The 66,896-nt window shown below is 36.7% G+C and overlaps 1 long non-coding RNA gene across 5 annotated transcripts; it reads left to right on the top strand.

Moving 5' to 3' along the window:
* The first annotated feature begins 594 nt into the window (after positions 1–594).
* On the top strand, positions 595–22,606 carry LOC141350635 (uncharacterized). Of its 5 annotated transcripts, XR_012358773.1 has the most exons (8): positions 595–750; positions 3,462–3,637; positions 3,829–3,991; positions 4,141–4,360; positions 4,746–4,861; positions 8,622–8,766; positions 15,574–15,752; positions 15,844–17,872. It is a non-coding gene; the product is annotated as an uncharacterized lncRNA (long non-coding RNA). The 5 variants fall into 5 exon arrangements; XR_012358774.1 differs by lacking the exons at positions 8,622–8,766; positions 15,574–15,752; positions 15,844–17,872 and adding an exon at positions 20,367–22,606; XR_012358772.1 differs by lacking the exon at positions 8,622–8,766 and having other exon boundaries at positions 15,574–17,872.
* Positions 22,607–66,896: the final 44,290 nt, after the last annotated feature.

Here is a 66,896-nt window from a genome sequence, read left to right on the forward strand (position 1 = left end):
CTCCCAGCGCTCCTCATCCCGCCGGGCAGCAGCTAGATTTCATTTCCTTGTCATGAAGAGGCCCTCGGCGTGCAGTTTTGGCCACGGCTGCGAACGCTCGCCTGCCTTTCTGATGCGGTTTACTCCTCCCCTGTATGTGACAGCGCTGTCGACCGCGTGGCCTCTTTACTCGTCTTCATAAATCACTCAAATCCGGAGACCCACCCTTTGGTCGGCAGTGCCAGCGTGGACAAAAGTTCCCTGTAAAAATAAGTAATGAAACCACGAGCGTCCATCGCTAACCGGAGGCCTGCTGGACGACACTTCTGCGTACGCCGCCGTTCCGCCTCAAACGTCAGCTTTCTGCAAAACCGCTAATGACACTGAATTCTGGTCACAAAAAACGGTCCACATTTTATTGCTTGTTCCTTCAACCCACACGACGAACCGTCAAGGACTCAGCCACTTGCACATTTGACATGAAACAAGATAATCACACATTTTGGTCAACAGGCCGTTCGAGTTAAATGGAAAAACGACTTTAAGGGCCGGCTATAATACTGCAACTGTTCCAGCAGTTTCTTGGAAGTGGTGTAAATTTCTCTGTGAGCCATTTTTTTTCTTTGTCTTTATTTCTGTTTCTCTCTTGTTCCCCAGTGATCCATTATTTGACAGTAAATTTAGGCCTGGAGTTGAGCGGTCTCTCGTGGCTTTTCATGTCCCCTCGCAAAGATTCACGGGACAGGATGCTGGAACTGTCTGGACAAAAAGGTAACAATGTCAGATATGATTTATAGTCCAAATAACAGGCCCAACACATCACCTGTAGTGTAAAACACACCTCTATGCAACTTTTTATATCGTCTTATATACTTTTGTCACATGTTCTGTCGTTACCCCCCCATGTCATCTCATGCTTCAATTCATTATTTATTGACAAATTGCAATTCCCTAAATATAGATTTTATTTTAACAAAGAGCACTAAGAAAGCAATAATTAAGGTATTAGACTTTCACATTCTGTATACACCCAGCAAGCAATTTTGCATTTAAAAGACATCTAATAGTTGTCCAAACACAGCCCAGATGTCTAGGCTTAAACAAGGGAAAAATTGGTCTGTCGGTGAAAATTTATCAAATAAAAAAATAATTGAAACCAAACACCTTGTAATCACTGTTAACTTTGCTTAAATGGTTGATTATTAGACATCTCACAAGCTATTTTGGCAAAAACAACACGTAACCAAATTCAAGTTTATTTTGAGTGCTTGGCAAAGATTAATCGCGATTAATTGCGTACAAAATAAAATAGATTTTTTTTTCATAATATATGAGTGTGCGCTGTGTGTTATTATTATGTATATATAAATACACACACATTCATGTTTGTATTTAAGAAACATTTACATGTGTTTATTTATTTATATTTTTATATATTAAATATTAACAATAAAAATGGATATATAAATAAAAATGTTCTAAAATGTATATGTGTGTGTGTGTGTGTGTGTGTGTGTGTGTGTGTGTGTATAAATATACATAATAATTACACACAGTACAGACACATATATTAGGCAAAAATGCACTTTTATTTTGTATGTGATTAATCGTGATTATTCTTTGCCCAGCACATGACTAGAAGTGGATTATTGATAGCCTGACTATATCGGGTCTATAGTTAACCTAGAGACGGTGAAATGACAGCTATTGCTTGCTGGGCAGTAAGTAAAGGAAAATCCTTTTTATAACGGATGATGAATCCATATTTTTACTGCTTGGGGAGCTTGGCATGGATATTCTGTTACTATCCGTATCATTTGGTGAAATATGAAAGCAACATGTTGGATTTAAATTCCATGCTGTTTTTTTGAAGGCAGATCAATCTTTTACTCCCAGTGTGTTACTGACACTGTCAGAAGGAGGTTTTCTTATCCTGTGCCCTCCCTTAAAATGGTTAGTTCACATAAAAATGCACCATTTTCTCTGCTTTTACGCAGCCCTGCACATGGCATGATTTCTTTTTATTGTGGCCACGAATTAGGAACTTTTCCTATGTTTCACTAATTAGCATTTTGAGATACAGGGGGCTTTATTGGCACCAATATGGAGTAAAACTTGAGCAAAAGTTACCTAAAATGAGGGAACTTAGTAATAAAACATACCCACAATTGACCTAAAATGACAGAACAAATTAATAAAAAAGTGCCCATGATTTACCTAAAATGAGAGAACAAATGAATAAAACCTCATGCTTATGATTGACCTAAAATGAAAGAACGAATTAATGCAAAAAGTTTCCATGATTGACCTCAAATGAGGGAACGAATTACTTAAAATCTGTGCTCATGGTTGACCTAAAATGAAGGAACAAATTAATAATAAAAACGAATAAATAAAAAAGTGCCCGCAATTGACCTAAAATGAGGGAACGAATTAATAAAAAAGTGCCCACGATTTACCTAAAATAAGAGAAAAAATGTATAAAACCCCATGCTCATGATTGACCTAAAATGAGGGAACAAATTACAAAAAATATGTGCTCATGATTGACCTAAAATGAGGGAACAAATTATAAAAAATATGTGCTCATGATTGACCTAAAATGAGGGAACAAATTAATAAAAACTTTCCCCATGATTTCCGTAAAATTAGTAAAATGAGGGAAAGATTTAATGCAAAAAGTTCCCACGATTGACCTAAAATGAGGGAACGAAGTAATAAAAAAAGCGCCCATGATTTATCTTAAATGAAGGAACAAAATTAATAAAATGTACCCATGTTTTAATAAAATTAGAAAACAAATTCCTAATTTGTAGACACACCATATTTTCCCCCAAGGCATGTCTTGGGCTCTGTACTTTTTCAAATCTCTATGATGATCTTTTTCTTTTGTAAAAAGCGTTTTTTTTTTTTGTCCAAGTCACTGTTAAATGGTCAATTTTTGATGTCTTTATTTGTGGCCTGACTATATAAATCATCATTGCTTCTTTTGATTGCATCTCCTATTAAGTTTTACAGAAGAAAATCACAGCATTTATTCCCATATAGCACGAAAGACCGATTTCAGTTTGGCCTCACACGCTACAAACAGATGGAAAACAATAAGAGAAGAAAATCAGGATTAATTAGCATGTTTGTCAGTTTGCAGGAAACACCGAGTATCAGTTTCATGCCCGTCGCATTTGCCCAGCACCTGTTGAACATGATGATTAGTGATGTCTATGGTGACTCTAGTGTGCGTGTGTGTGTGTGTGTGTGTGTGTGTGTGTGTGTGTGTGTGTGTGTGTGTTTGTGTGTTGGTAAGGAACAGGAGGGGCTTTTGTCATATTTATATCAACAGTGTTGGACAAAACTTTCTAATGATCCCCTTCTGGCCCGGCTCATCTTACGCCTCAGTCCATTTGCCATCCTGTCCCGGGGCCAAACGCCGCAGCCCGGTGTCCTTAAGCACATCCTAATGACAGCTCTCTTTCAATCCACAGGCTTTATAATTGCACAGGCTAACTTACAGACATTACGTGGCATTAGTCCAGAAAGCTCATAAAGGGGGGGTCACGGGCAGGTCCGCTGGCCCATCACATTGCATGTGGCCGCAATAAATCTCTCAAGTGACAACAGCGAGAGGTCATATTGTGCAGAGAACAACATCGAAAAAGAGGTAAGCGATGAACTTTGAGAAGTGGACAACTTAAATATTTTTATAATGATTTATAATTAGAAAATAACATTTTAATTTTATAAATAAAATAAAAAAAAACTTGGACTTTTTTGTGGTTTTAATGAGTGTAATACAGCTTTTACCGTGTTACAGTAAGATTAAACTATTTTTTACCATATGTTTGTTTCTAGCATATCCAGATTTCTTTCCTTGTTCGTGATAAAGCCAATATCTTCAAAACAAAACCTGTGTTATGTCAGGAGCGGCATTCACTAATTAGTGAAGAGCAAACATAAACCAAGCTGTGATTTTGCACCTGTGGATGTCTCACCTCAGGATTTCCAGAACATTAAGGTAAAAACCTCATCGTCCAAATCCATTATGTCAAAGATTCAAAGTCACGCTCGCTGCTAATTTCATTTCAACCTGCCGCTTTTCTGCTTGTAACTGTGTTCAGCTTTTAGGATTGATAGAGTCCGTCTTTTTCTTCGGGGAATTATTAGGTTTGCCCACAAAACCAGCGCAAATAACTCAGCGCTGACCTGCCGGATGGCTGCGGAAGGGCAACCTCCCAAAGGGACGTCGCTCCGAGCTTAATTAGAATGTCAGGAGACACTTTCAAAGCAGTCGCAGATGAGAGTCAACTCCAATGGGAAACCCGAGCCGATCGCCTTTCCCAGTTCAAGGCAAATTGTCGAATGGGATCAGACACAAGGAATCACAGTGAGTCAAATGGGACCCATAAAGAGCAGCACACGGGGGGTCGACTAACAGTTTGTATGTGATGGTACAAGAGCATGAGCTATATTAATACATGTTCTTGCAGTCGACTCGAAAGAAAATACAGCAGCTATGTTAATGACGTTAAACGATAAACACCGGGCCACTTTGAAGAAGTTAGACTAACGTTAAATGTGTTTATGTGAATATATTTGACAAGTAATATGTGTATGCGATGATACAGTGATTTCATTGTGTACCATACAAATACAGTTTTTTTTTATTAAATTAACTCTTTATTAATCTATTATTCAACTTCTTAATATGATGCTGTTTAAATTGTATTACAGAAACTAATGGGTCGCTCGTGTGTTTTGTGCTCTTCTAGTAGCATCTCGCTGAGGTCAAGTTGTTCGTGACGGCCTCCCAGAAGTGGCAGCTGTCTGGTATAAGGTTACTCTTTCACCTGTGTGCTGCAGGAACCGGCGTGTCATTGAGGAGTGGGTAATTATTCAACACATCGGCCTGCAATGCCTGCAATGTTAATTACGCTTTGGGCTCGTCCCCGGGTCCGGGAGCAAAGACACAACGCTCATTACCATCACATCGGCAAACTCCCGCGCGGTCCCTGAACGAGTATCCAGTTTACCACCACATGAGGTTTTATCATTCCCACATGATGTTTTATTTTAGGGCAGATGCGCAAGATTTTACAAGCGAGCACATTAAAGAGATCAGATACGTTCACGGTTGATGAAAATAGAAGCTTGATAGAGCAGAGGCAGGATTACACAAATGTTCATTTTAATTTAAAATATATTATATATTAATCATCATAGATAATATATAATAAAATAATATGAAATTAATTTAAAATTACATTTACCATCTTAAATGAAATATACTGTTTAATGCACTTAAAAAAATAATGTGTCAAACTTGTATTTTTATTGATGACCTATGGTAGCTTTTATTAAAATGTGTTATTTAAATTGTCATATTTTTTGCAGTGATGTGGTTAAAGTTTTAGGCAACTTAATTTATGTCATACTATTAATAAATAATTAATTAACACATTTAATTATTGTGTTAGATAATTTGTTAGTGGTTATCATCCATGTATAATTTTGCACACAATACGTTGATAAGCTTTTTTTACCACACTTTTACCACACCATCTAACTTGTATTTGACGGTTTCAGCAGTAACAATATAAACACGCGGCTTTCGTGGTCATCACGTAACTTCCGGTAAACTCTGCAGAGAATAAATAACAACAAAGTCCTTTTAAAGTAGTTTATTTATAGACGTTTCATCGGATGCACGTGATACAGTTCGGACCAGACATTCATCGCATCAACGCACATGCGCTCGATGAAACGGTCTATATATGTAGCAAATAGCAATAGCCCACAATACATTGTATGGGTCAAAATATTGATTTATTTATGCAAAAAAATTGGGATATTAAGTAAAGATTATGTTCTATGAAAACATAAAATACATTAAAATATATCAAATAATAATTTATCTTTAGTAATATGTGTTGTTAAGGACTTCATTCATAACTTTAAAAGCGATTTTTTTTTAGTGTTTCGATTTTTTTTTTGCACCCTCAGATTCCAGTTTTTCGAATAGTATCTTGGCCAGATATTGTCCAACCCTGTATCACAAAATGATGTACCTATAGTCACGTAAATTTGTGAGTCACGTAAGTTTGTGGGTGACACTGACACGGTTTTCCGTCTTTTTGCGTGAACATGTCACGCATTTCTGTTTATGTGTCACGTATTTGTTACTCAACACTTTTGTCCTATTTTCAAACCATTGGCGCTTCGGTTTAGGGTTAGATTTGGTGTTTGCGTTAGGATGTCACTTTAAGTATTGGTTTATACCTTTTTTTCATGATTTTATTTTTTTATATTTTCTGATTTTTAAACCATTGTCGCCTGGCATTAGGGTTAGAGTTGGGTTTGGGTAAGGATGTCATTTTATGTAAATCTAACGCTAAACTAGGACAAAACAGTTATAACTGGTTCCCACGGGTCGTTGAAATCCTTGAAAGTTTGTGAATTTGGGGGGGGAAAAATTCAAGGCCCTGGGAAGTTTTTGAAAATAAACATACATAGATACAGGTCATTGAAAGTGCTTGAATCTATTTTATGCAAGAAGTTTTCTGGGAAAAATCCATATTATTCTCTGTGTAGTGTAGGATAATATCATAATAATTCTAGACTTTTTAAGCACACGTGCTAAACTGTTCGCTTTAAATAGTTGTGTTTGACACATGAAAACATCTCGGGTTACGTATGTAACTGTTGTTCCCTGAGAAGGGAACGAGACGCTGCGTCTTCCTTGCCATACTTCCCATACATGTCCCTGTAACGCCGTCTTTGGCAATATTTCAGATAGCGATATACTTCCTGTCTCCCGCTTCACCCTGTCTTTGTCGTTAAGCCTCATCATTGGTTGAATTTGTCATACACATTCAGACGCACTTACCCCTGGAGGCGTCCCAAAGTGTCACCGCAGTGACGCAGCGTGAGTTCCCTCGAGAGGGAACTGTAACAATATATCTTAAAAGGTAACACAATGTAACCTTGCTCTCACTTGAAATGTCTCCCCACATTTATCCTTGAATTTGAGGGTATTGGACCTGGAAAGTCCTTGAAAGGTCCTTGAATTTGAAGTTAACTAAGGTGTGGAAACCCTTATACGTAAGTTGCACATATATATATAGCAATAGCCATTGTATGGGTCAAAATATTGATTGATTTATGCCAAGAAATCATTAGGATATTAAGTAAAGGTTATGTTCCATGAAGATATAAAATAAAAATAAATAAATATATCAAATAATAATATGTGTTGTAAAAACAATTTTCTCACTATTTAGATTTTTTGCACCCTCAGATTTCAGATTTTCGGATAGTATCTCAGCCAGATATCATCCTATCCTAACAAACCATACCTCAATGAAAAGCTCATGTATGCAACTTTTAGATTATTTTTTAAATCTCAGACCCTTATGACTGCTGGGTTTCAAGGTCACATAGTCCGGCTATGAGTAACCCACTACTAGTCAAAATAAACTTGAACTTGTCTTTTTGGCCAAAAAAACTTGTAAGATGTTTGACATTTAATCATGTTACCACAGCATGCGATAACAAGGTGTTTGCTTTCATTTATTTATTTCATTTAATTTATTTTAAGACGCCTATTCAATTCTCACTGACAGGCCAAATTTTTGCCTTGTTTTAGCTCAGACGTCTGGCCTGTGTTTGGACGACTATTAGACGTCTTTTAAACGCAAAATTGTCTGTCTGTGAAAACCCATCTGAAGTCAATTTTATGATTTACAGTTGTCTACATAAAATCATCCTACATACTGTAATGTAAAGCACATTCTGTGAAAATCGAACCTTGTATCTTTAATCAAACACGGCCATTTACTGTAAACCCTTCATCCAGCAGCACTAATACTGATGTGATTCAGCTGTTACACACGTCTATAACTATAATAGTAGCTATGAGAACACAATTAGCAGGAGTGCAGATGGACATTACACTGATGACGACTCAATCCACAGCTCAATCTTTACTGATCCACTTCACTGAAGTTGTGAAAGATATATGGCTGTCCTGACACATTGACATCATCCCTTAAACATCTGCTGCTTAAAACAGTGTGACATTTATGGAGAATTGCCATCTGACGATCCAGATAATCATTTACTTCAGGAGTCAAAGAGACACACATTATTAAATTAAACCCGTTTATAAATGCAATAGCGACAGTGTCTGATACTGAAATGCTGTATCACATCAAGTTTGTTTTATTATGCCTGCAAATGATTTGCCATCTTGCTTGAGACATCAAACTGTCAGCTCATACATCTTTCCTGTAAAAGGGTCCCGTGCTTTAGAAACAGTAAAGATACGAACACGGGGGGGAACAACTTTATACAATTTCCACTTGAAATAGGAAGCCAGATCCTTTTGGGAGACACTAAATTGAAACTAAGGCTGTTTCTGATGGGCCACAGGATATGCCTGCAAATTTAGACATATCAAAATGGCAAAAAAGTCTGTTAGTGCCCATTCATATAGACTGTGAATGGCCTGTAATGTTCTTCAGCCCTCGGAGAATACTCGCAAGGTTAAGCTGCAACAGCAGGAAGACCTGAATGGTTTTGACATAACTTTATTTTAGTGCTCTACAGGTTTTCTCCCCTCCCTACGGTTTAATGGTTGATTTCACCAGGGTCCTGACAGGAAGCTGAAGTTCTGCTGCTCGGGATGGATTTCATTTCAGGACCTCATACTGTACGATGAACGTGATTGTAGAATTGATGCCACACATTGTACGTTTCGGTGTTGGGAAAACAACTACTGGTTGTTTAAAGTAGGTCAGTAGTTTTACGGTCTTCACCCAGACAGATATAATGAACTGAGCTGATGTTCTTGACATCACAGTTTCCTTTTCTTTTATTAGACCGAGGAGGTTTTTAAAAGTAAACAATGTCAGATGAGCTCAGACGTCTTCCTGTGCACTTCAGATGGGCCACATTTATACAGATGGGCTTTAGGATTGATGTTTTGTTTAGAGGCGGCTGTGTGCGTGTCATTACGGGAAAGGATGTAGAAAAAGCGTCTGGTAAAATAAGTTTTGTCGTACGATTATTACTAGAGCGCGTATTAGTACTTGCAGAGCTCAGCGCAAAGAATTTTCTACACTGTGGTTCAGGTTTTCACTTGCCCTGACAAAAGTTTTACTGACCCCACCAAAAAAAAAAAAAAAAAAAGATTTTAGTATCACATATTTAAAATAATAATAATTATTAAAAGTCAAATATAGTTGTATAGGGGAGACCGGGGCACAACCTAACACTTTTTGGTTTTGGCTCAAAAAATATTTGAGTTTGATTAATTATATTTCTACACAAGCAACACACACATCTCTGTCACAGATGAACGTTTGAAGTTTGTTTCTATTACTTTCCATTCTTGGACAATTACACCAAACGTGACAAAAGTGCAAACGGTACTCCATACGTGGGGTTAGTTGTAACACTTGCTTAAAATTAAGTTTGGTGTGTAGCCTATTTAAAACAACGGCAAAAATTACCTTAACGTAGCGGTTTTCATATTGTAAGTGCTGAGGGGTTAGTTGTAACACAGCATTACAATATTTTCAAGCCCACCAAAAAAGTTGCTAAGACCTGCAGACATATTGTTTTAGTTAACAAGGCACTGATTGATATGACACAGCATTGGATTTGGTGTCTTACACGCCCAACTCAGGGCTCCAGACTGCCACCAAATGGTGGCATTTTGCCACCCAAAATTTAAGAGTGTGCCACTGAATTGTACATCCAGTCGCACATGTGAGGTCGCGCTGGCGCTTCACAGGACCGGAGGAAGATGCAAAGTTGTGGTTTGGAAGTGCATACTTTTTGTTTTTCTTGTCGGGAATGGCGGTCGGTTCGCTGGATGGGACCCTTGTGCCTCGTTTGGGATCGATTGGAGTCCTTTGAAACTGCAATTTTAAACTGCATTAAAATTGTTAAAGGAATATTCCATTTTCTTAAGGGAAAGATCCGGATGGTTTGCTCACCACCATGTCATCCAGGGTGTTGATGTCTTTCTTTGTTCAGTCGAGAAGAAGTTATGTTTTTTGAGGAAAACATTGCAGGATTTTTCTCGTTTTAATGGGCTTTAATAGAGCCCAACATTTAATACTTACCTCAAACGACTCTAAACGATCCCAAACGAGGCATAAGGGTCTTATCTAGCAAAACGATTGTCATTTTTGACAAGAAAAATAAAAAATGTGCACTTTTGAGCCACAACTTGTCATCTAGATCCATCGTGATGCGCCAGCGTGACCCCCAGGCAATACGTCATGACGTCAAGAGGTCACAGAGGACGAACGCGAAACTCCGCCCCAGTGTTTACATGTGTTGAAAGAGGACCGTTCTGACGTTGTTGTGTGTCAACTGATACTAATTAATGTCTTTGTGTCAGTTTATTGTTTACAATGGTCCGCAAATGTGCGTTTTATATATGTAACACTTGACCTCCCTACGTCACTACACATTTACGTTAGGTCGCGCTGGACCGGATCTAGATGCAAAGTTGTGGTTTAAAAGTGCATACTTTTTATTTTTCTTGGAAAAAATGACAATCGTTTCGCTAGATAAGACCCTTATGCCTCGTTTGGGATTGTTTATAGTCCTTTGAAACTCCGTTGAAAAAAACTGTTAAGTGTTGAGTTAAGTGTTAAATGTTGGTGTCCATTAAAGTCCATTAAAATGAGAAAAATCCTGGAATGTTTTCCTCAAAAAACATAATTTCTTCTCGACTGAACAGAGAAAGACATCAACATTTTGGATGACATGGTGGTGAGTAAATTATCTGGATTTTTTATTTTTTTAAGAAAATTGACTAATCTTTTAAGTTTTGCAGGTCCATACTGAAAAAACACAAACTTACCACTCAGAAATGTCTATTAACAATCTCAAAAAATGTATTATTCATCAAAATCAAATGTAAGGTCTGTTTACACACACACAAACAGAGCTACTGAAGGAGCTGCTCTGAGAAACAGCCAATCAGAGCAGAGCTCAACATTATTATTCATGACCCTTTCAAATAAGGTAATAATAGATCATTTCATTCAAAAGGAGAAATCCTAGGACATCTCTGTGGATAATTTTTGCACTTAATAAATTTACAAGCCGTCTATGTAGATATCAGAGAACAACTTAACATATTATTTACAATGCATTCTTTGGCACCTTTAAAGCGTTCACCCAAAAATGAAAATTACCCCATGATTTACTCACTCTCAAGTGATCCATCATCATACAGATGAACACATTCTCAGTTATTTTTGAAAATGTCCTGGCTCTTCAAAGGCTTATAATGGGGGAAACTGGCTTTACTTCCTTCAAACCCAAAGAATGTGCATCCATCTTTCCTAAAAATAATCCACATGGCTCCAGAGGGATAAATAAAGGCTTACTGAGAGTAATTGATGCAAATTATCCATATTTAAAACTTTACAAATGAAAATAATGCATATCTTTATATTTTTATCAGTGCTATTGTTTTGTCTCAATATGCACATCAGTAAGGTATGTTTATAAAAACTACTTAAATGTCCTAATAAAGTCCTAGTCCTAAGTTTAAAAAATAGTGTTTTTGTTCAAACTTATTCTGTCTAACACAAGGGTTTTCATACTTTATGTTGCCATCAATCCCCAAATAAGATGAACCTTCCACAGAAGTCAGTCATGCGGGTGAGTAAATAATGACAGCTCTTGAATATTTTGGGATGCACTGTTTCTTTAAATGCATTCGGGTGTTACATTTCTTGATGAATCATTTTACTGAATCATTTGGCTTCATGCATTATAAGTGAACCAGAGATTAGCTCATATCCATGTTACAGTTTTAGGGCTGATCTGGGATCTGGCATTCTCCCCTTTTCAGAAGGAAAGATTTTTGTATGTGCCAAATACAAATAAGTATGTGTGCAGATTTATTGGCATATATATTGCACAGGTTATATTGTGTTTCTCTGAGATGACAGATGCGTACCGCACACTTTGCTCACCACACTCACTTCTTTTAGTATAGCTGATCATTATTAATAGGTTTGATGTGTCTGAATGCAGAATTTGCCAAACTATAGTGATCTTCCTCTTTAGCTCTCTACGTTGCTGAGAATGATGGGATTTGTAGTTTTTACACAAACCTAGCATCTCAAACAGTTAAAAAGAGTATTATTAGTAGTATTTTTTTACATTTATTTAAAAAGCTGTGTTATGCACTGTTACTTGGCTTGATAGAAAGGATTTGACATGCATCTGTACATAAATAACAGGCACTTATGTGTGCACCCATGAGAGAGTTTGTGATTATCTGTTGAATGACTTCTTAAATATAATGAAACAATAATGAGTTTAACAACATTTCCTCTGCAGCGATGTGAGCTGATTGATGTTACCACCGCAACTGGACTGCGGATGTTTTGTGTTGTTTTTTGTTGCGTTTCCTTTGTGACCTCGCAGACTCGCTGTTAGGCAGCTTGAGAGATTTCCATTAGGGACCTGCGCAGGCCTCAAAAGAGCTTTAAATTATCATCTGATTCTATGCATGCACAGCTTGAGGTTTTAAATGGACAAAGCTGCACATCCGAGAGAAAACACCCAGAATTTTTCCTTGTCTCAGAATGAGAAAAAGAGAAGAATACAAACTAATTCATCGCAAGACTTTTACAACTCCTGCTTGGCCTATTTTTCATTTGGGCTGCGATCCCCAGTCCTCCTTTCTCCCATATTATCAGATTCACAGCACACTGAGCGCTGTTTCAATAACTTTATAATGTGTGACTCCACGCCGTCTAATGAAACGTTTACACTTTGAACGCAAGCCCATGAAATGAGTAAGTTGTTTTATAATCTTACACAAAGTTTGAAGTAATGGAATCAACACTGTGTCATGGCAATTTGTACGTATTTTACGAGGTGACTAATTTGTATGATTTTGTACGAAAAAATGTGTAAATATTTGTATGATTTGCTTTCAGGTTTAGGAGCAGGGTTATCATCAATGTTTTTTATAATAACGGTAAGTTTTTTGTTAATTCGTACAAGTTTACGAACTAGACACCTCGTACCAAGATTCATTAAAAAAAAAAATGGCTTGCTTTGTGTAATTGTTAGCATTAACTTAAAAGTAATTCTATTTAGGATACTAGTTACAGTAAACTTTCCTTCAGATGTGGTCATTCTGCTTTAAAAATCCCTAATAAGATCTAATGTGAAATTACATATGAATAAAAATCAATCAGTTTTCTGGTCTATGCTGGTCATGTTTCCAGCTTAATGTTCCATGTTGCAATATCTAAAGGTGGTACCAAACAAACAAACTTGTGTTGTAGATATAAAGAACCCACTAAAGTGCATTAAAATGATGTAATTTTCACTAAAACTTAAATTTAAGGCGAGACATATTGAGTGGCCCTGCCCCTATAAGAAAGTCAGAAGTGTTTATGGCAGGATGATGCCATAAAAATCTGTATTTGTTGAAAATAGTCAATTGTTTTAAATATTTATATCTTTTAAATGCAAATGTTGTCAATGTTTTGGAGCACACTGTTTTATCAATACACTGATGGTTAACATAAGCTGTGTTTCCATTAGGGATGCACCGAATCCAGGATTCGGATTCGGCCGAATACTGGGCTTTTTGGCGGGGTTCGGGTTCGGCCGAATCCTAGATTTTTTTTCCACCGAACCGAACCCTAGGCTTCTTTCGGTCAGCTGGACACACCAAAACTTTTAAACACCGCTGAAAACGCCTTGAGGACCCCAAATGCCAGCTGTTTTTCAGCCGAGCGCTTGGTAGCTGTGATGCTTCAGCTGTGAGCCGGTTGGTTGCTGTAGTAATGTCCTGCCCCTCCTCCACTGTAATTGGACGGCCGTGTGAAGACTGACATTGACGAGCGGAGCTTCTCACTCAAAGTTAAATATAGTTTTCAGCGCGGAGCTGCTTGCTTATTGGAAAAACGAGCGTGTCGCAACGCATCGCTTTCATTATGCATAGGCTTATGGTAATTGTCAAAATAGTTTTTCCAACTTGTCATCCTGGCATAATGTACAGTTAAAATTAAATAAAATGAAAAATACACTGCTGTGGACGTTTTTTACTTCATTAATGTGTTTTACTGTGTTGGAATAAGGATGCGAGTAGGATTCGGTATTCGGTTTCGGATTCGGCCGAATCTTAAACAGTGGATTCGGGATTCGGCCGAACCTAAAAAATCTGGATTCGGTGCATCCCTAGTTTCCATTACCCTTTAAATTGCACAAAGTAACATTGCAAACTAAAAATACGGCCAATAGAAACACATCAGGTTCCCAAAAACTCCTAGCCTATCTAACACCAGAGCAGTCTCATAGAGCATGATACGTGGTTTGGGAACCACATGCTCATTTTCTCGTATTTGAGGCGTGGTTTACAAATGCCCGTTAATGTCTTGCTGCCCCCTCCCCGTTCTGTGATTGGTTCCCTATTTCAGGGGCAAAAAAGAGCCATAGTTTCCATGCTAGACTTGCAGCGTGAATAAATTTGCGCACAAGGCAGCATGATGAAACCCAGGCTAAAAAACTCCCATGTATCGCTAAAAAAGTTTTTACGCTCACAATAGTTTTTTTTTAGGCAATTCGAAAAAGGTGGATTTCTCAAAACTGCAATTTTCAGGTCAGCTGATGTAAGTCAGTCACATAATTATTATTTGAAGATGACGCAGTACTAAAACCTCCCAGAAACACTTTAATACATGTCTGCTCACAAGTATAATGCTGGATTTACACCAAACATAGTTGGACGCTTGAACATTTTGAATTTACTCGCGTCATTCGCGTGTGAAAGCAGCGCGTGAAATTCTAGTCATTCAAGACATTCATGCAGAAATTCGCATCATGGGAGGGGCTTCTCCGCTCGCTTCCTGTAATCACGTCACTACTAGAGCAAGCTCCTGATTGGTTAACGCGGCTTGATTTTGGGCCAAAGTTTAGATTTTTCAACTTGCACGTTTCCCGCGACAACGCTCAATTATTTACATTGACTTAACGTTCAAATCATTTGCGCCAGACGCCCTATTCGAGTTTGGTGTGAACGCAGCATGAGGGGCTTTCATTGTTACGATAATACTCTTATGTCTCCTTTGGTTAAAAATAATGGCAAGTGCGGTGGATGTGATATTAGTTAGCCTACCAACATCAGTTTGGAATGCTTTATCGCGGAAGGAAAAACTATGTTTACGTTGCATTTCATCAATAAATGGAAACGTCATTTCACAATAATCTTTTGTCGACATTTAGTAAATAACGTTAATGTTTTGCGCAAATCTGCGATGTAAATGCAGCTATAGTCATACTAAAAGCAAAAAAAAAACTTCATGGGGTCTTTAAATGTCACTGGTCCGATGGTCAGCCATCTTCAGCGCGTCATTCTGTCCTGAATATTGTCATGATAGTGTCGATTTAACATATAGTAAATATTTTTAGAAGAATAAAATATTTTTTAAGAAGAAACTAATTGTCTTTTAACATCTATTATTGTAAACAGTATTTAATAATAAAATTTTTCAAGTTCTGGAATGAATTTGGCAAGCCTGACATTTGACATCACTTCTTCTTTAGCTGTCTCCAGATACTAACTATTACACTCTGCCATATGGGAACTCAATATTGGAAGTTCTGCTTCCGTGGATTCCTGAGGAACCTCCTGCTGCCATCATTGAACTTCCTGCAGAAAGACATCTGATTTACTGCACTGTTCTGTCTATTCCCATCATCCCTTTTGAGGAATTATTCATGGTGTAAATGTTTGAAGGAGGGGTATATGTGTGTATATTCAATGTAAACATCACACCCTTCAGCAATTTCACTAATGTCTCCTTTTCCCATCAGGTTGATGCATACGAAGTTACTGTATTTCAAGGCAGAATTGAAGGGTGATTTCTTAACATCGGCCTTGGAGAGAAACTCCCTCAAGCTGGGTTTTATGTTCTGATAATAATTCAAAACATGGCGAACACTGGTAGCATTTATGATCATTTCCACAATGATGCTTCTCTCTGGCAGTATCCCGCAGAAAGTCCAGCCATAAATTTTATTACTATTAAATGTTTCTAATGGGGGTTGACAAATATTTGAACGGAGTTGCTTTTCCCTACTGCTCCTGCCCGGAGAGACTCGCAGGAAAAACCCTCAGCTTTAAAATATAAAGAGCACGTTAACGCTGCCAATCTCATCCGTCTCAATTGGGTCTGAAGACGATCTAAGTCGCTTTAAATTGTTCGGTGGAAATACAGCATGCTTCGGGGCAATTGCGACGTTTTTACGAGTGCAATAAAGTTGTCGTTTCTTACGGATCACAATTTGAATGTTGTGAGAATGTCTCTTGTAACTTAGACGTACCGAATGACAGTTTGCTAGCTCGACGCATGAGGTTTCTCTGTAAAAGCAGCTACGAATGGCCAAACCGTAGAGGGAACGATCTTAAAACAGACATTCGGGGTCACAACCTGTGTGGATGGTTTGAGCATTAACGCTGGTTTTGCTGAATGGCTTACAGACTCGATCCCATCAGTACAGTCAAGTTGACGACACGACTTTGAGAGGCGCCGGCCGTCCGAACCGTCCAACTCAAAGGAATGTCCATCATTTTTCTTGCATCTTAAAAGTCAATGGCCAAAAAAGCTGGGAAAGTTTACCAGCTACATCCTGTGGTTAACCGGTTTCAATCCAGCCACAACGTAACGCTGTAATAATAAGAGGGAGTCTGAACTGATTTACGTCTGTGTTTACTGATAAATCTCTGATGACAGACGCAGGTCACTGTTTGGCACAGGACACTCCCAAATATAATTTTGATAGACAAGATGATGGAAATCCCTGTGGATTGACTGTATTTACTGAGGTTATAGATCTCATGTGAAGTCATGTGATTTTCGCTGGGGAAAACAGATGGTTTGCAGTCATGGTGCTTAAACATTGAAACATTTTTATTTCATAGTGCTTTTTACATCTGTTTTTCTTTTGGGAATTACAAATGCAAACAGTTTTTCTTTGGCATAGCTTGCATCATGAATCGTTCATAACAGAACCAAGAACATGTATCAATAAAGTCAAAAAACGATTACATTCATCTATCTATAGTAATCCACTGTTGTCCCGGTTATGCGCCTGGCCCGAAGTTACCTGCGCTAACTAAGCTCTGTGTTTGTTTGTTTATCCTCCTGGATAAACTGACCTTTGGATCAAATACCTTGTTGAAAATAAACAACACTGAACCACTGAAGAGAGGTTTGGTGGCCAGGCAAGAACTTTAGGATCGGTAGCTAACATTGTGTACATTAATTTACACAAAAACTTTAGCTCAGTGTAGTAGTGGATACGCTTTAGCTATGCCCTTTAGTAATTTACGTGTTAGTGCTGGGCAAAGATTAATCGCGATTAATCGCATACAAAATAAAAGTGATTGCTGTGTGTAATTATTATGTATATATAAATACACACACATTCATGTTTGTATTTAAGAAACATTTACATGTGTATATATTATATATTCTATATTATATATAAATACATTTTTTTTATATATAAATAAAAAAATTCTGAAATCAATATATGTATGTGTGTGTGGTTAAATATACATAATAATTGCACACAGAACACACACATCTATTATGAAAAAAAACTCACTTTTATTTAGTATGCGATTAGTCGCGATTAATTTTTGCCCAATAATCTATTCCAGAGGGACTCTGTTGTTATTGATTGAGATCGGAAGTTGAGTTTGGGCTAAAAAAGCTGTTTGTTTATGTTGTTGCCGCTGAAATTGTCTATAGAAGAAAGTTACACTGTTAAATAATTTCTGTAGAAATTACAGTATTACTAGCAGCTAGGGATGACTAACGATTGATCGCGATTGGCCTGTAGCAGAGTGAAAGTTTTTGTTGGCGTATAAGTGTGTGAACTGTGTATAATAATTATGTATATATAAATATGCACACATGCATGTCTAATTTTTGGGAAAAAATTGATATTTATGTATTAAGTATTTATATTTATATATAATATAAATTATACATAAATATACAAATGTATATACAGATGTAAAAATTTCTTAAATATATACATGTGTGTGCATTTATCTATACAAAGTTATTATACACAGTTCATATATTATGTAAACAAAAACTTTTATTCTGCTATAGATTAATCGCGATTAATCGTTAGCCATAGCAGCTAGTTTGCCAGTAACTTACTGTAGATTTAAACTTGTGATATTTACTAGTAACAGTTTGTTCAAAGTTAAATGACTATTAAATATTGGCGAGTCTTTATCTTTACAGAATAAAACTAACAGCCTCATGCAAAGCATTTTGGGAAACAAAATCTGAAGAAAAAAACTGAAAAAGGATGATGAGGATTTCTGGTTCCCAGAATCCAGTACATGAGGCTTTTATTTTATCATTTGTTCTCTAAATATAAAGACTTGTTGGTGTTTAGTGTTCATTTGGCTTTGAACAAGTAAGTCAAGTGCCAGTAAATGACATAGATGTAGATTTGCAGTGAGTTACTGGCAAGCAGCTGCATACTAAAAGCAACATTTTGTACAGTAGCTCTCCACAGTGTTTATATGTGTAGTATAATCTTATAAATATCTCTGGATGAAAGCAACCTGATCTCTCACAGGAATTTGTTTGTATTTTACTTTGGGTGGCCAATTCGTTTGAATTTATCTAGAGCAGTGCTTCCCAATCCTGGTCCTCAAGGGCCCTCTTCCAAAGAGATTGAGATGTCTCCTATTTAGCATTCGGAGAACACGTAAATGGAACAGGCTAGCCAGTGCACGTCATTACGTCAGTGAAAAGGTGTGCTCTCTGCTTTGGGCGAATAGGATTGTGGGTGATTTCAGAGCGCGAAGGCTACACATATCCTTTTCTGTATATGGGATATTTCTCGAATGAAGGACTCAGTCCTTGGTTGAAATTCCGAGGATCCTCGACATTGGAACAGTCCTTCGACGGATGTCGATGACGTAGCATCCTCAAAATTCTGGCTTCCGAGAATCCTTCCTTGACATTGAAAAACACCTTGTGTCTCCCTAATAAGCTAATGAGTTAAATCGGGTGTGTTACATAAGGAGGCATCTGGGGCTTTTTGGGAGGTGGTCCTCGGGGACCAGGATTGGGAAGCATTGACTAGAGAAAAGCAATGATAAAGCCCTAACCCTAACGTCACAAGGGCGAATGAGATCATACAAATTCCTACGAATTGACCACCTCATGAGATCCGTGCAAATTCCTGTGAGATTATGTTGGTGTAAGTAACTCTACAAGACCTAAAACCTGTGTTTTAAAAACCTTAATGAGTCCCAAACGTTTGTTTTGACTTGGAGCAGGTCTCATAATCTGTGTGTCATTTACACCGGCTAAAATCCCACAATCCAGTCCAATTAAAATGAAGTGACAAGAATAAATGAAAAGTGTTTATGTCATACGGTTTAAATTGTGGTTGGGGAGGATTAGATCCCACTTCAATGTTTGAATGATGAGTAGTACTACATAATCATCTCTAGATACTGAATCTGTAAAGATTTGTTTAACATTTCCCATTCAGGAATTCAAGACTCCACACATCTGCTTCAATCCAGACTTCACTCGAGTGCCTACAACAATGAAACCTCAAAAGTTATTTTCATTATGGCCCTTAAAAGACATGTCGAATCAATTTTACAGTTTTTAATACGCTATATAAGAAACGAGAAATAATAATCTCATAAATTCCCGAGCTGTAGTTGAAGAAAGATGGATTCGAATATACAGCGAACCATTGAACCCTCCAAAGTGAGGATTTATACAAGAGCGCAGGCGTCTGTGGATGTGTTTCTGAACCGAGATCTGACATAAGGGTGAAGGGATTATTTCAACAGGTATCGAACAAAGCAGAAGGCCTGTTTTTCTAAAAGTGCAGAAGTTTCATTGGTGAAATACAGCTGTTAGATTATTACCCTTCAGCCCACAAACTGACAGCAAGACAGTTTCATATGAGAAGCGAGGCTTTTAAAAAAGGCACAAATTATGAATCTTTTATTTTTAACCACCTGTGTCTTTTAATGGCTATTAAAGTGGTGGTGCGTGCCGACTGTACGGTACATTCTTTCATTTAAATTCATTGTAAATGTGATCTAAGCAGAGAAATATTTCAATGGATTTTAAATGTTCTGATTAAAAACGAATTCTGTATTGATTTATAATCATTGTTAATATCTGATATTATTATTATAAAGATATTAATTTCTGTCTTTCTTTATCCTCACCAATTGTTTCAAGCGCTTCTCCACAGTTTGTGGTTCCACTTCTCTTGGCAGCACACAAGGGTTTCCTCATCTCTCCCTCTTTCTCTCTCTCTCTTTCTGTCAGATGTTGGGCATTCTTGAGTTTGTTCAAGCGGATCCCTCCTCCTGAGCGGAGACTGACTTTCCCAAAGCTGATATTAATATCACAGACCATTGTGATGGAGTTATTTTCATGGAAGCCCAAGAGGAAGTCACGTGACTGTAATTAGTCCCCGGGGTCCGCAGGGTCTCCATTACGTGCCTTGTTTTAACTCCCATCACCATCAATGAAGTGGAAAGGTTGAGGAAGCAGCAATCACTGCGTCTGGGTGGTTGCTTTTATTTTATGTTTTCATAAGCACCTATTTTATTAATGAGGCCAAAATCTGTGAAAAAAAGTCTCTTTCTGTCTTTATTACCTTTAAATTCTTCTTTTAAATGAACACACATGTGAGTGTTCACGCTGATTCGCTCAAGGTAAGATTAATGATTCTGGGATTTGTTGGTTCACACCCTGTTCAACACATGACGTGTAGAGGACCTACAGTACAAATATATTACAGTATGAGGGTTGTTTTTGTTTTGCAGAAGCATTTTGACTCCTCCTTAAAACCACTTCATCGTAAGTTAATGTTGCATTCAAGTGCATAGACAGAGAAACACAACTTTTATTGCAACTTGATTATTTACACAATGGCAAGACAATTAACAGGATGTTTTTCAGGATACCAATAAGGAGCTCGAGGGATTGAAGGTTTACATAAGGCTTTAGACTGAAAGATTTTCTGAGCGAGAATGATCACTTAAAAACAAACAGGATGGGAAAAAATATGATTATTTGCATATTATTAACCCTCATATTATGTTCCAGGTCAATTTTACCCCGTTTTGATTTTTAAGCTGTCGGATAAACCAGTTAACCTATGATTTTATTCTTGAAATTTTGTGACTTTTTCTCATTTATGGTCATGAACATGCATGCAAAGTTTGGACTTGCTGATATGTTTTGAACTGTACCAAAATAATTTTGTAACGATTTTGAGGTTCGCGGGTCAATTTGACCCGCATTTTGTTTTATACCAAAGCAACTGTATAGACCTAAATTAAATATATATTTTTAGTGTTTTTTGCTATATTGGTGTTTTACTATCCGAACATGTGGGTAAAAATGCGTCTCCTCACTCTTTTTAGCACTGAAAAAGACTTTTACAGACACAGATGGTAAAAGTGAGCTATTATTTCTATTTACAATGTATATGAAATACTACTTAAGTTACCGTTTTCTTCCAGAAATTTTGTCACTTTTTCTCATTTAGGGCCATGAACATACATGCAAAGTTAGGATACACTGATGTGTTTTGTTACAATTTTGATGTTCGCGGGTCAATTTGACCCATGTTTGTTTATTCTAAGGCAACTGTATAGACAGAAATTAAATACATTTATTGCTTATATGTTGGTGTTTTACTACCCTGGAAAGGGAAAAGTGAGCTTTTCCTCACTATTTTCAGTACTGATAAAGACTTCCTCAGACAGAAAAGTAAATGTGAACTATAATTTCTATTTTCAATGTATATGAAATACTATGTAAAGCAGATGAATTCAGACCCACAGAAAATCCAGAGGTGAATACAGGTGATGCCAGCTGTGCCTCAAAAAACATGACACCAAAATAAGCACCATTTGTGTAAAATCCAAGCAGTCAGAAAGCACATGCTTGATGTGTGCACATCATGTTAACAGTGATTTCTTGAATTTGTACAATGAGCTTCAAGAACAAAAGATGAGCCTGTTTAGGAAAAGAAAAGCTTCATTTCATTTCACAGCAATATTAAATTGTTAATTTAGGATGTTTTAAACATAGGCATGTTAAAAAAAACATGTTGCATTAAAATGTTACATTTTGCAACAGTTTTTGTGCAATATTTATTTATTTATTAAAACAAAAATGTTAAAAATCGTGGTTAAATGAATTTTTTAAAATCATACTTTTGTAATTTTAAGTGTTTGTAATGTGTGACAAAGACTGACACTAAAATGGTTCTGTTCATACCTAATTCCTTCTTGTTTTTCATAATGTGATATTTAAGGAATTGCATTGAATCCAATGCGGGTCAATTTGACCCTCTCCATCAAAATCGTTACAAAAATCGAACACAATACAATGGTTAAAGCAATATTCATGAAAAAACAAGTGAAACATTTTAAAGTTGCATGTCATTGAAATTTGCTGTTATTTTTCGCAAAGATATTTACATATATACATACATGATATAATGCAGCTACTTAGCTGTATTTTTTAAGTTATGAAGGTTTAAATCAAAACAAACCAACTGCAGTTTAATTGATATTAATTGGAATGCACAACCAAAAAACGAGATTTCTGGAAAATTAAAAAAACGGATTTATCTCGTTTTGCAACAAAACTCTTCATATATATATATCATTTCCACCAGCTGAATGTATGTGATGTATGTGGAAATGACATGTGGTTGTTTTAGTAAGTGGCATTTCTGAATGCTTTTGAATGATAAATCCACACTGTTAGTATAGCATTGTATTTACTCAATGTCTCCGAGTAATGAAAGAAAGACTTTTATACCTGCCATCACAATCCCATCATAAATATCACCCTCATTTAAAAGAGATTGGCTCTGTCAGAGAGTCAGATACTTCAGCATGTGACAGCAATAACAGATTGGGCCACATGCAACTTCCTCCCATAATTCTGTGAATTCACCTCTCTTCCTGACCTAATAGCTTCCATTTACCGCTGGGTCCGTTCCAAGGGAAAGTATAGAGTTGGGCCAAAATCCGTCGACAGCTTTCAAATGCGCGCTACTGATGAGATCTGCCGAGCTCGAGCCCAAAACCCTGAGCGAAATAAACAACGTCATGAGGAATCTTTGGAGATCCTCCTGGGCTGTATTAGCTAAGTGAGATTACTCTCAAATTAGGCCTGTAATTGACATTCTCACATTTCTAGTTGTGGAAAATCTCCTTTGGAAGCTATTAAGAAAGATAGACGGTGTGTTTTCGGTTTGTCCCACTGTTGAGGGAACAGAAGCGGATAAATTGATTGAATAACAATATGGTGAATAAGACCAGAACTATTGTAAATGCTTTAGCTGCTCGTGGACAGAACGTGGTGTATTTAAAGTTAACAACGGTGAGGGTTAACGTACCGCTCTCGGGCCTGTCTGTATTTCAGCTGTCCAGACGGTAAGACAATGAATGTGAAATGAGAGACTGTGGCCGGACTGAATTGAATCTCTTCCTCAGATCGTGGTCAGGGCTTCTTTATGGTTTTTCCTTTTGCAGTGAAGGTTAAAGAGCGACATGAGGTCATGACAGAACACAATCATCTATTAACATCCAACACTCATGAATGGAAAACGGCACCAGTTCAAGGTCATCACATTGGATTCCACTTATGCAACAAAAACACATGGAGAACAGAAGATAAGCAATGTTGTCCCGAGCAACACATTCAATATATATTATGTGTGTGTGTGTGTGTGTGTGTGTGTGTGTGTAGATCTGCACTTTTATTTTACATTTTAACCCGTGTGCATTGTTCAAATTTACTACGCTTTCGTGTTGTTAGTGGCCAAAAAAAGGCCACTAAATTAAACGGCTGTAAAAATGTATCAGATTAATTTTTTTCAATTTTTTTTTGCATAAATCTGTTAATCAACCTCAGTACTGATCAAAACTACCAAATGTTTACGATTTTAACTCTTTAATTGCCAAGTTCATAAGTGATCACTGATTTGGGGGGACACAAAATGACAGATTTTCAATATAAAAAGTGATTGTGGACTGGATTTTTTTCACCTTTCTCACCGTTTTGGGCATGTCAACGATTAGTAAAAACATTGGCATTGATGCATTTTTAGTTTTTGTGCAGCATCAGTTTTGATTTTTTTCTCCCTCATTTATGGTTCGTGGCCATTTTTGTCCCATTGACTTTCATTACAACAATGTTTTTCGATTGCAGAGCCATGACACCTTATTATCATGCATTTTTTATTCTTTGTGGTTTTACCTTTTGCAAAGAGGTGAAATTTGTAATTTTTACTGTTAATAATAATAATAATAATAATAATTTTTTATTATTTTCTGGTTTGTACATTGAGTTATATTAAAAGGTTGAGACTGATTAACAGATTTATGCAAAAAAATTGAACAAATCATTCAGCTGATACCTTTTTACAGCAGTTTAATTTAGTGGTCTTTTTTGGCCACTAGCAACATGAAAGGGTAGTAAATTTGCCCACGGTATATAGTTGAGTTTTTGCACAATTTTAAAGAATTTTCTTAAAATATGTGTAAATATAAGATTTCCCTACTGAAAAATCCAGCTAAAACCAGCATAAGCTGGAGACTGGTTTAGGGTGGTTTATGCTGGTCCTCCCAGCCTGACAAAGCTGGTCGTGCTGGTGGGCCAGCTGGTATTCCAGCATGACCAGCTAAGTCCAGCTAGACCATCTTAAAATGTGACCAAAACACATCTACACCAGCTTGCTACACCAGCAAAACCAGCTTCCTACACCAGCAAAACCAGCTAAAACCAAGCTGGGGACCAGCTAAAACCAGCTCACCAGCTTATGATGGTCTTAGCTGGATTTTTCAGTAGGGTTGTCACCAAAAATCATTCAATTTGCTGAAACACAGAGAAAGTTGTGGCCAAATTAAGACTCAAAAATGGCCCCAACAACACATAAGGGTTAAAGTCATTTATCTTTTTTCATTTAAATATGAAACCAAAAAATACAAAGTCTAGACTGCTAAAAACTAGATTCTTAATATAGTCATGTTTGTTATTGACCCATATGACGTGACATGCATTTTTTGTGTCCAGGGACATTATTTACTTCAAAAATTACTTGATACATATGAAATGTGTCACTTTATTCTATAAAACCTATAGGGCCGGTTTCCCGGACCAGGATTAGCTTAATTCAGGACTAGGCCTTAGTTTAATTAGGAAATATAACTAGTTTTAATAAATATGCCTTACTGAAAACATTACCTGTGTGCATTTTGAGGTAAAACAAAGGGCCCTGATGTATTTTAAGATATGTCAGTGAAAGTTGTTTTCAGTTTGGAGAGCTCTTAAAAGTGTTTAAGTCTAGGACTAGTCTAATCCCTGTCAGGGAAACCGCCCCATAAAGTTTAAAAATATTAAAAATTTTTATTTAAATTATACATGGGCATTGTTTTATTTTCAAAACCTTTCAAATAAATCACATTTTAAATATATAGCTGTTGGGATAATTAAAAACCTTCTGTCCAACAATAGGCCTACTGATGTGTTTAAATGTCAGGGTGGTACAACCACAATCACGGGCCTTTAATTAATAAGTTAACAAGCATAAATAGTAAACATGATATTACATCATCCAGAGGACCCCAAGTGATCCTATATGGCTAAATGTAAAGATTTTAGATTTAATACTAAAACAGCTACTTTTTTGTGTCAGGTGGTACAACCAATGTAAAACTATGGAAATTTTATTTTATTAAACATTTTTTAATTTTAAATAAAAATTGTATTCATGAACATGGTATCGGATGCAAACGTTTATTCCAGCATCCAAGCAGCCTATATGTAAATTAGTAGCAAAAGTCTGATGGAGTTACCAGGAAGTCAAATGGTGCAACTGTCATAAATGTAAAACATTAAGATAATAATTTTAATAAGCCAATAATTTAATAAATTTAAGCTTAGATTATCTATTATTTTTTTTATAATTTTATTAAAATTGTTGCTCTTAAATGTATTTTTCTCAAATGTTAGTTTTATGTTAAAGTTGTTTTACACTTTCAAAGCATTTTTAGGATTATCCCTGACTCAAAAATATTCATTACATCAATTTTTTTAAAATATGTTTTTTGAAGCCTGTTTTGTCACGAGTTGGTTAAAAGACCAGGGAATAATATTTATATTTTATTTAATATTGATGCATTTTTAATGTTATCGATAATTCTTCTTTCAGTATCCAGTCATTAAAACAGTATAATATATTCAATTCAATTTTATTTATATAGCGCTTTTCATAATTGGTAATTGTTTCAAAGCAGCTTTTTTTGACAAATTGAATGAGTTTTTTGTTTTGAATGTTAAGACTTAATTTTGAGTTTTTTTTCTATAGTCTATGGCATCATGAAGCACATTTTTTTAAGAATGTACTTCATGATGCCATAGACTATAGAAAAAAAACTTTAACATCCAAAAAAACTTTCTGTTTCAAAAAGGCTACTTGTAGTGATAAAGGTTCTTTAGATTATAAGAACCTTTTGACTGGTTATTTTAGGAACCAAAAATAGTTCTTCTATGACATCATCACTGTAAAGATTTTTACTTTTAAGAGTGTAAAAGCAACTGAGCCACACAAAAATGTTGGTGGTCTTATAAATCTAAACTCTGAAAAGAATCTTTGATAAAATGAACCTCAGCACATTCACATCTGCAGGATGTAAAACGTCTGTAAACTGCCTTATGAACGTCAGCCACGCCGTGCGTTACCTTACACAAACACCTAGCACACATGGTAATCCTGCACACACAGCGGGACTCGGACCGGGCCTCCGTCTCACCGACACATTAAACGGACACACGCGGCCCGGCGAGCGCTATCTGTCCCGTCCACCCGCTGCTCGGGCCGGAACGAGTAAACTAGAGATCCACAGCGAGTCCTGCGACACACACCGGGCGGGCCCTTTCAAATCCCCAGCCGCAGGGGCAAGAAAGAGGCCGAGCAGCGCCCCGGACCGGGCCGCGCATTAACTGGAACAGGTGCAGGGGAGCGGGGCTTGTTTTCCTTCACGGGCTCCTCAGGAAATCATAAAGCAAATATATTGCTGGGGGACGTTTTGTTGGGGTGCCCTGTGAGCAAACTGAAAGGGGAAATGGATCAACGCACAGCCACTGAGGACGGTAAATCAACGGGCCGAGAGGAGAGGCGAATGTACTGCGGTGGCCCCCGAGGGCCCCGGCCCGAGGCCAAGGTTTCTGTCAGTCATGGCCTGGTGTTAATGTCATAGCCAGCTGTGCTTGGCAGAGTTGCAGCTCAAAGGGAAGCCATTGAGATGTCTGTGTCAATCGCAGGAATTCCACTAGAGGCCATCGTGTCGCAGGAAATGCAGCTTCAAGTCAGGGATGATTTGCATTCAATGTAGTTCAACAAAGACATAATAAAGATGACAAATAAGCTTTCCACCGGTTTTATGATTTTTTTTCAAGTCTGCACATAACTGACGTTCTTTGTGTTCTCAGTGAAACGATATTCACAGCCCATTTATAACTTCTATTACATGCATGCAAACACGTCACACGTGCAGACTTCCCCACGTTTTGTAAAATCCTTAAAAGGAGTGTAGTTGAGTCCAACTCCAATCCGAGTCAACCAAGACCAGGGATCGAGTGTCGAGTCCGAGTCAAGACTAAGTCCAGAAAGCGGAGATGAGAAACTTTTTTCTGTGGACAGGACAAAAAGTCTTCAAGAAGGAACTGTGACATTCGATTGGCAGATTTGAAAAAAGCACTCGATGGAGATTACAGCCTTTATTGAGTTTTAATAGTCAGGCGCTATTAAATTCTGAGTTACTTCTGCATCAGCCAAATCTCTCTTCCTGATAAACACGTCTACATCTTTAAAAGATGCTATCTAAAACAGTTTGGCTTCACTTAAACACAAAAACATCAATTCAACAGGAGTTTCAGACTTTTACAAAATAAAAGCACAATGCGATGGGACTGTCAGATTTGAGCGTTTCAAATATTTTTTAAAAAGTTTCTTCCTTCTTATATTTTTTCCAGCCTGATCTCTTGAGAATTCATACGCATTTTACGAGTTGGCTAATTTTTATGAAGTGAATCATACAAAAACTATTATGATTATTATAAGAAAATCAATAATAAAACCCGCCCTTAACCCCACTGTCGCAGAGACGAAAGCAAATCGTACAAATGTGGTCATACAAATTAGCCACCTCATAAAATAAGTTTGAATTGCCATGAGATTGTGTTGGCTTTTTCCTTCAGCAGTCATTATTATGTATTATACCACGGGTTTGTTGAATGCTGCATTTTGATTGGCTGAGAAATGTTCTATGGGTGTTGATTATTTTTCTGTAAACCGCACACCTAACTTGTCAAATGTCTTAAAAATAGACACCAGAGCAATGTTTGTGGTAACCGTGGTATAAGCGGAATAATTGACTCCGGTCCTTTGAATTATTTGAAAATAATGCACACCTCCGGTGTAACGGCACTCCGCGACCACCTTGGTGTGCATTATTTTCTTATAATTCAATGGCCCGGAGTCAATTATTCCTTACGTATTTAAAATTCATAATTCTGCTAATTAGATAAAAAAAACTAGATTAGATTTTGTTTTTAAATTCCAATCAATTAAATTAGATAAAAATATATTTTATTTGTTGTATCATGGAAGATTTTATGCTCCTACACAAATTGTATCATAGTGCAAGAGTCATACGGGTGACTTTAAAGGTGCAGTGTGTACATTTTAGTGGCATCCAGTGCAAATTGCAACCAACGGCTCAGTCCACTGCTCACCCCTCGTTTTGAAACGCATAGAGAAGCTACGGTACCTGCCACTGGAAAAACATGTAATTGACGGAGACAACTTAGTAAAAAAAGTTTGTCCGTTAAGGGCTTCTGTAGAAACATTCTGCACATATTCCATTAGAACCAATACATAGAACCAATAGAACCAATACATAGAACCAGTAGAACCAATACATACCATTAGAGACCAACAATAACCAATACACTGTAGTGTGTTTTGGGCCATATTCAATTAGAACCAATAAAATTCCCAATAAAACCATTTGAATTTTCTGTAATGGTTTTATTGTTTTTTTTCAGCAGGGGTAAGGGGACCCTCTGTGTATGTAGATAAAAACACTGTAAAAAAATTCGTAGAAATTACAAATTTATTGCAGCTGGGTTGCCGGTAATTTACCGTAAATTTACATTTATGTTATTTACTGGCAAGAGTTTGTTCAAAGTTAAATAAATTTTAAATATTAACAAGTCTTTATCTTTACAGAATAAAACTATACAATAACAGCCTCATGCAAAGCGTTCTGGGAACCAGAAATCATCATGAACCTTTTTCTGTTTTTTTGCTTCAGATTTTGTTTCCCAGAATGTTTAGCTTGATGCTGTTTTTTTAGTTTTACTCTGTAAAGACAAAGACTTGTAAATGTTTAATGTCCATTTAATTTTGAACGAAATGTTGCCAGTAAAAAACATAAATTTAAATCTACGGTAAGCTACCGGCAACCCAGCTGCAATTTCGATGGAATTTTTTTTACAGTGAAGGTCTCATTCTAAGCTAATAAAAGCATAACAGTTCATTATAAAAATGTCTTTATACACCCCTGATAATATTTTGTATATTATTTAGCATTTCCATCAAGAGATCCTTCTAAAATTTACACACTGCACCTTTAATATTGCTTTTATAGGCATTTTGTATTTTGACAGCACATGGTTATAACAGGCTTTCGCAGTATGCAAAAAACAGCTGAGATATCTTCAAAACGTCTAATTTTGTCAAATATATTTCAGGTTTGGGACAACATTAGGGTGTAAACGATGACAGATTTTGCACTTTGTGTTCTCTTTAAACAGCTGATTCATACACATGTGAAGGTAAGAATACCCAGCGATTGTGTAATGCTATACCTTCCCTGGATGGACCTTTCACGGCCTTTAGACACAAGTTGTCCTGGCCTTTCTTCTGATTGAGGGATTCAACACATCATATATAGAAACAGCTGTGCTACAAATGAGCCCTTGCACAGAGACTTTGATAAATGCTTTGCAGAAGCCCTGAGAGGAGAAACCTCCAGCGATTTCCTTCCCTCATCACGTTAAACGTTCCTTAACTACACGTATGTCTATTGAAACGCGTTCTCCGTTCAGCGTTCTATCACCGAGCTACAGGCACATGAAGAAAAAATTGGACATTATGAGGAAGTGCATTTCAAGCTGTGTAAATATGAATTCATATACAGACCACTGTTCTCCAGAGCGGTTTAAATCATAAGCACATTAGGCATTGTACATAATCCCAGCCGCATGTATAAATCACTGCACTCCTACAGTAATGAGTGGTAATGCTGGGAATATACTAACAATGAGAGTCCGATACTCGTGACCCCTCGCGATGAAAGATTCTGTGCTTCTCCCATCATTAAAGTCCAAATGTTTCAGATTATTCCACAATCGTTTACCTTTATAAAATATGAAATGCTGAAACAAGAATGAGTAATAATGAATCAGTTTACACTAATTTGCATATGAGGTTAAACAGTATTTTGGGTTTGGGTAATTTGCATTACGCTTACACACTGCAGTCAGATAATGATAGGTCTACATACCATAATTTATCAGTTATTGTAGTTAAAATAGTATAAATATTATTAGAAAGCAAACAAAGAACGAAATAGGCCTACATTACACAGTATATTTACTCACACCTACACAACACTAAAACAAACTATGGCTGGATATTTATGATTGTCCTTACAGAACATTACATATGGACTGATTTTGGACAATAATATTGATGAATACTTGGATAATAATATACTTATGCTGAGAAAATTGACATGTACAAATCAAAATATATCAAAGTTAAACATGTATTTCATGCATCTCATAAAGATTTTGTTTCCTTTACCAAAGTGCTCACTATTACGCAAAACAACAATGCCACTAAAATTTCTCCATAATTAAAAAATATGACCTAGATCAAAAGATATTTTTTTGTTTTGTTTGCTTGTTGCTGTTTTTTTCTTTATTTTATACTTGTTGCTTGCACCTGTTCCTTACAATGTAATGTAAAGGTGTATTGTACTTTGAACTTTGGTGCCATGTTTAATTTTGTCCAGAAAAAACACAACACTAAGGCCATACTAAACTTGGCCATTAAAAAAATGTCACGTGAAACAAATTGGGCATGTTTATTCATTTCTAAACACACGAAAAAAATTACATTACAAAAAGACACTGGAAAGTCGTTATACAATAGCTATAGCTTAAATATTCAATAAAACAAAAGTTAAAAAACTACATTATTTAGCACGCAAAAAAATATATCTGATTATAATTTGTGTTTTTTGGAGCGATGAGGTAAAAGTTAGACAAAGAATTTTACAACAAAGATTTGTTTCTATTGAATTTAAACGTATTTCATAAAAATGTTTTCGCCTTCACATAGCACTGCGCAGAACGTTCGACGCATGACATCACATTACCGCGATATCCATTCAAAAGCACACCACACCTGTAAAACCGCTCTCGCGAGATTGTGATGTCATATGCCGATTGGTCTGCGCAGCGCTGAATGAAGTCGAACAAAGCTAGCATAACGTGCGAGCAGAATGCACCATTTAAGTTTGGTTTGCCAACCGACAAACTTGAAGAAGAAGTAGTAACCTAATGCGCGAGCACAGAGAGAAGTCGAGTCTGTTCTGGATAAACACGGAGGAATTTTTTATTTAAACGGCGGAATCTTTTTGTCAGTTTGTTTCTCCCTCCGTGAACTGAGGCGTTGAGTGACACGTGTGGGTGTGGCGCGTTATTTTCAAATGATCGTCGTCTTGAAGCCACGCGTCTTTCTGTCCTCCTCACTGGTTAGTCATATACAGTTTTAAACGTTTGAACCCATATACTTATTAAATAGCAATAAAGATAAAATGTAATTAAAATATGTGATGTAAACGTGTATATTTTATATGCTTATAAGCTATATGTTAAACGATTCTATCTGTAAAACATGCATTAAAAAGTAAATGCAATATATATATATACCTTGATTCATTTTACGACATAAGTAGGTAACTAATATCAAAACTAACCAGAAATTTTTTTGCTATTAATACAGCTCGGGTGTCACCATTGCTACGTTATGAAACAGCCAATCAAGAACAGCCACGTCACATACCTGAAAAAGGTAACAGGGAGGTAGGGGGTCGTGTCACATGCATTCATAATAGTTCATTTGACTATATAAACTTATGATGCATAAATTAATAATGACCAAGCAAAATACTGATGTTAATCTAAACTATTGTATGAGTTGGTGGTGATTTTGTATGAATTTGTATTATGTAAATTGTCCAAAAACCTATGATTATTAAAAAAACAACAATAAGCCTCACCCCAAAATCTAAATGTCATTTGGGCGAAAGCAGATTGTACTAAAACGAACAAATTAAATTGCATATGAATACATAAAATCTTGCAAAGTATATGCCATTAGCAGGGCTTGACATTAACTTTTTTGCTCACCAACCAAAGTGGCTAGTTGTTTTCCAAAGTTACTAGCCACTCAGCATTTTCACTGGCCACAATTTTGTTGCTGGTAAAAAATTTTTTATATGATTAAACTCGACTTTGGCATCCTAAAATGACTTTAATTCGAGCAGATTTACTTGGTTTAGCTAAATTAGATGCAGATTGAATTTCAAATGCAGTCTGACCACCGAAATTAAGACATAATTTAACATTTATTAGCTGGTATAAACCAGGTATATCAGTATAGATCATATCATATAGACTATTTATGTGCATGAAAAACATGCTGTAAGGCATAAATAGATTAACTTTGAATCAATATATCAAAGTGGAGCAGGGGTGTAGAAGATTAACTGAAAACACAAAACCCATCGACAACCACTTTAAATATTTATTAATAACAACAGCAGTAAATACTGAAATGTACATAAATTTGACTGTCAACTTGTTTATGCAGATTGTATTTTAGGTTTAAAAGTGATTTAAGACTTTTAATGAAAAATGTCAAAAGGGCATTATTGTTGCCAGGGCCGTGCACAGACATTTTGAGGGGCAGTGGCCCAAACCAAAAAGGGGGCACCCCCCCGCACAATTTATATGGTTTTAACAATATGATGTGTTATAGATTAGTATCAAATAATATAAGTGATTATAATGGAAAATAGACTTTATAACAAGATTTAGAGTGTGACAAAACTTCTTAATATTCTATACGATTTACGTGCTGAAGCTTTGAATCCATGTTTGCAATTTTGAACAGCTTTTGCAGCCTCCCTTCCAACTCTGCGTTTTTTTTTTAAACATTGTTTTTTATTTTTTGTCGACAAAGTGTGCCAACAACAGATAATTTGGTGTTATTTATATTAGATCTCATCGGGTACATTACTCATTAGACAATCACTGTAATTCTAAAAATGTTTGCTAAGTTAGCACTTTAAGACAGAGAGCAAATCATCCACAGAAATACAAAACATAGGAAAGCCGAGAGAGGTCATCCATATTTTTATTTTTGCTGCTTGTTTTCTCATGATCTCAAGATAACAAAAGTTGTTTTCTCGCTATCCAGATATAATCCAAATCCATAATGTAATTTCCTGTCCATAATATTTCATTTATTTTGAAGTGGACTGCTGATGCATATGTAGTCTTCGCCATTACCACGCGTAGCTAATTGTCGATAGACTTAATAAATAAAGTTTGATGTTCGTGAATTTAGGGACCATATCTAAAGTGCACTGTACACGTTTCTATCTTCATTAACAGTTTATTTGAATAAATATAAAACATCTAAAAAAGTGTGCATTAAAGTTGACAACCACGAACAATTTACAGTTGGTTTTGTGACTGTTTGTTGACTTTAAGTTATTCCATTTTAATGCTGTTTAGAGTGGAAACGTGTATGGAGTACTTTGGAGACGGTCCCTAAATTCCTAAAATCAAATTAGTGGCAAATCTGTTTCATCTTGAGCGAATCCCTGATCTAAGTAAAATCTCATTTGTTCATCCATGCTAATTTAGCGAAATATGCTTTTGCTGTCTAAAAATTATGTTCTATTGAGTACACGTATGCTTTAATCACATCACAAGAATACAACTTTTGTTATGTCGTCGAGATCACGAGAAAAGCTGCTGTTTTCTCGAGATAACGAGAAAATTAAGTAGTGATCACAAGCAAGCAAAAATGGATATAGAACACGACCTCTCTCGGCTTTAAACTACCACATTACTAATTAGCTCAACAACTGAGGTAATGTAATGAATCTACACAAACTGTCGTCTTCGCCCTTCAAAGAGTGGACACAGAATGTGAGAGATGCTGCGGAGCGGGCGGGAAATCACGAAGTGGATTACCAGAAAAAGTGGATCTTTAGACGAGCGGTAACAGAACACTTTGACTGGGGTTGGCGAGAGGGGCACCTCAGCCGATAAGGGCAGAAGGGCAGTTGCTCTAGCCACCGGGCCATCCCCCTGTGCACGGCCCTGATTGTTGCCCAAAGTAGCCTACATTAAAAATGAGGCGCGAATCTCTCAGCTGGCGGGTTTCCTTTGACGACAACAACAACAAATCTCTGTGCGTTGCGCTGGGTGCAGGGAGTGCTCATGGGAGTTGTAGTTTCCCAGTGTCGCATTGCGCATTGTTTATCATTTCGCATAACTTTTAAGAAAACTACAATTAAAAAATTATATTCAACCTGCCAAAGTGGCTAGTGGGATTGGCCGTCTTACCCCCTACAGCCGAAATCTACCCGCATTTGGCGGGTTGGCGGGTGTTAATGTCAGACCCTGGCCATTAGATATTGTGTTGGTTAAATCCTAATCTTGTAATTAAGATCTATAGTTTGGATCAGTTTATAATCATACACCTGTCTCAAGCCACTCCTCATTATTGAGGCCTACATAACCCAAAATGTTATTTATGAACACTTTATCACAGCCTTGTGCGTCTTATTGTCTATATAAATCACAGTGATGTGAGTCTCAGGTGTTAATAACTCTAATCTAGAAGAGAAACTGAAGAATTATATGCATTTATGGGAAACTGAGTGTGGCAACGTTTGGTTCACATGAACAACACATTTCTATGAACGTATAAAATGGCTTTAAAACAAAGAACTTCTTGTTTTACAAAACAGACCACTAGATCTTGCCCAGACTACAATGACACATCTCGAGTACACACTAATTGCGGTTTGCATTTCAGTGTTGCAATTCATACGATATGATCTAAACATTTCAACGGCCGGCCAAAGATGTTGCAACTTATTGGAGGTGTCTTAAAACAGAACTGAAACCCCTCATTTTAGAGTAGCCAGCTGCCTATGTGTACATACACTTTGGTTTCTTACTGTGTGAACGTGGTTGTCACTTCTCTAAATTACAAAAGCATCAGGTAACGATGAAGAGAGACCATGTTTTTCTGTTATGTGGAGTGGTAAAGTATACATGCATATATTAGCAATGCATGGATTGATTTCTTATGTGTCACAGATTGGTAAGCCCTTTCTGAGAATATGCATTTGAATAAGTGTTTATGTTGTTTTGTTTTCGAATATCTTCGATTAGAAAAACCGCAGTGATTGTTCCAACTTTTCTCCAAGTAACTGTATTAATACCATTGTGGCAAATGAACTTCCCTATTCTGGAAATGACACATTGTTTCATCTTCCTGTTTCTCTTTATCTGAGTCTTTGCACATCGAGTGATTATCACACACGCTGTCATTAACGCTGTGTTTTTGTGGATAAAGAGAGAGGAAGTGTTTAAGTCGGTGTTGAGAAATTGTTAGCACTTTATTAACAAATTCAGTCCTGACCCGCAAACATTATAAAAATGTTTAATTATGCAAATTAAAATTTCTGCTTGGATCTGATTTTTTAAAAGTTATTAAAACTGACCCACGTGTAAAACATGTTCATCGTAACATTTATTACATTTGCATATTATAATAAAATATATCATATTTTGGCCTTCCAGGGCATATTAACTTTCATTGTCAGGCTACTGTTCAGAACAAAAATGTGAAATTTTTTTTAGGATGTACTATACAATAATATTTTAAACAAAAATACAGTCGAAACTTTTGTGACTTTCCATGACTTTCCTGGTCTTTATGAATTTTAAATATTTTTAAATATAATTTTTTAGAGATCATTTTATAGAGAAGAACAAGTTAATATCATATTTTAGAGCTGGACACAGAGCTACAGTAGATTATGAACAAAAATAATATTGTAAGTTGTTGTACACATTGCACTAAAAACAAAGATTTTGACTAAATTCAAAGAACATCTAAAGAGTAATTAGTAAGTGAATATGAATATGCAAAGCGTATAAATATATATATAGGTACGGTAATGATAATAAAGTGCACAAATGAAATGATGTTATTTATAGCTGTTAGCTTAGATCAGTGCTTTAGTTAAACCGAGACCAGGGCCGGGTTTCCCAAAAGCATCGTAAGGCTAAGTAGATCATAAAAACGATCGTACGAATCATCTTAAAATTACGGGCCATTTCCCAAAAGCTTCGTAACTTAAGTAGCACTAAAAAAAAATCATCGTAGATCTACGAGTGGTCTGGAGTAATCGTTCATAAGTGCATCGTAAGACAACAATGTTACAAGGTCACCTGCAGGACAACCAGCAAATTGCACTCCTGCAATGACGATAATGTAATGTTTTGAATGTATATTTATATATTGGGTTCTTCTTTGTTTATTTTATATTAAATATATAATATAATATATTTAAAATTCAAATGAGAAATCAAATTTAAATGACTAAACATAAATTAATAAAGAAGGAAAACGTATTTGTTGGTACATTTTTTTTGTATTTTGGTAAAAGTTGGTACTAGCAAATTGATAAATGGTTCCTACCGATTGATGCATCTAAAAAATGTTTTATTTTTTTGGGAAATGGCATCTAATTAAAGAAACCAAATAAATATTTACGGTACAATGCAATAATCCACAATAATAAACTAACATAGATAATTAAAACAAATAATAATAATAATCTAAACTAAAATATTAAATGCAGAAGGCATTTCGCAGTGGGACGACTCCTAACTAAATACGGAAAATAATATTTCATTATGCACAAATTATTAAAACATTTAAAAAGTCTTTGAACAATTATGAATAATAATATTAAAAATATTAGTGCACATCGGCTGAAAATAATTAGCCTAAACAAGCTTTTGCTAAAAATTCGAGTCCTTCTATTGGTGACATTTTAGCACTTGACAAACGGATAGCGACTCGTAAGTAGCACTTAAAACCCAACTGCGAGCAATCGTTATACGTGCATCTTTGGGAAACGCACATAAATGAACAACGAATGTTCGTAAAGTAGCTCGTAGAAAGCGCTCTTAAGTGCTAAGTTCAATCGTTATCGGGAAACCCAGCCCAGGACAAGACCAAGGGTTTGAGGGGTTAAGAACGAGTCATGACAAAGACCAGACTCAAATTATTCTCAAAGCAGGGCTTTTTAAACTATGGGTTGGTTGGTTTTGAAGTGAATGACACAAAACAGTTTTGTCCTATTAATGACAACTAATGGCAATGGTTTTGATATCAGGTACAGTATTTTGTACATTTAATTCATACAATGCCAATGAAAATTAGTGCTGGGCAAAGATTAATCGCGATTAATCGCATACAAAATAAAAGGGATTTTTTTTCAATAAGATATGAGTGTGTGCTGTGTGTTATTATATATATATATATATATATACACACACATTCATGTATGTATCTAAGAAACATTTACATGTGTATATATATTTAATTACATTTTGATATATTCTATATTAAATGTATATATATATACAAAAAATGGATATATAAATAAAAATGTTCTGAAATATATATATGTATGTGTCCATGTTTAAATATACATAATTAGTACACACATCACAGACACATTTATTATGCAAAAATGCACTTTTATTTTGTAGGCAATTAATCGTGATTAATCTTTGCCCAGCACTAATCAAAATATTAAAACTCCTTGACGAACAATAGGGTCCTTATACCTCGGTGCTTGGGTACTAATAAACTAATTTCCTCTAGAAGGGAACAAATATTTTGTCGTATTTCAAACCAATTTTTTCTGCATATTTCTATAAAAATTATTTTGGTGGATCCTGAGATAGATTATATCTGTCTATGGGGGTCGTGGAATAAAAAAGTTTGGGAACTACTGATCTAAAGGATTCACATATTCCTAAACATAAAAGTCACAGTAAAATAATAATAAAAAAGTAAATGCTGAGGTAAAATTTATCTGTAGGATTTACCTTTGGCTTCTTTGAGCAAACAAACAAGGAAATTATATGGATTTGTTTCTAAATATTTTCAATGTTGAAAAAGATCAAAAACTTGTGTAAAATTCAGTCAAAAATGTTAATATAAAAGATGGGTATCACTTTAAAAACAAACGGTGCTAAATGGCACTAAAAGTGGTTCTTGACTCGTAATCATAGAGGAACCATTTTAAGTGCCACATATAGCACCGATGAAGTACCATGTGTAGCACCTGTGAAGAACCATATTGTGCTATGTAGAACCATATGTGGTGCTATAGTGGTGCTATATGACCCCCTGTATGGTTCTTCATAGGTGCTTAGGTGCTATAGCAATAAAAATGCATGGTTCCTCTATGATTACGAGTCAAGAACCACTTTTAGCACTGTTTGTTTTTAGAGTGTAAGATATGATTTTATAATATAAAAAACAAGATCTTGTATAAGTATTTTTTTGCAATCATATCTTGAATTTGTTGGGGCATTAATAATTGTGTTGCCATTTTTCACACAATCCCACATTCATTTCTAACCCGGTACAACAGTAACAAAAGAAATCAAATAAGAAACAAGTTATTGACTGCATTTAAAGCCAGTAGTTTTGTATCTAATCACATTAGTGATGTTAACAAATAAGTAGGCAGCTGGCAATTTTGTGCTATTTTCTCTTACAATATAATATGAGTTTTTTAGTCCGAGTCCAAATGTCTCAAGACATACCAAGACCATCAAAAATAGTCTTAAGACTGGTCTTGAGTACTACAACACTAGTTTAGAGAATACACAACACTGCAAATACACCAAAGTGACCATTTTGTCATTAGGCTACCAGTTGAATATAGGGCTTGGTATTGCCATCATAGTTAAGATTGTATGCTTAACGGTTAACAGTTAAAACATTCATAATATTCCAAACTGAACAGATGACAGGAAAATACATTCACCGAATGAGCAAAGAGTCGGCTGACAAACACAGTTTTGTGCAACAGGCACTTTTTCAAAGGAAGCCACGTCTAGTAATAATTTTAGCAGATGGTTTGCCAAATATTTCATATGCGGCCCTGCCAAGAGGGAAAAACAATCTCACATCCCACAGGTAAAATTATCGTTTATGAGGGTTTTTACATCAGACTTGAAATGTAAAGGTGTATTTGTGCTACACGCGCCAGTAAAATGAGATCAGTGCAATAAAGACAACACAAAGAAAACAAATATTTGAAAGTGCCGATACTTAAGATTAAGAACAACTTCCTGCTCCAATGAATTTTGTAAATGAGGAAAAAACAAGATCAAATCCTACAGGAATGAGATCTATAACTTGGGTTATCTTAAATTAAACATTGTCCCGTCCCAAACTAGAATAAAATTCCAACAATTAATTTATAAATTACATCACATACAAACTGAACTATTGTTGACGTGAGGCTGTACTTATAAAAGTTATGAGCGGGTCTGAATGTTAATGAAATTCTGGGTTTGGGAAAGTTTAAGGTCTGAGGTTCCAGGTTTTATAGGATGTTAAATACACAACTCGCTTAACGCTATACAGAAAATGGTCACAAATAGTTTAAACTTGGGAAAAGTGAGAGAAAAGTCTTTGGTAAGGCAACAGAGGATTTTGTGGATGTGAATTAATGCGTGTGTACCACTACACCCTGTGAGAGGATTTGAGAGCCCTTTATCACCTTCCCGAACTGTTGAGGAAAAATAATGCCCTCTCTGTTATTCTCATCACGGCTGTGGCGAGCGAGTCTAAGGGGATATCCTGTTGGAGAGCCCAACGCATTTATCGTCCACACGGCGGTTTGGGGTGACTCGAGATTTACAAAATGTTCCACTGGCTTCCACTTACCTCTTTACAATATTACAAATATAGAGTAATGGGCCTTACATCCTCTGTTATTTCACAAAACATGAGGCTCTTAAAATGGTGCCAGCTTTAAAATGGTAACCGAAAGGCCCTGAGTGACATCTGCAGGGTGTCTTCGTCTATAATGGGAATTGGTGATTTGGATTCCAGCACGGTAATCGAGTTTAATACTGAAGTTATCTTAAAAAGCCTGTTTTAGAGCAATCTGGATGATGCTAAAAAATTTTTTTAATGAGATGTCATGTTTGTTTAAAAACGTAAGTATCAACATTATATTTTTTTGATTTATGCAAATATTTTAGCAGAAAATATTGATGTATATTTATACACTAGGTTATTTTTAACCCAGCATTGGGTCAAAAAAGGACAAGCCCAGGCCTTTGGGTTGTAATTTAACCTATACTAGGTTGTTTCAACACTTTTAATCCATTGTTGGGCCAAATATAAACATTTTCTGGGTTAATTCAACCCAACAACTGGGCTCGTCCCTTTTTTAGTGTACACTTATTTTTAACCCAGCGCTGGGTCTAAAAAGGACAAACCCAATTGTTGGTTTAAATTAACCCAGAAAATGTTTATATTTGGCCCAACAATGGGTTAAAAAAGCATTTTAGCTTGAAACAACCTAGCATGTTAAATTACAACCCAATTTGTTGGGTTTATCCCTTTTTGACTCAACGCTGGGTTAAAATATTTATATTGGCATATAAATAAAAAAAATGTAATTAAATTTATCCATGTAGATTTATTCATTTGGCTGACGCATTTATCCAAAGCAACTTACAGTGCAGTACTATATTAAGGCATAATTTATTTTATCAGTGTGTGTTCTCTGGGTTCAAACCCATGACCTTTTGTGCTGCTCATGCAATGCTCTGCCAGTAAACTATGCAGGAGCACAATTTACTTTGGTGGAAAACAATGTCTTGATTATTTTCAATAGCAATAGCAACATTATCAATGGCAACAATGATCATTTGGATCCTCGGTATTTGTACTGGTTACCAGCTGATTTAGGTTGTTGGTTTTCCTTAGGGTCTGCTGTTTTGTTCAACGATACTGCTCTCTTAGACCCTATCAGATGTTTTATATTGGATATCATACAGGACTCTTAAAAATTAAGTTGCTTTAAGACCAATTCACACGCGTCTGTGGAGTCTTTTGGGTCAGTTTGAAACACTTGTTGGCAGTTGTTGGGTCAAATTAAATGAGACTTTAGAATTTTGAGGTTTGTAGGAGTTGGACCAGTGGAAATGGGCCTTAAAAGGTTCTTCACAGCGATGCCATAGAACAGTGGTCTTCACTATTTTTTTCATGAGAGCCACACTAATACACTGTAAAAAGTGTTTCTGTGCCTTAGTAGATTTTAAAAAAATTAATTGAGTAAACTGTATTAAAAAAAATTAATTCTTGTTTTTTTAATCAAAATATGAGTTAAAATAAAATAAAAATTGGAATAAATTGATTAATTCTAAATGAGCACATTATTGAGTAAATTCAACTTAATTTTATTATCTATAATCGATTTAAATTTGTAAGAAATAAATTAACGTATTAATTTTGTGTTAAAACTACATGAATTATTTGAGTAAACACAACTAACTAGGCAGTGGACTTGCCGTTCCCACCATGCTTTGCATGGGACTGCATTTGGAGAGTGAAATTTGAATTGAAACTTTTTTTGTTTTGTTTTTAACTAAAAAGAAAGACTTGTTAGTGTTTAATGTTCATTTATCTTCGATATTTGGAAGAGTTTCTGTTTCTTCTTTGAGTTTTGTAGTTACCATTGTTCAGAAGACTGGTGCTTGTGCATAGACTGCATACTGAAGTATGTCACGCTTTACAGCTGCCCAAAACGAAACTGAGTGGGTGTGTTGTTTGAATAAACGTTTCTAGCCCTCATCTGACGGCATAAAAAACAACAACTAACCATAAATACGCTACCTGTACCAAGAAAAGAAGGTTTATCTAACTGAGTAATACTAGCACAATTAGTTAACTCAACTCAATTTTATTGCATTCATTTTAAGTAATGTTAGTGTGTTCAATATACTTAAAAAAGGTTGAAAGTTGACTCAACCTAAAACTTCCCATGCAGTCACTTGCCTCACTTTTTATAAGTTAGATCTAGGTATTACTTTTTACAGTGTAGGTCAGGGTCAATAGAAGAGCCGCCTTTACCGCAAAGTATCAAAAGTTACATCCAGTGATAAATAGCTGGTTATCAATCTGTCAATCTGTTGCAATGCAATAAATACAAGGGCAAATCATTCTTTATCATTTACCAGTCAAATTTGTAACTGAGACAGGATGATTTCCCTTAATTACAAAAACAGGATTTTAATGCTAAGCATTCTTATAATATGCTTATGCAGTGCTCCCCAAACCACCAGGGGGCCACCTTTCTCGTAATTTCATGCGGCCCTGCACAGAACGGTTGGCGAGTGACATTTGTGCCGCAAGAGCAATTCGAAAGCATAACAAGCAGTCTGATCTCACGGTACTTTGATGTCATATGACGATCGCTCTGTGCAAGCGCTGCATGCGATTGAACACTCTTATTGACGTGCATCTTCATCTAATAGGTATGTTTTCTAACAAAGTTAGCGTCCGGAGCAGAAAAGACAGTAAAAGCGCATTTCTCCATGATCATATCACTGTATTATTTACTGCCATGCGAGCCACAAATTAAAGCTTACAGAGCTGCATGCGGCTCGCGAGCCGCGCAATGAAGAACACTGCCATAGAAGAACCGTTTTTGGTTCCTTAAAGAACTATTCAGTCAAAGGTTCCTCAGAAGTGCACCTATTTCAGTGCAAAAAAACAAAGTTATTGTGTATTTGGTATAATACAATGTGTTTGCGTGGTTTATGGTTAAAAAACACATTATTTTCCCTGTACCGTACATTTTTGTAGCTCCAGAAACACACAGATTTTGAAAAGCTCTGTGTCCCTGATTGGCCAGCTAATCTGTACATTATGATTGGCCAGAATACCGAAATGTGACGCTCCTTATGTTTGAAAGATTCGCTCACAATGCAATGATAACAGGAGTTAATTTACAGGCTGAATCCGAAGCGGAGGAATTATGATAATGTCGGTCTTGTCTACATCACCAATCCCAGGAAGTAAACTGTTGCCTACAATCCGTGTGTTTTTTGTAGTCCAAGAAAAAAGATTTACGTTGGAAATTAAAAAATATGAATCGGACAATAGGTGCTCTTTAAGGTTCCTTATGGAACCATGCAACCAAAAATGGTTCTTCTATGGCATATTTTTAAAGGTGCTATTTTTCGTGATCCCATTTTTCAAACTGTAGTTAGTGTGTAATGTTGCTGTTGGAGCACAAATAATACCTGCAAAATGAAAAAGCTCAAAGTTCAATGCCAAACGATATATTTTCTATAACAGAATTCGCTTTCAATGAAGGCTGATTTGGATTATTACAGTCCTACTTCCCAGTTAGATGACGACAATATTCCGAATTTTTGACTAACCTCTGCCTACAGGAATACGCCAAAAAGGGCGTGAACTTGTTAGGCTTCCACAGAGAAGAGGAAAAGTTGCATTAGTAGTTTTTGTCACCATGCCATCGGGACGCTTTATTTTCGTCCCAGATTAAAATCCCCTTTGTTTGGCCTTTGCTGAGGACAGTTTCCTCGATCTGGCGTGACATTTCTGGGAACATGCGCTAAGCTGTTGTCGTCGAATCACAACACACTGGACCAGCTAAACAATCAGAACTAGTTACGTATTTATAAAGGAGGGACTTCATAGAACAAGACAGCGGTATAGAGATAAGTAAACTGTGTGAAACATACACACAAAACATGAACACATGTTATATTGAGCACTATAAACACAATCAAAGCTTTGAAAACACATTAAAAAGCATGACACCTTTAAGAGTGCATTCCATCTTTGCAATATCTTTCATCAGCAGACATGAAGATATAATGACCTGAGCAGCAGTGATTCAGCGTCACACCTATTGAGCATCACTCCACACTCGATCCCAAGCAAAGACCTCTGACCAATATTTTACACCCTTCATGAGAAACTATTAAGTGTTAGTCAAAACTCTCCACTGACCATAATGTCTTATGTGGCTTTCCACACTTTGAAACCGATGCAAAACTAATTCAAGGCTTGATTTGCTTTTGCAACCAGAATAAACACTGCGCTGGAAACCATTAGCCGCCAGCACGTAAGCTGTTGTTGAGTTCCTGAATGCAAACAAAGTCAACCCGATCTCTCGCATGTAGCGACGAGGCGGTCGCTCGGACCAAATCGACAGCATTACCATGGAAAACCAGAGGAAGCGGTCATAAGGGCCACCCAGCTTTTCCAAAGGTCCAGGAGCCAGCGAAAATATATCTTGGACGTATCTCTGGCCTACTCTTGCATTTCCTACAATTAATTTTGTGCTGGTCTCTATTCCCCATTCATAAATCATACCTGTGGTTTTGAATGGCCTTTTTGTCTCAGCAGTTGTGCTGTTACCAGGCCGTTCTGAATCTTTGAATGAGTACTTTACTCATTGACATGCTCAGAAATAAAAGAGATCAATTGGAGACGCTTGCGTTCCCCCTCGTGTTGAAAGAAGGATGATCCATAGCGATGGCTTTTCGGCTACAAGTCGTCACGGCTGTTTTTTGAGCACAACATGGACTTCTAGGCTCTGGGAAATGGAAAATCCTCACTCGGTGGTGGAGATTATGTGAGTAATAATTTTTTGTTGTCAGACAAAGCCGTTGTTGGATGGCAACGCTGGGGCCTAGACGGCTTTTTATAAGGAATAAGAACTGTACCACAGGGCCTGGTATAATTTTGGCACAAATTTATGTAGGGTTGCAAACACTCCACGTTTTTTGGTGTTTTGTTTGGCAGTTCAACTGGATGATGTGTGTAACATGATAGGAAGGCTGTCCACACTACATGATCTCAAAATTAACTCTTTATACTGTCATCTGTTATCATATTTGTTTTATTATTTCAGCAAAATGTAATATTGTGCTCCTGTATTGCTCAGTGGTAGAGGATTGCGTTAACAGTGCAAATGGTCATGGGTTTGAACTAAGGGGATAACAATACGTTGATAATATGAATTGATCTATCGATTCAGTTTCTAAAGATATAACGCATATGCCACACATAAAATATTCCTTAAAATCCTTGAAAGTTTGTGAATCTGGGGGAATAATTCAAGGCCCTGGAAGTTTTTGAAAATATACATACATAGATGCAGGTCATTGAAAGTTCTATAAATCTATTTTATGAAAAAAAATCCATATTATTCTCTGTGTAGTGTAAGATAACAAAATAAAAATTCTAGATTTTTTAAGCAAACGTGTTAAACTGTTCACTTTAAATGTTTATATCTTCTGTATGCGAATGTTGATTCATACCAAAATTATTTTTTGCATAGTTGTGTTTGACACATGAAAACGTCTCTGGTTACTGTTGTTTCCTGAGAAGAGAACGAGACGCTGCGTCTCTCTTGCCATACTTCCTGCATCCCTGTAACGCCGTCTTTGGCAATATTTCAGATAGCGATATACTTTCTGGCTCCCGCGTGACCCTGTCTTTGTCGTTAAGCCTCGCCATTGGTTGAATTTGATATACACATTCAGACACACTTACCCCTGGAGGCGTCCCCAAAGTGTCACCGCAGTGACGCAGCGCGAGTTCCCTCGAAAGGGAACTGTAACAATGTATCTTAAAAGGTAACATGATGTAACCTTGCTCTCACTTGAAATGTGTTCCCACATTCAGTCCTTGAATTTGAAGGTATTGGACCTGGAAAGTCCTTGAAAGGTCCTTAAATTTGAAGTTAACTAAGGTGTGAAAACCCTGTAGGTATTTTGACACTTTCTACGTCCTCATTCCTTGACCTAACGTCCATATGCATTTGCACCATATGTCATTTTTGTTTATTTTTGTGTGATAGTGTCAACAAGTGAATGAAATGTAGCAACAAAGAGGTTGTAGCAGCAAAAAAACACAACGAAAGAGACCGAAGACATTGTTACTGCTATCAAACGCAAATCTTGAGTTTGGAAATATTTAGTATTTGGAAAATGGATTGGACAAACATATTGGCAGAAAATGATTGCCTACGGCCTCGTGCCTCTGGCCTAATCAGAGCCGTGATGATATAGAGCTATATCACACGACTCCGAGAGCGATATTGCTTTTATACAACAGTTCGACGGCACACGTTTGGAAAACGAAAACTAGAAAACAACAACGGAGTTATTTTAAAAGCCTCTTTGTTTGAGAACTACTTCTTCCGCCACGGATTTGAGGGCGGCCAGAATGACAGTTAACACTTTCGGCTGCTTTGAATCTCATATTAACTCAATGGACGGAAAAGCCGTTTCTTTATATTACCGTTTCTTGGTCACAAAGTGTAGTTTTAGGATTAGTTCAGTCGAGAATGTATATGTATTATATTTAAATCTGCAGTCGATTAGTAAAGATAGCGCCTGTTTGAACGTTTGCTTAGTGAGATTCGGTACGAATGAGAACCAAAGCATGAGCGGACATCAGTGTTCACTCGCCCCGCTGACCACCGCCCTCTCTGGGCTACATTTCTGAAAGGGATTCCCTGGCTCTCATGCTGGCCTTGTTTGTTTATGATCGTCAAAATGAGATCAAATCAGCAGTATTTGGTGTCATGATCAAACTATTACTGTTTTTTTTATTCATATTTAGTGTCTTTTGTGTTGTTATTGTTTTGGCGCGAGGTAAAAGTTAATAAAACTATACTTGTATAACGTTACTATTGCTTTCTCATTTATTCTTAACGTGATACGAGCACTCAATTATTATTACTAAACTTTGTTCTTGTCAGTACTATATAAAACTGTTTTTTATAAGTGTCAGAGAGATGTTTTTGCATGCTGCTTATAAATATATCAGTGGCGATATCTCATAACATGTTTTAATAGTCACGTCACGATAAAGTAAATGATCAATGTACACATTTAAAAGCTGCGGTGCTTACCTGCAGTTCCACGGAGTTTTCGCGTTCTGATAAGAGATATAGCTCCAGAAAAAAACGAGTGTTTATATTCCTCTTTCCAAGTGTTAATCGTCCACACGATGTGACAAGACATTACTCCCATTAACTTTAACGTAACATCCAAGAGCGCTGATCTTTGACGTAATAATAACTTCCGATTGGGGATTCACAGACTGATTTATGAGCTAGACACACGGAGAGTGTTTAAAAACAGGGCGTCTGTGTTTTTCCATTCAGAGATGAGCCTGTTTAGGACCTCCAATCACTAGGTGGCGGAATGATACGAAAGGTGAAGCGGTTACTGTGCCGTTATCAGTACAATATCGTATGGCTCTTAGCCAATCAGATTCGAGAACCAGAAAGAACTGTTGTATGGACCGTATTGAATCGTAATAGCATTCAAGAAAAGCTAGATGTATCAGCAAATATCGCAGTTGGAGATAACCAATACGGTATCATATCGCAATGAACGGTCCAATCCCCCCCCCCCTAGTTCGAACCCAGGGACCACTCATAGCATTATAACGCTTTAAGTACCTTTGGATAAAAACGTCTGCTCGATGCATAAATGTAGTGTCTTGCTTCACTTCTGAAACAACGTTTGGTGTTGGCCAATATCACCAACCTCTAAAAAGTTTCAATCCAACCACCTGTCATGTAAAAAGCATCACATTGCAGAGGTTGTGAATGCTTTAATTTAAAGGAGAAGAAGTTTAATGTTCTGTAAATGGCTTAACAATATTTCCACGGTTAAATAAGTGTAAGCACCATGCAGTGTGTGCAGAAAAGACTGAAATAGAAACTCATATGAAAGGCAACATCAAATAGTGGTTTGGGCCACAAAATGACTGATCTATCGTGCCACCCCAGACTTAAACGCACCCACAAATTTTCCTGTATTCGCGTGCCAAAACTAACATGAAGATATAGATGGACTTTTTCCAAACTGCTCCTATAGGCACTGTCAGGTAAATCTCTTACCCAGTACACTCTAAATGATGGTTGTAAATATTGTTTAATGTTACAAACTAGCGTCATACGTTAGCTTATGAAAGATTGCAGTAGGCAGATCTCCTTTGAAGTTTTTTAATCGCCAATTGAATTGCATGGGAATTTCGGGTTACCAGGGTCTTGTCATCGTGTTTTCGAAACCCGTCTGGCTTGTAATGTCTTTGTCCGTTCCATTTTAGGCAGTAGGAGTATTAGAGGACAGATGCTTCGGCTGCTGACAGTGGGCATGCCAACAAAGTCCTTCAGCTACCATAAACAAAAGCTTTGAATTTGTCCGAGCGTATTTAACTGGCACAATGTGGACTACAAGAATCTCAGTAATACTTAAACATACATGATGTTCGTTCAATAAACCATAATCCTGGACGATGCCGTGATGACTTAAGAAAAAATCACTTATGGAAACGAGAGAGAGATAGAGAAAGAGGGAGGGTATTCGCTGCTCCCTAGATGTGCAGCAGATGGTCTGTGGAATTTCTAAACAAAAAGATCCTCATCTATTATATCGAAAGCATTTTACGTTTTATTTGGACCTCTGGTGTCTCTCATCACTCTTAGAAGATGACAGTAATTATAGCCATCAAGGTGTTCCCTTGGAAACATCGTCCAAGAACTTTGCAGCGCTGCTTAATCTCAGAACGCCGGGCTGACATCATCGTGTAGTTTATTTTAAAGTGCCTGAAGTATGTAATGGCTGTAATAGCAGACAGAACGGATTTATACAGACAACTGTCAGGAGGGATGATCCGTAAATCAGTTTAACTCTTAACTACACCAGACAAACATTTAGTTTAGTAAATCGGGTTGTTTAATTTGTGATGTAGATTAGGTTTGGGTGAACTATGACATTATCAGTGGCAGGACAGGATCAGTGACTTAAAGTGATAGTATACTCAAAAATGTAACTTTTGTCATCATTGGTATCACCCTCATGTCCTGTACGAGTTTCTTTCGTTTGATGAACACAAAAGAAGAAATTTTGATAAATGATTGTAAGCACACAGTTGATGAAACCCATTTCTTCATATATTAAATTTTTCCTACTGGGTACCATCAACTTTGTGCTTACCATCATTTATCAAAATATCTTCTTTTGTGTTTAACAGAATAAAAGTCATATAGATTTTAAACATGGTGAGTAAATAACGACAACATTTTTATAATATGTAAGAAATATTTTAATCCTACAAATAATTAATATAAATGTCATATTTGTAACTTAATACTAAATAAATATGAACGTAAACATAATTATAGATATAATATAATTTATATTACATGTATTTTAAAATTATTAATTTTCATGTATATATTTGTAATATTTATGTTAATTTGTTGAAAAAATGTGTCAGGTGGTTTCAAGAAATGTTACAGTCTTACTGTTCTCAATAAGTAAGGATTGACCACGTTTACATGCACCCTCAAAATGCGATTATAATGGGATTTTGGAAATATTGCAATTGTACTTTACCTTAAAGCGATTAAGCTAATAATAGCAGCAAGTATAATCAATTAAAACAGGTGGTGTACGCCGTTTTTATCACAGTATGCCGCCATGTAAACACTTTAACCCTTTACCTGGTATGCTGGCACAGCCCTTTTTGAGTGATGTAGCCCTTCATATGAATATAACTCATACGCATTTTTGGTCTAGAAGCCTAACTTTAAAGTTTTTTTGCCTTAGTGTCTGGAGGTGAAAATATTAAATAACAAAAATTGTTATAGCAGTTTAAATTTATTCTAATAAATAAAAAATAATGCAATTTGGAATTATTTTATACATAATATTATAAAAAAATTAGGTTGTGTTGGTTTGCTGTGAAGTTTGCTGCATACTCTTGTCACAAATGAATAAAATACAGTTACTGCATTATTATTAGAGTTGGGTTCGAGTCCACCTTTGTCGAGTACGAGTCAAGACCAAGTCCTTAAACATCAAGTCCGAGTCTAAAAGGGCCCGAGTTGGACTCAAGTCCGAGTTCTTAAAGGCCGAGTCCAAGTTGAGTCCGCCCGAGTCCAGATAGTAATTAAATTGAAAAAAGATAAAAAAATTGTATTGTAAATTGTTACTTTCTATTAATACTTTAACCTTTCAACCCATTAAACCAATGGCAATATAAAAATGTCATAAAAATGCCTCTATTGCATCTTGTCATTGCCATTGAACATTTTTATTTTTTGTCAACTAGTTTCCTATCAAAACTGATAAAAAAAAGAAAGGGATTTAGGGGCGGTTTCCCGGACAGGGATTAGACTAGTCCTAGACTAAAATAAATGTAAGAGCTGTCCAAACTCAAATCAACTTGCACTGACGTACCTTAAAATATACCAGCGTCCTTTGTTTTGCCTCAAAATGCACATAAGTAATGTTTTTAGTAAAGTATGTTTGTTAAAACTAGTTATATTTCCCAATTAAAATCAGGTCTAGTCCTGGCTTAAGCTAATCCCTGTCCGTGAAACCGCCCCATAGAGATATCTTATTTTTACCAGATGTCTTGCAAATAAATTCTCTATGATTTTCGTAAGCAAAACAAATTATTGCTGACTTTGAGGACATCGTGCTAGCCATGCATTGATGTGTGTGTTTGTCTGCACATATGATACGACTGGCTGCTGCCTGCCAGTGTGTTGCAGTAAAATAACAGACTATCTAGTAGTTAATCAAGTGTTTAAACGTGCATCAAGAAAATTCTGTATGTGCGGTTCAGAAAATGACTGAGGCACGAGGTTTGCTGACTAGTGTTGCCAGATCTTGCACTAAAAAACAGCGAACAAGAAAAATCCAATAATAAACCGAAATAAATCTAAATGCTTTACTTCAAAGATCAAAATATTGGGACCGGCACCTTCACACTTTATTAACACCAAAAACTTGATCGCTTCATGAGCCAAAAGCCATAAACGGTTAAGCGCCAAAACAGCATTTATGTACAAAAAAGCCGAGGACCTGGCAACACTGCAAGACCCGCTCTGTGAAGCAGCCTCACAAAAGAAGCGTACAAACACAACGCCAAGACGGAGGTTTATTGCAAAACACAATGCTGTTCGATTATTTTGGTCAAAGCTGTGAGTGATTAGCACGCGAGACGGCAGAATGTTGCTATGGTTATTTCTGTGTCAATCATCACATTTTCGGGGAGTGAGTCTTGTTCCGACATGAAACGAACATTTAGGGGATTCACTCCCGCAATTAAATGCGGTTGTCACTCCCGAAAGTTTGCAGTGTGTATGAGACACTGAGACATTAATTAATTTCTCATCTCAAGTTTATGCTGGTTTTATTGTTACACATGATGCGGACTCGCCTGTACTCTGGATATTTTCAGAGTCCAAAATGTCCAAGTCCGTGTCAAGTCCGAGTACAAATTCACCCGAGTGCGTGACAAGTCCGAGGTCATTCAAAATTGGACTCGAGTCCGAGTCCAAGTTCGAGTACCCCAACTCTAATTAAATATAGTATATAGTTTGTCATGATAGATTAACATTTACATGAAAAATATTGTAAACCCTGGTGTCCCATTTAGAAGAAATTTTGATATGAAAGTTTTTGTTGAATTACGATTTGTTCGTGAAAACATCTGTATGCACATCTCACGCACAAATTTCTGCGTACGCATGCTTAATGAATGAGACCCATTGTTTTTTATTTTAAGACACTTCAAGTGCTATTGTGGGTAGGACTCATTTCTTACGCATATCATCTGAAGGGGATCGCACACCGGCCGCGCAGCTCAGCGCTGCGCCGTTCTAAAAAAATCGAACACATTGTTTTCTATGAGTATACACACACCGGCGCCCCCAGGTGCCGCCTGTCTGCGCCGCCCAGCTGTGACTTAGGAAGTTGCTCAAATCCCTGTCGCGCCACTCATATAGTTTAACATTAAATAACATCATATTTGTCCCAAATCATTAACGATTAACATTTGCTGCTAACGTTTATTTTGCATTTTGAAGTAGATGCTATCTGACGAAGCTCGCGCTATTTAATGTGCACTTCCGGTTTACAATACCTCCAAGTTGTCCTAGACGCGACTCGGTGCAGCGCGACGCTGAGCTGCTCGACCGGTGTGCGATCCCCTTAAGGCTCTGTTGCTAATTCCAAAGCATTATTTAACACAGCTGTTGTTTTTTACATTTTAATTTTTTTATTTCAACTAAGCATAGTGTTATGGAACTGTAATGCGGTCGACAGACCTGGAACTACTTCATACTGTAGGTGTGCATTTACTGAAAAATAATGCACACCCTTAGAAAGTTTGTCAACCAATCAGAATGAAGCATTCAACAGCCATGTGCGATATTTTAATGTTGGTACCATGACAACATAAAGATGTGATCTCTGTTTGTAATTTTGGCACTTCTGATCGAAGTATATAAAACCACTCATCCGTGACATGTTTAAAAAATGTTTATTTAAACGGTTGCGCTGTATATGTGTAAATCATTCCAGGCTAATGCAGCAGTATTCAGATCTTGTAAATCGTGCACTAATACATGTTAGCCGGCACATATTTGCCTAAAAGGTCCTGAAGGGAAATGCAGTCACTCTTTTCCTCTTGATTGTAAAACACTATCATTGGAAAATATATCGAATGTAAATAGCTTTGAGACATGGTGACAGCACCCTTCTGCTGTGTAAAATCTCTCTGATTTATTTCATGTGGTTATGAGTGAGGTGATTTTCTATTAGGCATTACTGTCCGTGATGTCATAATTTCACGCTTATAAATGTGCTCCGGATGATTTAACAATTACTTCTCCAAAATGTTAATTCAAAAGAGCTGCTAAATCACACGAATAAAACTTCAATATACTCCAAACAAAAATAAAGAGAAGGGGAAGGGAAACCAGGAAAAGCCCCCGGAGAGAAAAATGTGTATAACATCAACAAGCCAGAGACGGCGATGTGAAGCTAACACGGTGACCTCCGACCTCCACGCTGAGCCTTTACTCATACATCACCGGCCGAAAACTCCCTTAAAAGCCCGTTTACAGCGCTCGGAGTGAAATATGCGCCGCTGGATAGACAGAACGTGTCAATGAGGTGGGATTTCTCAGGGTCCACGTCTGTCTGTTATCGCAAAATGTGAGTGAAAAAGGGAGAACGCAGAGGAAGATTGGAGCCGTTGAGGATGATTTACTTGACCTCGGCTGTGCTGGAACTCGAGGCGAGAGCCTCATTAATTCCGGGGTCATTCTGTTTGGACATAAATTGGTTAAAAATCGGAATGTGTGGAAGACTTCCAGACATATACAAAGAATTATGAAATCTCTGTGCTCTTTGTTTCCTCTCCTCCCTACACTAAATGAAAGCGTTCCCAAATAACCTGACGTAAATCAAGTGGGCTTTTTCGTCGGAGGTCCCAAATCCCTTTCACAGGGAGGGGACGGCCTGGAACACTGGGTGCTTATTAGTCGGTAAATATAGTGTTGTTTTAAGCGATTACGGACTGTAGGTGATTTCTTACTCCCATTCGCTCTCGAGGCGGGGCCCGACATTCGTCTCTGCCCCCTCCAAAAAACGGACGGCATCGGAGAACGGTTGAGCTTAGTAGGAGCCCAATAAATAATGTTAATGCACACATTTTAAATGTTTTATATTTTCCTTGGCCTCTTATCAAGACGACTTGGCTAAGAATGTAAACTACCTTTACTGGCCTGTCCTGTGCTCAATATTTAATGTTATCTTCATTTAAAACCTTTCTGTTTATGTAATAGCGCTTTTGCACAAGTCTTGACCCTTTTTAGTGAATGCTTTTCGAAGAGACATTTAGAAAGATGGATGATACAACAGCAGAATATATATATGCCATGATGAGAGATAAAAATGAGATAAAGATATGAAATGTATTAGCTCAGTGAGGATGAAACTAAACATGCTACTGTAATGGCACTATAAAATACTGTAGTCCGTTCTTTGAATAGACTTATTTTATCTTTAAATTCATAAGCACAGATATACTCTGTCTAAAACATTTAGCTTCTTCTGTGTCGGTGGGGCGCAAATTGGGGTACAAAAAAAACAACAAAAAAATAAATGTGAGCCATTAAGTGTACAAACACTACAATGCTAATGTCAATGTAAAATAAACAGTACAGTTAATGTTTTGTGGTCATCATACCTTTAAAATTTACAAATAATAGGATTGGCTTTACATTCTTTCTCTCACCTGTGCCGCACCTGTGATTTCTGTAGCGTGAAAGTTAAAGGGGGGGTAATGCTATTTCATGCATTCTGACTTATTAAAAAAGTTTAAAAGTCGTTATCCTCATGCTAAACAAATGCAAAGTGTTCCCTTTCTTAAGTTTCAGAAAGTTTTTTTCAAACATGGGTAGCAGTTACGCATGAGTGACCCCATATTCCTTTTATGGGCACTTCCCCCGGAAAAGCACGCCCACACGTCAATCAGGGTGAGAGCAAGAACGAGGACGCTCATTAGCATTGTTCCTTCGAGTAGAAATCGCAGGGATTATGGCACACGACAGCTTTGTTTTAAATCAAGTAGGGCTGTAACGATTAATCGGGCAAAAGTGCGTTTTCTCATTGAATTAATTTTAATGAATTACGATAAAATTCCGCCACATCCAAAAGCCAGAGGGCGATCTCGTGCAGAAACTCCCTTTGTGCCACAGAAGAAGTACCATTACAAACACTATTCCAGGAAATATCTATAAGAATATTTATATCGCCGTTCTTCAAATTGTTTCAGGTATTTTCATGATAATAAAGAATAGTTTGAATGATTTTGTTTGACGAGTGTTGGTTTTTTAAATGCACGTTATAAACGACTCATAATGATTTTAGATTGATAAGGACTTCTTACTGACCAAACACCGTCGTATGCGCACAAGCTGTGCATGAAACACAGAATCGGAGCCTTGTGATTCAGAATCGATTTCAGATTTATCGTTACAGCCCTAATATCAAGACTCAACAATGGCACGAAAGAAGAAGTGTGTTTTTTGATGTAAGAAGAAGAAAGTCTTGTTTAGCTTTCCAAGTAAGCCAGCCTTATGGGAACAATGGATATAGATTTTTATCCAGGGTAGCAGTGGAGTTTTGCGTGTGTGTTTGTTTAACTGTGCGTTAAAAGTGGAAAAGGCGGCAAAACGCGTTTGAAAATTTTGCGTATCTTCGCTTTGTTCACGCATGAAATTCTAGTCATTCAACATATTCATGTGTAAATACGCGTCATGGGAGGGGCTTATTTAGCTAAAATTGAGTAAACTTACCAGATTGTTCGACCTCCTCACTCACTTTCTTCCAAACAAGATCCTTTTAATTCCTGTAAAAGTACAAAGATGTCTCGTGTAGCGATGATGATTGTCCTCTATTTGTTATTTTGTTTTTCTGCCTCCGCTCACTTCCTGTAATCACGTCACTGCTAGAGCAAGCTCGTGATTTGTTAACGCGGCAAAAAAAGAAATTTTTCAACTCGTGCGGATCACGCGATAATACTGAATTCGCACGGAACTCTTCATTCGCACTTTCTGCGCCACAGGATGCCTATACTTTGCATTGACTTAACATGTAAATCACATGCGCTTGCCGCCACTTCCACGTCTGGTGTGAACGCACCATAACTACTCTAACAATAGTAATGCTACTCTATAGGTACTCAAGATTAACACGAGATGAGCAGAAACAGCGGGTTTTATGTGAGCTTTAACGTACAATCAATAGCCGCGGATGAAATCTGAGCAATGCTGCTCATGCGCCACAACGTCAATCAGTGAGCACAGCGCTCAGCTTCCATAAAATGGTGTTGAAAACTCGTTCACACCTTCATACAAGTAACGTCAGTTAAAATGCTATAAACGTTTTCAATCTACAAATTAAAACCTTTGTAATAACAATTTTACTAACATGTTGAATTGCATTTAAAATGCCATAATGAGACTTAAATGTATGAGTGAGCAATCAAGCAAGCAAATGGTCTAGTGTGGTATACAGTATATAAAGTTTCAATAAACAAGAGAAGAGGAAAAAAGAGCAGAGAAGCAATGATAAGCATTACCCAGACCTGGTTTATTTTTATTATCAAGACTATATTACATCTGAAACATTGTTAGTGGTTCTGGAATGAAGGAACAGCGGTCAGTTTGACTGTGATCTCAGTGGTTAGTTTTACTTCTCACAATCATTCAGTTAGATTCATTTTAATTAAAAGTAAACTTTTTGCATACTTCCTCAATTTACAATGCCGGTGTGCGGCTAAATGATGCAGCGTTTTACTGTCATGCAGGCCGACAGAGTTTCCCAATGAGGGTTGTTGTTGAAATGCAGATGGACTAAAACCTGAGGTCACAGTGATGTCTTTCTCAAGCCAGATCAGAGCTTTTCTCAGTATGAAGAAACTCTGATCCAGTGTATGAGAGCCTTTTTAGCCATGTTCAGTTTTTATTTACTAAAATAATAAAGATAAGATAATGTCATGCCATGTCAGTTTATAAGTGTTTATATGACTTGCTGTTGTAATTCCCATCAATATCAAACCAAAAACCTCTTTTTTAACTTATTTTATGACAATGCTTGAGCCATATAAAGAAAAATGCAGTGTTTGTTGGTGAAAATCTTTTATAAATTTGATAGAAAGTGTAATCATATGTAATTGGTTATTGATTATAGTATTGCTGAAGGCAGATAGTAGACGATATTCAGTGCTTCACCAGATTGGTCTTTCAGTTTTTTTGCATGTGCCCTTGCAGTTGCTATATGACAGATTGGACATTGCTAGAATGTTCTGATCTGTAGAAATTGTTGAATTTGTCCATCAATATATAAGTTTATAGGATTTTAGGAGACCCCGGAGAAAATCAAAAGTCTGATTTTAAGATCTCCTCAACATCAACATTTTGCATCGTTCATCCATATAAAAAATGTAGGCTCACTTGACTGAAATGTTGACCAATATTTTGGTGGTTTCCCAAACAGGGTTTAGATTAATCCAGGATTAATCCAGGACTAGGCCTTAGTTATAGTATGATATTTAAAGAGCACCTATCGTCCAATTCACGTTTTTACATTTCCTTTGGTGTGTAAGTGTGTATAAGTTCATGTTAACAATATGCAAAAGGTACAAACCCTAAAGTAAACGATGACGTGAGTTATTACAACAAACACATGGATTGTAGGCAACAGTTTACTTCCTGGGATTGGTAATGTAGACAAGACCGACATTATCATAACTAAAAATATAACAGAAATTTTATTTATTTTGTATTTTATAATTCCTACAGATGATTTCTGCAGAAACAACATAAACAAGCGGCTTTCGTGGTCAACACGTAACTTCCGGTAAACTCCGCTAAGAATAAATAACATCAAAGTTCTTTAAACGTAGTTTATTTATATAACAAGCTAAATAAATAATGCGTAGATTCCTAGGAAACCAAAACATTTGTTATTTTCAACGAGGTATTTGTTCAAGAGTTTAGTTTAGCAACTTGTCAGACCATTAAAAAAACTGAAACCGGAAGTAAAGTTCCGACCAGACGCGGATCGTGTCACCGATGAAACCGTCTATAGGTGCATAATTTTGATGAGTTTACTTATAAAAAACAAGTGGCCCTAAACTTTTGAATAGGAGTTTATGTTTAGTAATAGTGATGAGTTAACAGGTCACTGATGTTTCTGCTGCTGTTTAATTATCAGACTGCATCAAGCTCCAGGACCTGAAGGAAAACACATGTGTGTTGTCAAAGCTAGTGATTGATCACAGCAGCACCTTTACAAGGTTGTAATTGTTTCAAACACAATGTTATTAGAGGGGTGTGTTCAGGTCTGACGCCCGTCCTGCTAAAACTGTCACGACACAGATAAAGTCAGATTCCAGACACAATGGGAGTGATGTTTATGTTTGTGCATCTGTCAGGTCACATGAGGTTCAGAGATGTCATTCATCTCTTCAGCAGATTTACATCATCCTAAACCAGCTCATCTGCCGGCTAATGTACGGATCGCTGGGGAATTCCACCCAAATATGCAAATAAATAACCTGAAGTGTCACTCGAGATGATGATTTCCGCTGGATGTTTCCTGCAGTCTGCTCTGCATTTCAATCAAAGATCGTTGCGGGTGGTTTGAGCTCAGACTAGGAGTGTGTCGGGGTCAGGACCTGAGGTTGTAATGATTATCTGATAGATGTCTCAAACATGTGTCGGACGAGCGTGATAGAGAGAGAGATAAAGCAGAGAAACAAATGATATAGTGTTGTTTATTTGACAGGAACCTTTAAAAATGGCAATTTGTAGGGGTGGGTGGTATTGCTATAATCTTACATGGGAAATTATATTTTAAATTGTTTTATTAAATAACCACATGTTAAAATAAATCAGTAAATTTAAGACCGTACTAATGTCGTTTTACCAACATTTTATTTAAAAAATTGTAAATGCAAAACACAGTGGAGTTCCTCATAAAGATCTGCAGGGGTGATGTATTTTTGTAGGCCAACCAAAAAGTTTGCTTCACATGGGTTTCCTTCACAAAACTAGTTTTATTGCAAAAAATCAGCTCAAGGTTATGATACTTGTCCATCAAAATAATCTTCACAAATGAACACATCTTTTGAAGTTTGACACAACTTTTAAGTTAAAATACATTTACTAGAAATTAAATGCTAACGTTAGGCTAGGCGAACTACATCACGTTCACCACCAAACACCCATCAACTCTTTCAAACTTTATTACAAATGTTTAAAAACATGCTTCCTGATAAGGAAATGTAGATTAATATTTTTTGGGAATTGTGCCCATGTTATATTTTTTGAGATGCCTGATGACATTGAAGTTCCCGACAACGTCTGTAGTCCCATATAGCAACTCCCAAAATGCTAACTCATTTCTGTGTTTGCCTACAAAAATACATCATCTCTGCAGATCTCTTTATTGTAGCTGAGTCTTTAAGTGTATTATGTGATTTGTGCTTGCCAGGTCGGTGTGGTTGCTGAAGTGTTCTGGGTGGTTATTAGATTTTGCTTCCTTGCCAAAATCAGCTCTGATCTCAATTTTCAGTGATATTCTGGGCCTTTAATGTAAATATGTGGCATTTTATGCAACCTTTTTGTCATCCATCAAGCAGAGGCAACTCTAATCTAACCCTAAACCCAAGTGAAAATGGTTTAAAAACAGAAAAAATGTGAGAAACCAATAAATTAAATGACAAAAAAGATTGTAAAAAAACATTCTCATTAGATCGTTTCCATTAAAGATTTCCCCAAAACCTTACCGCTACTTTCAAAATGTTTACAAAAAACGAATGCAAAATGATGCTGTTGCAATTAACAGATGTCATGTGAGTAATGGGGCATACACACCAAACGCGAATTTGCACTAATAGATTACATACAAAATCAATGAAAAGACACAAATAGATTCAAACATACATAGAGCAATGTGAATGATGCGAATTGGGCGCCGCATTTGCCGTGAAAATATGCGCTATTTGCCTTAAACGTGCGCAGTTAAAAAAATATTCAACTCAACTCAATATTCTACTCAAAATAAAACAAACTTAATCCCGCGAATAATCTAGAGCTAGGAACGCAATGTACGTAGCATTAAACGTAATTTTGTTTTTTTAGCGATAAGTCATCACAAAAACCATGGTGATTAGTGTGTTTGACTTTACACTGCGCCACACACGCCAACATGCAGATGACATCAAAGTAACGTAAGAGCATATTTCGCTGTATTTTTATATAATTTCTACCCAGTCTCATGAAGATGAGTATAAATAGCAGGAAGTGTGAAAATCGCACAATACATACGCCAAATTCCAATTTGATACACCAGTCCTTCCCATTCACTTAAACGGCACATCTTTTTTTGCCGTTTTATTTATTGTTTCTCAATTTTTTAAACCATTTTTGCTTGGGTTTAGGGTTAGATTTGAGATTTGCTTAAGGAGGTTATTTAAAGGAACAGTATGTAAGAAATTTATATCAATTTATTATAAAATGGCCCTGATATGTCACTAGACATTAAGAAATAATTTTCATTTCAAATACTTATATCACTCACAACAGTGGTCTGGTCAGGATATTGTCATTTAAAAAGTGGAGTTGCAGCCCTCAACTGATGTTTATATTGAAATTGGCCACCAGTTGCGAGATTGCAGTACCAGTTTTAACCACAAGTTTTGGGATTGCAATATCAGTTTTGGCCACAATCCTACATACTGTTCCTTTAAAGGGATAGTTCGGCCAAAAACGATATTAAACCCATGATTTACTCACCCCCAAGCTGTCCGAGTTGCATATGTCCATCGTTTTTCAGACAAACACATTTTCGGATATTTTAGAAAATATTTTAGATATTTCTGTTCATTAAATGTTATGTTACGGGGTCCAGCAATAGTCCACGACCTTCAAGTCCAAAAAAGTGCGTCCATCCTTCACAAATTAAATCCAAACGGCTCCAGGATGATAAACAAAGGTCTTCTGTGGGTAATCCGTGCGGTGTTTTTGTAGAAATATCCATATTTAAAATGTTATTAACTTTATAAACTAGCTTCCGGTAGCGCCGCCATCTTAGACTCAGGAGAGAGGATTAGCGTAGTGTACGCACTTTTCTTAGTGACGTATGACAAATTCGGAGGGCGGGGGCACCGAGCAGCAGCAGAGAAACTCTGTACGCTGCGTAAGCTCTCATCCTGAATGCGCATCACTCCAAAATGGCGGCGCTACCAGAAGCTAGTTTATAAAGTTAATAACATTTTAAATATGGATATTTCTACAAAAACACCGCACGGATTACCCACAGAAGACCTTTGTTTATCATCCTGGAGCCGTTTGGATTTAATTTGTGAAGGATGGACGCACTTTTTTGGACTTGAAGGTCGTGGACTATTGCTGGACCCCGTAACATAACATTTAATGAACAGAAATATCTAAAATATTTTCTAAAATATCCGAAAATGTGTTTGTCTGAAAAACGATGGACATATGCAACTCGGACAGCTTGGGGGTGAGTAAATCATGGGTTTAATATCGTTTTTGGCCGAACTATCCCTTTAATATTAATGTTTCTCCATGTTTTTGTCTTTTTTTAAGCCATGGTCGCTTGGAGTTGGGGTTAAAATTGGGGTTTGGGTTAGGATGTCAATTTATGACAAAAAGCTTTTTACAACAGTAAAAAAATAGCAAAAAAATTTAGAAACCAATAAATAAAACGCTGTTTAAGTGAATGGGAAGTACTGGCGTATCATATGCACGCCAAATTGGAACTTGGCCTATGTATTGCTATTGCACAATTTTCACATTTTGTGCTATTTATACGCAACTTTGTGAGACTCGGCTCGTAATTCGCCTGACGGTTTTGTGATATGCCACATAAAGTCGACCAGACCTCCTCTGTCTTTTCCTCAAATCAAACATACCTCACCATATTTAAACAATGATACTGTGATTTTTACGAATGACAGGTGACCTTTAAATGCGAAATTGCCGTTGTGCGATATATCCTTTTTCAAATTGCCTTATCTGAGTGTAAAAACTTTATTGTGATATATGGGCTAGGGATGTGCATCGATGCATCGCGCTCCAATTAAAAAGACCTGTCTAAAATCGATTCTGAATCGTAAGGCTCCGATTCAGTGTTTCATGCACAGCTTGTGCATGTACAATGGCTCCGTGATCAGTAGGAAGTCCTTATCAATCTAAAATCACTACAAGTTTGACTCGTTTATAACGTGCATTTAAAAAAGCAACACTCGTCAAACACAATCATTTAAAATATTCTTTATTATCATGAAAATACCTGAAACAATCTGAAGAACAGCGATATAAATATGCCTCTAGATATTTCCTGGAATAGTGTTAGTAATGCTACTTCTTCTGTGGCACAAATGGTGTTTCTAAGTGAGAGCGCCCTGGCTTTTGGATGTGGCTGCATTTCACCGTAATTCATTCAAATTCATTCATTAAGAAAACGCGCATTTGCTCGATTAATTGTCACAACCCTAATATGGGCACATTTTCATTTCAATATTTCAATTTAAGCCATTTAAAGGGTAATGTAAATGCAGCTAGTATTGCATGAGTTTGGCTATCATAATGGTGCTTAGTAAACACATTGCACTTTTAAGTTTTAGTAAAAGCAAAGTCTTTTTTAGGATAGTTGCGTGACTATGCCACATATTTGCACGACCGGTCAGATACTGGGTATACGCAATTAACAAAGCCCCCAGATGATGTCATTCTTTAACGGTTGACGATTGGCTCTTTTGCTTCTCCCCCATATCTTGAGTAAAATATCTTTATTAATAATGCTGCTACTATCTATTTATTTCTGAGATGATACCTTCACAATTTTCATTGAATGAGGAGAGGTCCTACATACAGTACATACTGCTGTTTGAATATCCATCACGAGCTGATAAAATCAGTCATTTACACAAGAATACTGCCAAAGACTCTTAAATAAAGACTGAACTGTGACCTGTGCACACATGAATGTTATAACAGAGAGCAGGGGTGTATTGTAAATTGACTCTCTGTGTACACAACAGTCCCATCAGATGAAAGTTTGCAACTGTGAACTCTAATAACTGTCAGCACACGACCGGCCTGCGTGCGTTACAATCTGTCAAATGAGGAATTTGCGAGGAGATGTGAAACCAAGTAACTTTCTAAAAATCGCTCACCTTATTTTCCTTGTGTTTGGATGAGACTTTCTGTGGTAACCGTCAGGCAGAACGCGGTACACAGCTGAGCTCTGAATGTCTGCTAGATGGGTTATTTTAACATAATCCTTTGATTGATGGGCAGGATGTGTTTATGAAAAAGATAAGTTTCAGATCATATGAAAATCATGGTTTTATCTTTGCATTAGTTCTGTTTCAAAGACCACTACCTGCTAGTATTTTAAGGTACAGTAAAGTAGACACTCTCCCGAACCCAATGTCTGTTTAAAATGGCAGACACCACAATCAGTTTGATTTCTAGTATTCATTTATAAACACACTTCAGCTTTTGCCTCACAGCATGAAGGTCTCCGGTTTGAGCCTTGGCCCTGTTGGGAGGTCTTATTGTGTGGAGTTTGCATGCTCTCCATGTGTCAGAAAAAATAGCCGAAAGCTGTCACTAGTATGTACCATTTCGGTACAGATATTTGTACATTTGGTACCAATATGCTTCTCTGAGGTACTAATAATATGCACTCTTTGCACAGGTTCTTTTATGGCATGTGTCTTACAAAGGGGGTCCGGGGACCCTTAGAAGTACCTGCTGTTATTACCGGGGTCCTCCAAATATTGTTTGAAATCTAAAAATTTGGGGGGGAAATGAAATTAGGCAACAAAATGCATTAAAGGTGCCAAAGAATGCATTGTAGTAATCTGTTAAATTCTTCTCTGATATCTACATAGAAGGTTTGTGGCTTTATTTGCTGCAAAAATGATCCAGAGTCAGTTTTACATGGCCAAACCTGGGATTTCTCTTCAGAATGAACTGTATTTGATGATATTGGATAGCTATACATTTAAAGCAATTAAAACCCTGCTTTTTTACTTCCATGACTAAAAGAAAACGAGTTTTAAAGGTTTTATTGAAAAAATAACAATTTCAATACATGTGAAAAACAACACAATTATTTAACATTAATCTTAAACTGGGGATCTTCTTCCTCCGCTTAGTTTTTCAGTTTACAAAGTCTGTCATCTAAATAGGGATTAGACATAACGCCAGCGCAACAGGCTTTTAAAGGGGATGAGAGCTGAGACTCAATAACAATTGAGTCAACAAAACACACCCATTACTCATAAAAAAAATAGGACCAACCCTTTTTGACCATGCGCTCGACGCACAAACCATTTTTCATGTCGTTAAATTAGCAAAAGTGGATTCGGACACGGCCATTTAGACGTTGCGCTATGTGCTTTAGACAACGCGCTTAGATCGTTAAAGAGGGCCCTAAGAGTGTAAATTGAAACTATTCAGTCCCTCCAGAAAAACGCGATTATGCGCATGATTCAACTCATAATCAGCCAAAGTCCTCATATTTATGCGGGGCCACATTTTTTCAAATCCGCCACACTTTCGCAACATAAATTGTAGATTTCCGTTCGCAAAATATACGATGCGTACATGATTTCATAATCCCCGCATTTTCGTTGCAAAAATCACATATATCTTAGCAGAAAGTTGAAAAGTGTTGCATTTTACTTCACACAAGCGCAGCCATGTGCCCTGTTGCCATGGGAACATTATGAAGTGACGTGAACATCATTGAAAAGTTGCCAACAGTTTTTGCAAGTTCTTGCAGTTTTTTCAAGTTCCCGCATATTCCATTGCATTTCTTTGCAGGAAGATCAAGGATTTTTGCCTGCAACAATCACAAAAAAGCACTGTTTGTTTGGAAGGACTGACTATCTTACATATTGATATCTGTCAAACACTCCATTAGAGCTTTCCATTATACCATGACTTTTGGTGTTATGATTCAGATTTAATTGTATTCACTGGATTATATTACAATACAGTTGAGTTATGTTGGTAAAACGTGTTGTAGTCGCCCAGCATTCATAAAGCGACACCTCATTCAGCACAGATTTCTCATTTACTCTCTTACTCCCTTTTCTCTCCTTCACAGCGTCTCATTCATCTCCTGTAATCTTAAATGTTTGCTTTGGAACACAAAGAACACAAACTCCGCTAGTGTGGTGTTTGTCTTCTCTCGTGCTTTAACAAGCAGAGCCATCAAACACGCACAAACACACATCCGTCTCTCTCTCCTCCTCACGGTCCGTCAGTGTGGGCGCTGTGAAACAGATAATCCGCTCATTATCGTTACGTTCATGAAAAATGAGTCCATTAAAGACGAGAGCGGAGAAACTCAGGGTGGTCCGTCCACACTAAAACTCCATTAGACTGGTGTTAAATGTCCTTTTTTCTAAACAAATCATATCTCAGATACGCTAAGATTTTCTTCTGAACTGCATCCAGCTGACTAACAAAGTAAATATTGCTGTTATTTGGTCGTTTCTGAGCGTTTTAATTAAGCTTCGCTGCTGTATGTGTGTTGTAATGAAGATCAAATAAAATGTAATGTGTGTAGTAGGATGGTTAACATGTCATTGCTAAGCATTTGATGAGATCTTTATAGTGGTTTCTAGGGTGTTGCTATGTAGTTGATAGCTGTCACTGGGGTGGTACCCTTTTTAAAAAAGTACACCTATTACCTCAAATGCATACATATTGGTACCAGTTGTATACATATTTGTACAAAAATTGGTACATATTAGTCTTTTTAAACATTTGTACATTTAGTCTTTGGTATTGCCCCAGAGACCATTTATTGACCATTTATCTGACAGCGCAGTCTGATAGTTGGAATAAATAAATACAAATTAAGTTAATAATTTAACTTAAGTTATTACAACTTATTTTTTATATTTTTTAGCAATCTCTAACTAGTCAAAAAATGTAAAACAACATATTTATGTTGTCTAAGTCTGTGTTTAAACTAAACCATTTAAGTGCAACAAGGAATATATGAACAGTTTGATTACAAAACGCGTTAAACGCCATTTAAAAAAATCTGTATATTATCGGGTCAGTATTTAAATGTAAATTCTTAATTTTATGCAAAGTACAGTATCCGCCGTGTTATTCTGTCATCTTTTCTCCCTTTTTTCCAAAACGCGACAAACGCCACTCCTCCTTTTCTACAGAACGCAATAAATCCGCTCCACAAATCACAGCGCACCATTCACGCAATGTAAACAAACAATGGCGGCGCGTTGAGTACACGGAATTTTTCCTCATTTTGTAATTCGTGATCAACAAACAAACAAAAACAAAATAATACTTTAATGGCATTGCTAAACCTGTGGTGGTTTTCTGTGACGGGAAAGAAACGTAAGCCATCAACATCTAATAATTTACGCGAGAAGCACTCGGTAGACAGAAAATGCTGGTTGCTTGTTCCCCCGACAGCATCAAGCTCTCTCGTGCTAACACATTGACCTCAGGGGATCTTATAAAAACTTTCCATTATTTTACGCGAAGCCAACGAAAATCAAGCAGGACCAAACGTTTTACAGCTGATCGCTGTCAAAAAAGTTCAGCGACGACGTCCCAAGTATAACTGCAGCAATGACAGTGTTCTTAATATGACAAAGTAAGTGTTTTGATTAATGACATTAATGTTTATTTTTTTATCAGTGTATAACACTAGTCAAGTAAATAAATATAACATGGCAAAGATGAATGCACAATTATTGATTCAATAGTTTTATAGTATTTTGAAAAAAAACTTGTCATGGATTTATTGCATTTTGTGGAAAAAAATAATGATTTTTTATAATAAATCTTTGAAAATCAAGTTATGGATTTGAATATTTTATGTTTTTATAACCTAAAGATGCTATGTGAAAGTTTGTAACAGAAAATAGTGGTTTTCATCTTGTCACTTTCTTGGTATAGAAAACACGTTTTTATCGAAATTTAGTCAAAATGGATTTATTGTGTTTTGGAACCAAACTCTTCATATATTTTTGCACTTACATTTTTAAGTTTAATCAACTAGGATTAGTAATTTAGTCAGGATTAG

Source organism: Misgurnus anguillicaudatus, chromosome 18, assembly GCF_027580225.2.
Source record: "Misgurnus anguillicaudatus chromosome 18, ASM2758022v2, whole genome shotgun sequence".
Classification (NCBI taxonomy): Eukaryota; Metazoa; Chordata; class Actinopteri; order Cypriniformes; family Cobitidae; genus Misgurnus; species Misgurnus anguillicaudatus.